At 46.2% G+C, this 70,638-nt stretch overlaps 3 protein-coding genes and 1 pseudogene across 3 annotated transcripts in view; 2 read left to right on the top strand and 2 right to left on the bottom strand.

The window, feature by feature from the left end:
* EGLN2 (egl-9 family hypoxia inducible factor 2) overlaps positions 1 to 5,454 on the top strand; it is a 9,325-nt gene extending 3,871 nt beyond the window's left edge. The window contains exons 3-6 of the mRNA XM_043435803.1: positions 3,573 to 3,692; positions 4,140 to 4,276; positions 4,457 to 4,524; positions 4,822 to 5,454. Of these exons, the coding sequence (XP_043291738.1) occupies positions 3,573 to 3,692; positions 4,140 to 4,276; positions 4,457 to 4,524; positions 4,822 to 4,877 (381 nt within the window). The 3' untranslated portion in view covers positions 4,878 to 5,454. The remainder of the gene's footprint in view (positions 1 to 3,572; positions 3,693 to 4,139; positions 4,277 to 4,456; positions 4,525 to 4,821) is intronic.
* Positions 5,437 to 9,604, bottom strand: LOC122421274 (cytochrome P450 2F2-like). Its single transcript, XM_043437140.1, is given in 10 exon segments — positions 5,437 to 5,958; positions 6,104 to 6,129; positions 6,132 to 6,275; positions 6,369 to 6,510; positions 6,599 to 6,714; positions 6,717 to 6,771; positions 6,945 to 7,112; positions 7,270 to 7,412; positions 7,833 to 7,995; positions 9,578 to 9,604. Coding segments are annotated over 10 exon segments (1,506 nt in total).
* Positions 9,605 to 13,244: 3,640 nt separating this feature from the next.
* Positions 13,245 to 24,765, bottom strand: LOC122421603 (cytochrome P450 2F3). The gene is made up of 10 exons (XM_043437760.1): positions 24,616 to 24,765; positions 23,166 to 23,357; positions 22,912 to 23,074; positions 20,316 to 20,465; positions 17,523 to 17,683; positions 17,039 to 17,215; positions 16,496 to 16,637; positions 15,547 to 15,734; positions 14,877 to 15,018; positions 13,245 to 13,729 (listed from the first exon to the last, which is right to left on the bottom strand). The coding sequence occupies exons 2-10, from the start codon at positions 23,334 to 23,336 to the stop codon at positions 13,548 to 13,550; spliced, it is 1,476 nt and encodes a 491-aa protein (XP_043293695.1). The 5' UTR covers positions 23,337 to 23,357; positions 24,616 to 24,765; the 3' UTR covers positions 13,245 to 13,547.
* An 11,723-nt stretch (positions 24,766 to 36,488) lies between these two features.
* On the top strand, positions 36,489 to 40,821 carry LOC122421273 (annotated as a pseudogene).
* The last annotated feature ends 29,817 nt before the right edge of the window (positions 40,822 to 70,638 follow it).

Here is a 70,638-nt window from a genome sequence, read left to right as displayed (position 1 = left end):
GAAACAGGGCCCTGGAGGGGGTGGGTGGCTGGGGGTTGAGACTTTCTTAGCCCTAGGAGGTAAGAACAAGCCTGGCTGGACTGAGAAGGGAGGGGAGGAGCCAACCCAATCACTGGAGTTCCTCTCTGACCTTCCCCTGCCCCAGTGAGACAGCAGCTTCAGCTTCCTCACCTTCAGAGGGCAACATCTGGGTTCTGCCCCAGGCTCGAGTAAGATGGCGTGGGGTGCTGAGATGCGGGGTGGCCACAGTGGTGGGGGGGCTCGGGTCACCAGTGTGCCTGCGGCCAGTCACAGCCTGAACCCCTGTGTTCCTCTGCCTGCCTTCTCTCCCTGGTTCCTTTGCTCAGTTGACCGGCAGGTGGGAGGGAATTGATTTGCACTGGCTTCAAGGACTACCATAGGGGTCCTGGGGAGGCCCTTTTAAGACCAGTTTGGGGTGGGGCCTGCTGCTGTTGGCTCAGTCCTGGGATTCAGACTTGGGATGGGTGGGTACTGTGTGTGTGTGCTTTGCGGGGCTCTTGGCATGTTGATTCTAGCTGCCCCTTAAGCTAGCTGCCCTTTCCCGGAGATGGAAGTGTAAAGAACACGTTTCCATGTTACTCTGCTTGTTGTCCCTTTCCCTTGTGGGCTTGGGAAGTAGATGCTTCTCAGGCCAGAGGATGCTTACCCCACCCCCCACTCCCAGGTGAGTATCTGTGGGGGGAAGGGTGGGGCCTTAAAGGGCCTGCTTCTGTGTCTAGCCTGACACAGGAGTCCTGCTTCATGAAAGATACAATGTGTGTCCCTGCCTGCGCGGTGGGAGCTCCTGTGAGGGTGCATGGGCAGGACACATGGAGACCCCGAGACCCAGAAGAGTGCTTTCAGTCAGCAACGCCCTTCTTGGCCCTAGGGAGACCGGCCTGGCCCTGGGAGGCAGTGCTGGGTAAACAAGTGCCTGTGCTGATTTCACTTTGAGGGGGATGGCAGGGGAAGTCAGCCCAGGTGCTCCTGGTCCCGAGACCTGACTAATAAGGGGGACCAGTGAAAGTGTTCCCGGCAGGTGCAGAGGCCTGGGGCGTGAGCTCAGCCTGGTCAGGGAAGAGTCAGGAGGACTGCGAGGCCAGAGTAGTTTAGGAAGCTGGTGGCCTTGGAGGCTGTGGTCAGGAGTTTGTGTTCTCTGGGGATGCAGTGAGGAACTTGAAGGGGTTTGAGCTGTGGTGAAGGGGAGTAAAGGGTCTCTGGCAGCTGTGTGGGGATGGTATGTAGGGGAAGAGGTTTCAGCCTTGGACCCCTTTGCCCACCCCATCCTCAAACAAAATGGGCAGACTCTGGGCTCGGATTCTCACTGGGGAGGGCTTGCCTGTCCCTAATCAGCGACTCACTGGTTCCAGGCCACCCCCCAGTTCCGGCCACAGCCAGGGATCCTTTGCTCGTGGTGAAGTAGTTGCTCAGAGCACTGACCTGTCTGCAGGGAGTGAGCGGTGCAAAGAAAGTTCTTTGGAACCTGGGGCTGTGGGAGCCAGGACCTTGCCCTCATGTTGCCAGAGAGGTGCCCCACTAGGTGGCCATGGTGGTGGCCGTTGTCCTGGCTTCTTGCCCGGGGCAGGTGCTGTGGTGGACCAGGTGCACACGTTTAACGCAGAGCAGCGTACTCTCTGCTGGGGTGAGCCCCAGGGAATAATAAGCTGGGAGGAGGCCGAGGGCTTGAGTCAGCCTGGCCTGCTGTGGAGTGCCTGGTATAAGCCTCCTGGTTTTGGCAGCAGATGCCGATCTTTTTGATTGGGAATGTTTACCCCAGGGCTGTGGCAGATGGTCGTGGCCCCCAGGTGTAGCTGAGCATTATGGGGAGCAGGGGCCAGCGGAGTCTCTCCTGGCATCAGTGTGGGCCGAGGGGTCGACATAGAGGGTCCCCGGGTGGGGAGCTTCATGCCAGTGCTCCCTCTTCACCTTGTCCAGCCTTCCCAGTGGCTGTGGGCAGAGGACAGGACAGGGACCTTTAGACTTTCAGCCTGTGCTTTTAACTCTCATGTGTCAGGCACCAGGCTGGGTGCTTCCCCAGACATTTATGTCTCGTTCAGCAACCTGTGAAGTAGTCGTTAAGCTCCATTTCAGGGATGAGGAACCTGAAACAGAGTTGAGTCCCCTGCCCAGCATCGCAGCTGTTGAGGCCGCAGTGAGACTTGAACCCGGGTTAGCTCTGTGGGAAAAGTGAAAGTGAAGTCGCTCAGTCGTGTCCAACTCTTTGTGACCCCCTGGACTGTAGCCTACCAGGATCCTCAGTCCATGGGATTTTCCAGGCAAGAATACTGGAGTGAGTTGCCATTTCCTTCTCCAGGGGATCTTCCTGACCCAGGGATCAAACCCAGGTCTCCTGCACTGTAGGCAGACGCTTTACAGTCTGAGCTACCAGGGAAGCCTGCTGGTCCTTTCCCTCACATCAAACCTGTCATTTTGTGGATACCTCATGAGAAACAGGCCCGGAGTGGCCAGGCCCAGAGTTCGGCATGGCTAGGGTTGGTTTGGGCAGTCAGTAGCAGCAGTCAAGGAGAGAAGGGGAAAACCCTGTGGCTAGACCTCTACATATAGAAGCCATGGCTTGGAATGAGGCCTAACTCTTAGGTCTCTGGGGATCAGGAGCCTCCAAAGTCATATTCTCGGAGGGGTTCATGCTACTGCTGTAAACAGAAGGTGTTTGTTATCCCCGTTTTACAGGTGAGGCATTTGAGGCCTGTTCAGGTGATGAGACCATCCAAGGCTACTTGACAGGTTATCCTTGGAGTTGTGATTAGATCTCAGGTTCTAGTCACGTTATATGTTTTGGTACTGTTCACATGTGTAGGAGACTGTATCTAGCAGATACTCTCTGTCATTATAATCAGTGCTTCTCAACAATAGTGCAAATTAGAGTTACCTGGGAACCGTTAAAAATTCCAGGCGGCACCTGAGGCCAAGTACCTCAGAACCTCTGAGGTGGGCCTGGGCATCGTGTCCCAGGTCATTCCAACTCTACAGCTCTGGGAGAGAACTCCTCGTGTGGGGCTTTGAGTCCACATCCCTGTACAGAAAACGTTTAAATAACATTTAAATTGGCTTTATTCTACTGAAATGTTTGAGGTTGGGATTGGGTTGTCTTAGAAAACCAAACCTTCAGTCACTGAGCTGCGTCTTGGTTCCACACTCTGGGTATGTGTATGTTGTTCAGTTGCCAAGTTGTGTCTGACCCTTTGTGACCCCAAGGACTGCAGCATGCCAGACTTCTCTGTCCTTCGCTGTCTTGAGTTTGCTCAAATTCATGTCCATCAAGTCAGTAGTGTTATCTAACCATCTCAAACTCTGTGCCCCCTTCTCCTTTTGCCTTCAGTCTTTGTGTGCCTCATGTGTGTGTGGGAAGTGGGCTCTTGGGGCCAGGAGCTGAGGTTTCTTGTGGATAGAGGCTTGGCTAAAAAGGAACGTCTGGGAGCTGGAACACTTGGAGCCCCCAGGACCCTTGAGGAGAGGTGAGGGGCTGAAAGGGGTGAGAAAGAGGAGGTAATGACTGGCTTGCTCAAAAGTCCCTGCCTATCAGTAAACCCTATCTCCATCATCTCTGCCAGGCCATGGTGGCATGTTACCCAGGAAACGGGCTGGGGTACGTGAGACACGTTGACAATCCCCATGGCGACGGGCGCTGCATCACTTGTATCTATTACCTGAATCAGAACTGGGATGTCAAGGTAGGATGGTGGGGTGGGGTGGCATTCATCCACAGCCTTTTCCTCTCCCCCGCTCAGCTGCTTGTATGGTCCAGGTCCTCTTTGCAACCCACTGGGGGGCGGTGTAATCTTGTAGGGGCCCTTCCTGGAAATGGCACCTCCTCCTCCTCTCCAGCTGACTCTGTGGTGGTGGCTCCTGGTGTTGGGTAATGGTGCAGTCTGCCCAGCCCCCAGCCTAAGGAGCACTTCCCCCGCCCCATTTCCTGTCGTCTTTAGTAGCTTCCTGCCCATTTCCATGGTGATGCAGACTCCGGGTTGTCATTCATTTTCAGAGTCAGTGGTGGGAGGGAGTGATGTGTGCAGTTACTATGCCCCCTGGTGGGCCCTTGTGGGTTGGCTGTGCAAGGCGAGGCGGGGCTCCAGGCAGTGCTGGCCAGCCTCCTGCCTCATCCTCTGGCCCACCCTCAGGTGCATGGCGGCCTGCTGCAGATATTTCCTGAGGGCCGGCCTGTGGTAGCCAACATTGAGCCCCTCTTCGACCGGCTGCTCATTTTCTGGTCTGATCGGCGGAACCCCCATGAGGTGAAACCAGCCTATGCCACCAGGTACGATCCGTGTTTCTGGGGATGTGCCCAGCTACTCTGCCTGCGCCAGCAGTCTTGTCAGACCCCTGGAGTGACTAGGAAGTGACGGGATGCCAAGAGGGGGGTGGCTGGAGGGATGGAGATAGTGGGTGGAATTAAGAGTGATCTCTAATGGCCCTCTGGGGCTGCTCTGGTCCCCAGGTACGCCATCACTGTCTGGTATTTTGATGCCAAGGAGCGAGCAGCAGCCAAAGACAAGTATCAGCTAGGTACCTGCTTCCCAAATGGTGACCCTGCCTCTCAAGTCCTTCCTGTTCCATGTACTACCTTAGGCCTCAAGCTGTCTCATCAATCTCTGATGAATCTCATCATCTCTTGATGAATCTCAAATTACTGAACCTTGCAGCTCATTTTTCCCCATCTTTGCCTACCTTCCCTAGACAGTTGACTCACCTGGTGTCCCCAGCATGAGCCTCATCTCTTGTGACGCTCTCCCGAGCTTCCGATTTTCCTTGGCCTCTGTTCCTCCCCTGATGACTCAGTCCGCTGTCCCTCTTCCTCCGCAGCATCAGGACAGAAAGGTGTCCAGGTGCCTGTGTCACAGCCGGCTACGCCCACCTAGTGGCCAGTCCCAGAGCCGCATGGACAGACAGCTTGCCCTGGCTTCTGGAGAGCCCTGGGCCCTGGTGCTGCCAGTCTTGGTGCCTGCTCCTTCCCCGCCACCACCACTGCTTCTGACTTTGCCTCCGTCCTGCCTGGTGTGGAGGGCTCCGTCCATTGCTGAGGACCAAGAATGAGGAGAGGCCTCTACTGCCCTGGGATGGGGGCGGGGGTTGTGACCTGGACAGGAGCCAGTGTTGGGCGCTGCCGTTACTGGAGCTGGGGGCTGTGTCCAGCCCTGCCTGGTCATGGCCCTCTCAGGTTTGGAGAGCTGGAAGGAGGCATCGCCACCTCCCGCCAGGACGCAGGATCTGGGGTTGGGGTGAGTCATGGCCTCTTGCTGGCAAAGGTTTGTGGGGGACTATCCCCAAGTCCCCCATTCCTCCAGCCTGGAATGTGAAGTGACTCCCCAACCCCTGTCGCCATGGCACCTTTTGGACTAGGCTGCCACTGTTTGGGCAGGATAAAAGGTGCTGGGAGGAGCATGGGTGTGCAAGTCCTGTCAGCCAAGAAATAAAAGTTTACCTCAGAGCTGCACACATCTGACTCTCTTGTTCCCTCTTTTTGATAAGAAGAGTCCTCCATCTGCAGTTCAGGCCTTTATGGACCGAAGAGGGTAAGGAAGTCTGAGAGCCAGTGAGCTGAGCTGAATCTGACTTCAGCAGGCCACGAGGCGGAGCTGGAAGGCTGGGGGCACATTGCTCAGCCCAGGGCACTGCGGGGCGAGGTCTGTGTCGGAGCGGCTCCCCACAGGGAGCAGGCAGAACCACAGTAGAATGGAGGTGAGGTTGGGGCCAGGCCTGCACCCAGGCACGTCCACTTTCCTGGGGACACGGGTGTGGAGTGAGAAACCGATGCATGCCAGAGCACGTCCTGACTGGTCCCCTCCCTGCCCAGCCCAGACCTAGGGCAAAGGGCATGAAGGCGTTGCTCTGCAAGTCGCCCTGGTCATTCAGGAAGTTGGTGGGGTTGAAGCATTCTGGGTCCTTGAATTGGGTGGGGTCCCGGTGTGCAGACACAAGCAGAGGAATCACAAAGGTGCCCTGGGGAGATGTGCCAAGGTTACTCCCAAAAAAGACCCCAGTTAGAAGCCAACGCAAGGAATCCTTTGTCCATCAGCGGTGAACGCTCAGACCCGCTGATAGGCCCTCCCCGGCCCCGTGCAGGATCCCCAGACTCAATGGGCACCTTGGGCAGGAAGTAGCCACGAAGGTGAGAGCACGAGGGGGCCCAAAGGCCACCATGCTGATGAAGCGCTGGATCTCGCGCAGCACAGCGTTGGTGTAGGGCAGGCGCTCTCTGTCCAGGGTTGAGGCGCGCTTTAGGCCAACGACGTCATCCAGCTCAGCCTGCACTTTGGCTGGGGCCACCAGAGGTGTGAACTATGCATACCTCAGCCTCCAGCTGACCCCAAACCCCAGCCCCCTCATCCCCAGCTCTCCAGCTTGCAGACCTACTACCTCTGGGTATTTGAGCAGAATGAGGAGTCCATAGCTCAGGGTGGTGCTTGTGGTCTCTGTACCGCCAAAGAAGAGACTATGTGTCATCATCACCAACGTCTCTGCCTCGAAATGGCTCTCCAGGTTCTTCTGTTCCTATGGGTACAGAAGATAGGTGCTGCTGTGTGCCAGGTGCCTGCTGGTGGGCAGCAGGGCTAGGGTTTAGGGCAGCAGGGCCCTGTACCTTATCTTTTTGATCTAGGAAGCTATCGATGAAATCGCGGGGCTTCCCAGGCTGCTGTGTCTGCTGGTGCAGCTGGATTTGCTGAGGGATGGAAACCCGAAGCTCTGCGAAGTTTCGAAGATTCAGTGGTGTGGGCCTGGGCGCCAGTCCAGGAGGGAGGGGAAAATGTACATCTGGGGGGACAGGAAATCAATTGGACCTTGAACAAGACCATTAATTCCCTGTGGGGGGACTGGACCAGGACTTCGATGTTGTAAGTTGCGAAACTTGCAATATTCTAAGACTGCCTCATTCTAATGATCCATGCACTTGGGTTTGGCACAGACTGGGCACACGGCCCTCTCACCTCACCCCACCTGGAGCTCATGATGCGAAAGTTGTCATTGAAAAGGTCCAGGAGCCTCAGGAACTCCATGTCCTCATTGCCATAGCGGTTCCCAAAGACCATGGAGCAGATAACATTAGAAACAGCATTATCCAGTAGCTGCCGGCGTTCGAACGGGGCTCCTAGAGGTGGGAACATGATGAGGTCATACGCTGGGTGGTTCAGATCCCACCCAGCTCTTGGGTTACTGGCTTCATTCCACCCAAACGCCTTCGCTCGGCCCTTTCTTGACCAGAGTCTACGCCCACAAATGGTCCCTCTCTTTTTCCAGGCCGTACCTCTAGGGGCTTGAAATTTCACCGAGCAGACAAGCCGCCTCTTCCAGGACACGCTCTTCGATGGTCCGCATACCCAAGCCGAACTCTTTAAGTGCTCCAAGTGCAAAATTGCGCAGCATCGGCCAGCGCGGCCCATTAGAAAACGCTAAGCCTTGGGGGAGGTGTTGGGGGGGGTGTGTTGGGAAGAGAAGGTGAGAGGTGGTAAGTTGGCCACGCCCCATCCCAGAAGCATCCCGCAATGGAGCCGACTTTCTCGAAACTTCGCTCTGCTTTTCCAGATCTTTTGGACGCCACCCCAGCCTTCTCGGCCCTATCCACACATTGACCCCGCCTCTGCTCGTCCTGACCCCTGACCAGTGCTTGCTCTGTTTGGCTTTGACTCTTGGGCTCTTCTAGGGGCTGCACAAGGAACCAGGCCCCCTACTCCCATTCGACCCCTACAGTGTAGCTCCGCCCCAACCTCTCCTCATTACCCTTGACTCTAGGAGGCCCCGCCCCATTTCTCAGATCCGGGTTTTTTTCGCCGACTGGGTATTCCGGGTCCGCACTTCCGCCGCCCCCCGGGCCTCACCGTTTCCGCGTGTGAAGCGTTCGAAAACTGCCATGGCCCCGCGGCCGGAGAAGGCATCCGCTTGCAGCACCAGTGCGTCCCGCAGCGCTGCGTAGCCGCACAGGACCACTGCAGGGCGCGGGCCCAGCCACACCGTGAACACCGGACCCCAGCGGCCAGAGAGCTACACGGAGCCGGTGGTCAGCGGGCCCCAGTGGGCTCCTGACCCCTCCGCCGCCGAGACCCCAGAGCCCGACCCCCAGCTCCCTTCTCCTTCGGATCCAGGAGTCCAGCCCCTCCGCCTTCCCTCAAAATCTAGACGTTCAGGTCCCCAGCCCCCTGCCCCCTCAGAACTAGGTGTCTGGGCCCTCAGTACCCGCCCCCCTCCTCCCACCGCCTTGAGCCAGAACAGAACTCTCTACTCCCCTTCCCCTGGGACCAGACGGCGGCCCGCCGTAGGCTCCCCCTCCCTCAGGACCCAGGAGTGGGGGTTGGTGTGTGGCAGCGAGACTCCGCCCTGAACCTGGAGCTCAGGCCCACTTCGCATTTTCCCTCCAGATCTAACTTCCCACCCCGTCTCCTTCCCCAGGAAGCAGGACTCTAAGCCCCTCAACCTCTCTCAGGACTCGCTGGGTCTAAGCCCTCAGCTCTGTCTTCATTCAGGGAGCTAAGAATTCCAGCCCCCAGCCCCACTTCCAGAAATCCAGAATTCTGACCCGCCCCCCCCCCCCCCCCACGCCGCCACTCGGGGCTACCTCCATGAGTGCACGGTCCAGGCGTCCAGACTTAACTGCAGCAAGTTCCCCAGCAGCGGGGGTGGAGTGGGCCGGGGAGGTAGGGCTCCCTGCCTCTGAGTGCTGCGTGCACCCCAGCCCCGCCTGGCTAGTGCCAGTAGCAGGACCAGCAATGACAGCGCTATAATGCCAGAGATCATCATGCCCTGATCCTGGATGCCCGCAGCTCCTCATTTCTTCTATTTTATTTCCCTGGGGTCTTGGGTGGAGCAAGGGTGGAGACTGAGTGTGGGAGGAGTGGGCACCTGCCAGCCTCTCTTTCTGTAATTTGTCAACCCAAAGTCTGCACTCAGTTCTTTTCTCTGTCATTGGTGTGCTTGGCTTCTCCTGGCCTTTCGTGTGTGTGTGTGTGTGTGTGTGCGCGCGCGCGCGCGTGACGCACGTGTGCACCTGCCTCAGGCTGTCTTATTTGGTAGTCTTAATGCACTAGCATTTTCATGTCAGCACACCAAATCAACAGGTGCACCCTCCCTAGCACCTTTGGGTCCATCTTCCTTGTCCTGTAGTTGTGCATTCCTAAATCCCCTGGACACCTCTGGGCCCATGAATGCTGGACCTTATGCTTTTTAAAAAAATTAATTGGCTGCACTGGGTTTTTGTTGCTACGATTGGACTTGCTCTAGCTGTGGCAAACAGAGGCTACTCTCTAGTCGCGGTGCGCAGGCTTCTCATTGCAGTGGCTTCTCTTGCTACAGAGCACAGGCCCTCGGGTGCCCAGGCTCTAGTAGTTGCAGCTCAAAGACTTAGTTGCCCCGTGGCATGTGGGATCTTCCTGCACTGGGGATCGAACCTGTGTCCTCTGCATTGGTAGTCAGATTCTTAATCACTGGGCTACCAGGGAAGCCCTGTACCTTGTACTTCTGATTCCTGAATACACCCTGATTCCTCAATACACTTCATAAAACACCCCTAGTGGTGTGTGCATTAGCCTGGCACTCCTGTGCTCCATGCCTGTTACCTAGGGACTCATACCCGAGCCCTTGTCGATTCCACACCCATTGCTCTTGGAGCCTTGTATGCTGTACCTGTCTCCCAGATGCTCACTAGGAGTCCCCTAGTGCCATTCAGCCTGGCACTTCCGTGCCTATCCTATGACTCCTGGGTACCTTCCCACAGTTGACCGCCCTGAATCTCCATACTTAGGCCCTGTCCTGAACTCCTCCATTTCTGTTCCCAATGTCCTGGCTCCCAGATGCCCCAAATGTCCTACATCCTTGCTGCTACACCCCTGGTCTCCAGTTCCCCAGGCCCCTCAGTGGGCACCCCCACCTGAGGCCAGGCCATGATGGCAGATAAACATGCCCTCCCTCCGCTGGCCCTGGGAGTGTGGGCTGGGGTGGGGTGGGGTGGGGCAGACCCAGGCCTGGATGGGCCAGGGATGGGGGATGTGGCTGAGTCTGTACTTGGAACAGACTGCTCAAGAATGTGGCCCACCCTCCCGCCCACCCTGCCCTGCTGGACCCAGGCTTCTGCCAGGTGCCTGGCACAGGGCCCAGACCCAGAGTGATGATGGGGGGGACTGTGCAGAGTCCAGGACTGGGTTTGCCTTTGGAAGTGTCTCACTCTCAATCCCTCTGTTTCTCTATTCATCTCTTTCTCTCTCTTCCCATTTCTCTCTGTTTTACTTTCAGGGTCTGCCTCTGTTTGTGTCTGAAAACAAATTTTCTCTCTGGCGTGCTCTTTTCAGTATCCGTCTTTTTCTCTCCCTGAGCCTCTTTCAGTTTATCTTTACCTTAATCTCCCTCTGTCTCTGCTTCCCCATCTCCCTGCCTGTTTGTGTAGCGTGTCTTCCCACCTGTCAGCCTTTCTCTGTCTGGTGAATGGCAGAGGTTTAGGGGCAGGGCTCTGCTTAGAGGCACTGACCCTTCAGATAGCAGGGCTGCAGCAAGTGTGCCCTCCCGGACTTCACCCTCCAACTTCCCTCCCAGATTCTCAGATGGATCCTCTTTCTCGGGCTATTTTTAAGAAGTTTTTACTGGATTTGTTACACTATTGCTTCTGGGTGGGTTTTTTTTAACTTAATTTTTTTTTTTTTTTTGGCTGTGTTGGGTCTTCAGGTTTCCTCTCGTTATGGCAAACAGAGGCTACTGTGTAGTTGCCGTGGTTTCTCTTGTTGCTGTGTGCAGAATCTAGAGCGCGGGCTCAGTAGTTGTGATGCATGGGCTTAGTTGCTCTGCAGCATGTGGGATCTTCGTGGACCAGGGATCAAACCCATGTCCCTGGTGCTGGCAGGTGGATTCTTAACTGCTGGTCCACCAGGGAAGTCCGCTTCTGTTTCATGTTTTGGTTTTTTGGCCACAAGATATGTGGGATCTTAGCTTCCTGACCAGGAATCGAACCCACACCCTCTGCCTTGGAAGGTGAAGTCTTAACCGCTGGACCTCTAGGAAAGTTCCTTTCAAGCTCTTTTCAAGAGCAGGCATTTAGTATTGTTCACTTCTGTATCCCCAGCACCTAAAATAGTGCCCAGCACACGGTGGGCACCCAGTAAATGTTTGTTGAATGAAGGCATGGCTTTGTTTCATCCCTATTTCTGTCTTTTTTTCTCTGTCTCTCTCTAATTCAGACTCTGTTTCTCTCAGTCTGTTTTTGGCTGAATCCTTGTAAATGTCTCTCTTCCTGCCTTGTCTCTATTTCATCTCTTGAAGTTTCTCTCCAGTTCTCTTTTTGTCCTCTCAGATCACTGTCTTTCTTCAGCTCTGTGCCTCTCTTAATTTCCATCTTGGCTTTAGCATCTCCTTGTCTTCCTTCTCTTTGGACATCTCTGTCTCTCCCCTTTTCTCAATTCCTCTCTTGCTCCTCCTCTGTCTCTCACTCCCAGTCTTTGATTTTCAGGATCTCACTCTATGTATCTTTCTGTCTCTTCCTGTCTGTCTCTTTCTGTCTCTTTTTCTTCACCATGTGTTTCTCTTTGCTGTCTCTCCATCTTTCTTTTCAGTGTGAATCTCCTTTTCCCCCTCCACCTCTGCATCCCTGCCTGGGCCTTGGGGCAGACTCAGCTTGGGGTGGGAACAGCACGGGGATTAGGGAGCCGCTGCCCCATGTGGGGACTGCCTATAGCCTCCCTCTAGCTGGCCCCATACCCATGTCGCAACTTCTGAATGCCCTTGGGGAGACTCCACTCAGGGAGCGGCCTCCCATGTCACCTCTGCCCCTGGCTGGGGGGCCAGCCTCATTCTTTCTGCCTCCAGCTCAGTGAAGCTTGAGATGCCTGCTCTGAGAAAAGCTACTGTCAGCAGGATTGTCAGCTTGTCAAATCCAGTCCCAGGTTGGGAGGCCCCATGCCTGGGACTGCTATCCCCACCCCAAAGGGAGGAACTGCAAGACAAAGAGATAATCCAGTGAGAGGGATGAGAAATGAGGGAGAGTTTCAGTCTTCCAGTGCCTCACTTCCCCATTCATTGCCCTTCCTCTCTGTCTTTCCCTGGTCATTGTTTTGTTTCTTTCTTTGTCTTTATCTTCTATTCTCTTTACCTCCCTAGGTCTCAGTTCTTGTATCTCTCTACTTTCCTCTGTGTCTCTGACTCATAAGATTTCGAAGAGCAGGGTGGGAGCCAGAAGATCTGCTTTCTACACCCGGCTCTGCTCGTTTCTGACTGTGTGATCTTGGGCAAGTCACTTCACCTCTCTGAGCAGCCTCAGTTTTGCTGTAAAAATATATAATAGCACTTCCCCGGTGGTCCAGTGGTTAAGAATCCGCCTGCCAATGCAGAACATGAGTTTGATCCCTAGTCTGAGAAGATCCCACATACTGAGGGGCAACTAAGCCCCTGTGTCATAACTGCTGAAGTCTGCACACCCTAGAGCCCATGCTCCACAACAAGAGAAGCCACTGCAATGAGGAATCTGTGCACCGCAACTAGACTAGCCCCTCCCCCGTTCACTGCAACTAGAGAAAGCGTGTGTGCAGCAAGGAAGACCCAGTGCGGCCAAAAATAAATAAAAGCCTACCTTATTTAAAACAATGTATAACAAAGTTGCTTTGCATCATGTGTATGTGTACTAAATCGTTTCAGTCATGTCCAACTCTTTGCGACCCTATGGACTATAGCCTGCCAGGCTCCTCTGTCCATGGGATACTCCAGGCAACAATACTGGAGTGGGTTGCCATGCCTGCCTCCAAGGGATCTTCCCCACTCAGGGATGGAAGCCGCCTCTCTTATGTCTCCTGTATTAGCAGGCAGGTTCTTTACCACTAGCACCACCTGGCTTTGCCCCATAGGAAGATTTAAATAAGGCATTTGGACCAGTGTGTGAATAGGAAGCACTAGGTAAGTAGTAGTACTTGTGATTTCCCAGTCTCCGTGTCTGTTTATTTCTCTGTATCTCTCACGTTCTCTGCTTACATCTCCATCTTTGTACACCAGTCTGCATCTCTGGCAGACCTAGTCCATACCTCTCTGGGCTGCTGTCTTTTTCTTGGCCTTGGTTTCTTTACCTCTATCTTCACTCAGGCCTCCCAGCCTTTACCTCCCAGTCTGTCTCCAGGAAACACTTTCTCCCATTTTTTTTTTAAACCTCCCTAAGAGTGAGGGTTGAATGCATCCAAACCAGGTGTCTCCCTTCTCTGCAGCCAGACCTTCCTTCTGTCCATCTTAGAGGACTGTCCTCCCTTTAATTCAGCCAAGGTAGGTTTGAATCTATTCTAAAGATAATTTAATAGAAACTGATAGAAAAAGCCTCCTCCACCAAAGGGTGTGCAGTAGAACGAATTCTGTGGATTAAACAAGGCACGTGCTTTCCCTTCCCCATGGCTTTTTCTGCTTCGGGGGCGCAGAAGGTAAAGACAGGCATGTTGGGGAAGGGCATGCAGCTGGCGCAAGGTGATGGGAAGCGAGTGTGACAGCGAGAGGGATGGGGCGCAGGGGAACGAGACGATGGCCCGAAGCACCTCTCCAGGGAGGCCTCATCGCTCACAGACGAATCTGGAAGGGATGCGGCGTCAGCGCGCGCGCACGCAGAGCTGGTAAGGCCGGGGCAGATTGCCGAGACCGGTGCTGAGCGGGGTCAGATCGATGTCCTCGGGCGCCCCCAGCGGCTGCAGCGAGAAGCTCTGCAGGATGGTGGTGAAGTAGAGGAAGAGCTCCATGCGCGCCAGCGCCTCGCCCAGGCACAGCCGGCGTCCTGCAGGGAGAAAGGACGGGGAGGAGCGATAAGACAAAGTGGGGGTGAAGCCCTCCTCCACTTTCAGAGGAAAGCATGAGACTAATGACTGGGGACTCACAGACCCATCCATCTAAAGGTCCGGGACAGACAGTTTAAGTATATCGTGGACCTCCTACAAGTGCAGCCTTGCAGGGATTCGAATCCTGACTACCATTACTAGTTCTGTGATCTTGGGCAAGCCAGAGTTTCTGGGTAGGTAAATGGGGAGGATAATAGTGCTTCATTAGGTTGCTATGAGGGACTTGCCTGGTGGCTCAGACTGTGAAGAATCTGCCTGCAATGCAGGAGACCTGGGTTGGATCCCTGGGTCAGGAAGATCCTTTGGAGAAGGGAATGGCTACCCACCCCAGTATTATTGCCTGGAGAATTCCACGGACAGAGGAGCCTGGAAACCACTGAGCAACTAACGTTTTCACTTTTTTTCAGGTTTTTGTGAAAGGTAAATGGAGGTGAAACAGAATATAATGCTATGTCAGTTTTAGTATGTGTGTGCCCTCGCTGCTCTAAGCCCTACTATCAATTAATTTTGTCCTTATAACAACTCCCAGAGGTGGGCCTTTTTATGATCACTATTTTATAGATGTAAAACCCGAAGCACAGAGAAGGGAAGGAGCAAATCCAAGGCCAAGTGGCTAGAATATAACAAAGCTGGGGTCTGGCAGCAAAGTGCATCTCTTAGCCATCACTCTTACAGTTCTCAGAGGTAACACTGGTGCACTGTAGGCAATGTAGGTTACCTATTATTATGCACCCTACTCCCTTTTCGAACACTGAGTTAAGCAGGAAAGATTTTTTTTTCAGCCGTTTAAAGACCAAAGCCAAGAAAAACCAGAACCACTTCAACTGCACCACCCAGTGGAGAGACTGATAATGACCGTGTCCAAGTTAGATGACAATCCTGTCTCCCTGCCTCCCTCCACAAGGCTTTCAGTTGCTGTCAGCCTGTAGGGGAAGACTTGGGAAGGAGAAAGGATGTCCATGCATCTAAAGCTTAGGATCGGGTGGGATGAAGAAGTAAAAGGATCTGGAGAGTTGAATTAGGCTTGGGGAATGCAGGTGGAATATTGGGCCAGAAAGACTGACCGTTGCCTCCCACCACTCTCACCGGCTGAGAAAGGCATGAAGGCGGGATTCTTCTTGAAGGACATATTGGCATCCAGAAAATGTTCAGGGTTGAATTCCTTGGGCTTCAGAAATTGGCTGGGGTCATTGTGGACTGTATTAAGGAGGGTGATGACATCCGTGCCCTGCATGGGTGGGGAGGCAGAATCAGTGGCTGGTTAGAAGGGCTGGGAGGTTCCCAGTAGAGGATTTTCACTCTACAGAGCCTGGGTCTCTATCAGTAGTCCAGGAAATGGGTGTGGGTGTCTAGGGTTCCCAGTGATGGGTGCTGAAAACCATTCTTTTGGGGTCTGAGGTAGGGATGTGGGATACCCTCCTTGTAGAAACAAATCTGGGGTTCCTGGGGAGGGAGTAAGGTCTTCCAGAACAGTGTTTAGGTACCGGAGGTCCCCAGAATGAAGTCTCAGACCTTGGGGATTTCAGAGAGGAGTACTAGGGGTCACAGGGAAGGGGCCTGGTGTTCAGGACAGGGTCCAGTCTAGTATGGTATAGGATGAAGTCTTGGGAAGGGGCTGAGGTTCTGGATTTAAGGGCCTCAGATGTCTGTTGCTAGGGCCTGGGTCTTCCTTGCTAGAACCCTGGATGCCTGTATCAAGAGTGTGGGATGCCTCTTCCTAAGGTTTTAGGTATGGTTTGCCAAGTGTCCACCTCACCTTGGGTATCGTGAAGCCTCGAAAGTTCGTGTCCCGAGTGACACGGTGCGGCAAGCTCATGGGGATGATGTCTGCGACGCGCTGCACTTCGTGGATCACCGCCTCTGTGTAAGGCATCGCCGCTCGGTCCTCCACTGTCGGCAGCCGCTCGCGTCCCACCACGCGGTCGATTTCCTCCTGGACGCGGACTGGGGTGGGAGGAGGGGAGAGCGGTTGTTGAGGGGATCAGCAGACTCGGCTCTGCCGAGAAGAGGTGTGTGCATGCGTGTGGAAGCAATCCAGCCACTGCTTTCCAGTCGGGGTCGGGGTCGGGGGTCGGGGGCCGCTGCAAGGGTGCATGTGAAGGTTAGACGGAGGTTCAGAGGGAGGGTTGGGTTCAGAGATGCAGTGAGGGCGAAAGTTTCGTTCCCGCCTGGGCTTTCAGGGGCGAGGTTGTGCGGACGGGGTACGGGGCTGCTTGGAGTCCAGGTCCCACATGGGATTGCCGGCGGGGCTTCGAGGACTAGGGCCGCCGGAGGATGGATGGAGTGAGCGGGGTGTGCAGGACAGCTGAGAAATCAGGGGTGGCGCGGGCGGCAAAGACCCAGTAGGTCTCCGCACAGCGTCCAGGCGGCCAGGAAGGTTCAGGGGAAGACCCAGAAGCGGGGTTTGGGAAGGCGGGGTCGCAGGCCGTGCGCTGGGAGGGGAGGGGTTCTTGGGCAGGCCCGGGCTCTGGGCGTCTGTGCGAGTTGTGTGTGCAGGGTCAGAGATGGGTCCCAAAGCAAGACCTTGCGGACGGGGTCTCCGTCCGGACAGAAGTATGCGAATCGGGGGAGCCACGTGAGTGGGGTCAGCCTCCGGTGGGCTTGCGGGTTTGGCTGTGGGACCCAGGAGTGAGCTGGGGGCTCTCGCTACCAGGCACACTGGGCGGGCGCTCCAGGTCTGTGGGCGGGGCTCCCGGCGCTCGCACCTTGCACTTTTGGATACTTCATGAGCAGGAGGAAGGCATGGCGCAGCGTGGTACCCACGGTCTCGGTGCCGCCGAAGAGCAGATTGTGTGTGGTCATCAGCAGAGTATCCATGATGAAGTGGCTCAGCGGGTCCTGCTTTTCCTGCAGGGGTTAAGGGCCGGGGATGTGAGCCAAGGCGGAGGGAGATCTTTGTGCGCCGAGACCCTGCGACCCGCTCCTCGCAGACCTGCACGGCTGCTACTGGGTGCCAGTTCAGCGCCTCCTCTGTTCAATTTCCTTTCCTTGGGGGATCTGAGGAGCGCGGAGGGCAGGGAAGGGAAAATCTCAGCCATGCGGCCGATAAAATAAACCTTGAAGGACTTTTTAATGAGCCTGTTAATTGGCGGAGGCCCTGAGTGGCCCCAGAAGAGCCAGATGATCCAACTTCACTTCCTGGATGTGGGGAGTTCACACCCAAACGCGCTCATCTCGAGATCCTTGTTGGTTCGAAGCAGGATGGAAGGTCAGATCAGAGATGGGACTTCCAGGTAGGGCTTACTTACCTGTGCCATCTTGGTAAGGAAGCAATCAATGAAGTCCCGGGGAGAGTCTGGGTCAAGGGAAGCCTGGTGTTCACGGACGCTGCGGGCGATGAGGTCCTTCATGCGTCCGTAATTCTTAAAAAGGCGTCGGTGTGGCCCGGGCACCCAGTCCAGGAGGTTCGGAAAGATATTGTACATCTAAGGATGGAGCAGAGTCGGAGGGATTGGGAGGAGCAGGCAGATGAGAAGATAAGGTGAAAGTGTGTGTGTGTGTGTGTGTGTGTGTGTGTGTGTGTGTGTGTGTGTGTGTGTAGGGTGGGGCGGGGCCTGTGTGTCAGCAGAGCCCCTGCCGAGTGGGCGGGGCCGCATACCTCGGGGGCGGGGTCAGACGGAGAGGGCGGGGCCAATAGCAGTTGCTTCCCTACCCACTGCTTCCCCGATAGCCCTGAACTGGCTGGACGCCCCCCCCCCCAACCCTGTCGCCCGTGGAATTCGGTCTCCTGACCTCTCCCCAGGGGCTGCTCATGATTTGGAAGTTTTCATTGATGAGGTGGATAATGGTGAGCAGACGGTCGTCGTCGTAGTCGAAACGGGAGCCGAAGATCACAGAGCAGATAATGTTGGACACGGAGCGGCTCACCACAAACGTGGGGTCGAAGGGCTTGCCTGAAGGTGAAGGGCGAGTGGGTCAAGGGGCATGGCTCCGGAGACACAGTATACGACACACCAGGCCCCAGGCAGCAACCGCACGACATCCAACCCAAGCATGTCAGTGTGACTCACAGCACTGAACGCCTGCTCCTGGCCACCTAACAGGGCACAACAGCACCCACAAAGCATCTGGCTACACAGCAGACAGCACAGAACGCACGTTCCCCTACAGTACATCGACGGCAATCCTAAACAGCTGCACGGGGTATTCTTGGTGACGCAATACACAGCATACACACAGTACAACTTTACACCCAGTGCCTGACAACACTACAGCCTCACTCAGCAACGGCACACAGCAACGCAACACCTCACACCCAATGATCTGATGACCCAGCAGGTCACAGAAAGCACTACCAATACAGCGCATCCCCACACTGGCCGGAACAGTCACACAACAGCACAGCCCGGAAAACTGAATCTGGAGTTAACTAGACATAGTCTGGATTTTGGCTTGGCCTCTTAGTCTACATGTGACCTAGGGGAACCAAATTCCCTTCTCTGAGCCTCAGTTTCCCCATCTGTAAAATGGGCTTGATGATAGTCTTCTCCTCATGGGGCTCTTATAAATAGTCAGTACATGTTTGGCTGGGAAATGCTTAGCCAAGGGCCGTCATGCCATCATGAACCAAAGAAGGGTGGTATGGTAGGCTGAGTAATGCCCCCCGCCATGCTACCCGCCCCCCCCACCAAGATGTCCATGTCCCAATTCCAAAAGCCTGTGCATATGTAATTAAATTAGAGATCTTGGGATGGGAGATTATTCTGGATTATCTAGGTGGGTTTAATGTAATCACCTGGGTCCTTATAAGGAAGCAAAGGATGTGAGTAGAAAAGGTGATGTGATGGGAATTCCCTGGTGGTCCAGTGGTTGGTTCTTTGTGCTTCTACTGTCAATTCCTGGTTGGGGAACTAAGATCAAGCTGCACAGTGTGGCCAACCCCCAATCCCCCAAAAAGTGATGTGGTGGTGGAAAGAGGGAGAGAGAGAGGAAGAGACATTGGTGGATGCTATGCTGCTGGCTTTGAAGATGAAGGAAGGGGCTACAAGCTGAAGAATGCAGGCAGCCTCTAGAGGCTAAAAAAGGTGAGGAATTGGATTGTTCTCTAGAACCTCCAGAAGTCAACTCTGCTGACCCAGTTTAAACTTTGGACCCCCAGAACTGGAGGAGAATAAATTTGTCTTGTTTTAAGTCACTAAATTTGTGGTAGTTTGTTGCAGCAGCAACAGGAAAATAATTCAGGCAGTTATTATTCTTTTACTTACATCACATCATTTAATCCCTGAGCTATTACCTGCCAGTTCTCCCCCCAGAGTCAGCAAGATTTGGAGATCAGGGTAGAGGGCCATTTACCTTTCTCTGCCTCAATTTCTTCTCCTGTAAAATGGGGTTTATGATAGTACTTACTTCTGAGGTTTGGGTGATTTCTCTTTTTTAAAGGAGAACTGAAATTTTTAAATTTACTTTGGCCATGCTGTGCAGCATGCCAGGTCTTAGTTCCTGAACGAGGGGTGGAAACTGCACCCCTTGAAGTGGAGGTGTGGAGCCTGAACCACTGGCCCACCAGGGACGTCCCTGGGTGATTTTTCAAGGAGGTGATATACACAGAGTTTTGGAACAGTGCTGGCATATGGTAAGTAAGCATCACCTTAAATGTTGATTAACTTCTTTTTCATGGTCGACAGCTTTGACCTGGGTTTATATCCCATCTTGGGCACTTCCCAGGCATGTGACTAACCTGTCTAGGCCTCAGCTTTATCTCTTGTAGTAACTCCCTAGGTTTTCTGGGAGGGTGCAACTTGTCAACACATGCAAAGAGTTTACCATAGTACCCGAAATCCTGTAAGCTCTGGATAAATGGGTATTAATGTTTGGCATGAGGACTTTGGTATCTAAGACTTAGGTTTAAATCTTGGTTCTTCTACTTTCTAGCTTTATCATTTCAAGCTGGTTGCTCAATCTCTCTGTGCCTCAGTCTTCTCATCTGCAAAATGGATTGTTCCAAGGCTTAAGGGGCTTATGACTGAAAATGTGCTTAGCACAGGCCCCCACACATGGTGAGTTTTCAAGAGCAGCAGCAGCAGCATATTGCCCTCCACAATGACAGGAGCAGCGCTCAAAATACCACACAGAGACAGCACAACAAAGGGGCCAGGACATATTCTGCCACCCTGTGCATGCATGCTAAGTTGCTTCAGTTGTGTCCAATCCTACGACCCTATGGACCATAGCTTGCCAGGCTCCTCTGTCCATGGGATTCTCCAGGCAAGAATACTGGAGTGGGTGGCCAGGGGATCTTCTCCAGGGGATCTTCTCAACCCAGGGATTGAAACCGCTTCTCTGACATCTGCACTGGTAGGCAGGTTCTTTACCACTAGCGCCACCTGGGACGCCCACTGTCACCTTACCTCAAGGAAACACAGCGTCACAAACTGATCCACCTCCAGGGGGCGCCTCTCATCACTGGTCGAGTGAGAAGCCTCCAGGAGTTCTGAGTTCACACCCATGTATGGTATGGGGCTGCCCTGACCCCCTAAGTAGGCTGGAGATGAATGAGGGGTGTGGGTTGCATGTGGGGAACCGGACCTTGAGTTTTCCGAAGCTCCTCCAGCAGGAAGTGGCCTTCTTCCAGGATCCGCTCCTCAATGGTTCTCTTACCCATGCCGAAGTTGCGCAGAATTTGAACAGAATACTTTCTAAGGGCCTTCCACCGGTCTCCATTGGAGAAGGCAATGCCTGGGTAGAAGGGAAGGGGCCAGCTCCACCAATGACCTTTTCCCAAGACCGCTGTCAACTGAATCCCCTTTCCCGATGTCTGATAAGAGAAAGACCCAGAGTTTGGAATCTCCCCCCAGCTCTGCCAGTAAGTCCTTCCAGACCCTCGGCTGGGTCAGGTACCTCCTTTGAGCTTCCATAGGGCCATGGGCTTTTCTCCCCACAGTCCTGCTTACCCTGTCTCTGTTTCTGCTATCACAGACCTGACCACTCTGAGCTGTCACTGTCTGACAAGGAACCTGCCCCTTCAGTGAACTGTGAAGGCGGGATGGGGCCTGTCTTGGCCATCACTGTGCTCCTAGCATTGTCCAGTGCAGGGTTCACCACCCACAAGGTGCTGGTGATTGCTTATCGATTAATGAGTGCACAAATAAGGGAGAGAAGCCAGAAAAATAAACCTTGAGACACTAGGAACTCATCTAGGAGTGAGACAGATCCTGTTCTCTTTTCTCCCTAGACTTGGGGATTCTTTATGCAGGCTGGTTATTCTTCCAGAATACTCTTCCTTTGCTGTCTGCTCCTGAGTGGTCACTTCTATCTTTTAGATCACTACTCGGAGGTCCCTTACTCCAGGAAGCCTTGGCTGGTGCTTCCTTCCTGGCTGGCTCAGGTGTTTCCTCTGGGCTCCCACGGCTCTGCGGGCTTCCCCTATCCCAGACCTGACTGTGCGGTGTCTTTGACTGGGCTAGGAGCTGCAATAGGATATGCGGCCTCACATGTGTTCATCTCTGAGTCCTCTAGTCCTCCAGTCCTCAGAGAACTGGATGCTAAAGAGGAAGAAAGTATTGTGTTTTGCCTTTTATTGTGTGCATCGACCTCTCGTAGCAGCCTTCTCATGATAATAGACTGAGGGTCAGAAAGGGGAGTGCCCAAAGGTGCAGGCTAGGCGGCAGAACCCTGCTGTTACCCTCTGTACTGAATAATTAGATGCTGGCTATTTTTAGTAACAGATGATGTATATATATATCCAGATGTTTTCTGTGTAAGAGTAGCGGGGGGCATTTCTCTACCTCCTTGCGTCTGGACAGGTGAGGTCATAAGATCAAGCTAGGAGACATGAAGGCAGCAAGTGTACTCAGTATCCAATAGGTGTTCTTTCTTTCTCTCTTTTTTTTAAACTAGAACTTTCCAACTTCAAATCCTGGGGCAGCTGGGACCCATCTAGTGTAAGGGCAAGGGGGAGCCTTAGTGATTCTTTAGGGGGAGACGAATAGTCCAGGATACAGGTCTCCAGGACCCCCTTTTCATTTAGAGCAACTTTCTTCTTTCCCTCCCACCTCCCTCCCCCTCCCTCTTTTCCTCTTTCCTTCCTTTTCTTTTTGTTCTTTCTTTCTCATACATTGGGCCATGCCACATGGCTTCCTTTGAGTAACAGATTTATGTTACAAAAAATCCACAGGACTAAGTGAGTTCCAGACCTACAGAGGACAAGATACTGAGCTAGGAGAGGTTTGGAGTGAGTGATGTGAGTTGCTGGGTGGGTGGGGATAAAGTTGGGTGTGAGTTGGGATGGGGATGAGGGGAGATAACGGGGTAGATGAGAAGTTGGGTCTGAGATTAGTGTGGGGATGGAACTGGGTAGAATGAGAGTGATTGGTAGACTGGGGTTGAGATTGAGCTTGGGGTTGGGTCGATATGTGGTAGGATTGGTTTTGGTGACAGTAGTGGGATATAGGTCAAAAGTGAGACCTAAGGACTGTGAACTTCAGTAGGTGACTGAGATAGAAAATGGGGCTGGGGAGGAAAATGATAATGGGATTGAGTTTGACTGAAGGATCAGGATGTTAACACTAGATGTTAGTATGGAGATTGAGAGAGGTTTGTAGTGGGAATGGAGGCTGCAGTGAGGTGTAGTCGATGTTGAGAGAGAGATGGAGTTGAGATTGAAATGGGGAACCTGGAAGCAGGGTTGGGGGGACAGGGGAGAGGTGGACAATGCAGTCTGGGGCCAGATAATTTAGCCGCTTGACTGAGATGGAAGTGTGATGATGTGGTCAGGATAGAGAGAGGCATTGTGATGAGAGTAGGGTTGGAGGTGGGTGGAGATGGGAATGGGTATAGAAGTAGAATTCAAGATGGCCAAGGGAGGGATTTCCCTGGAAGTCCAGTGGTTAAGACTCTGCTTCAAATGCAGGGAGTATGAGTTCCATCCTTGGTCAGGGAACTGAGAGCCCACATGCCGCATGGCACAGCCAAAGAAAGAAGAAGAAAAAAAAAAGGTGGTGGTGGGATTTGGGGGTGGTGAAGGTGGGGCAGACTTCACCCTACTTGGCTCCACTCTGCCTGGCGTCATCAGTGAGATCAGAAGTCCTGAGTGTCACCAAAATTGAGAGGACATTCTTCTACCCTTATTCCCTTCCTCAGTGTGGAATGGGTTGGGAGTGGAGGAGGTGGGGAGCAGGCTTACCATTGCCCTTGGTGAATTTGAGAAAGACAGGGTAGTCGCCACGGCCGCCAAACTCCTCCGCCTGGTCCACCAGCGCCTCCTTCACGGCCTGGTACCCGCTGAGGACCACCACCCGTCTGGGTCCCAGGTACACTGTGTAAACTGCGCCGAATTCCTTGCTCAGCTGCAGGTAAGAAGACGGAGGTCACAGTGGGCTCTGGGGCCAGGGACCCCTCTCCCTTATCCCTCCCTTCACCCAAGCCCAGTCCTTTGACCTTGGTGAGGGACGTCAGCATATCTTGGGAGCGAAGCTGCAGCAAGTTTCCCAGGAATGGGAGGGCCCTGGGGCCTGGGGGCAGCCGGCCCTTGCCCTTTGAGCCGGTGGTCAGGAGTAGACAGACGAGAGCCAGGATCAGGAACAAGATGGCTGTGCTTATGCTGTCCATGATGCAGGCAGTTGCAGGCACCTGGGTTGGGAGTTGGGTGGGGGGGAGTGGGAGAAGGCAGCGCTGGGGAGGGAGTGGGATCCTTTCACTCCTCACCTCCTCCTGGAACTTGCCTCCCCCAGACCCCAGAAATGGGAGCAGATGGAGAGAAAAAAGGAAGTAGAGAGAGGGAGAGACTGGGGAAAGGCCAGGGGATGGGGGAAGAGATGGAAGGAGAGGGGGAGGGAGGGAGAGAGAGAAAAAAGGGCATGAGGGAGTCAAAATACAGAGAGACAGAAATCAAGACCCATGGAGAGGGACAGAAGAAAGATAGAGACCGAGAGACAGAGACTAAGGCAGAGTTACATGTGGAGATAATGAGGAGACAAAAAACAGAGTGAGCTCTCTGGATATCTGTGGATGTCTGCCTTCTATGTATCTATGTATCTGTCTATCAGGAGTCAGACACAACAACAACAATTATCTGTCTATCTGTTGTCTATCTTCAGTCTGTTTTCTATCTATGTCTGTCTACTTAACTATCTGCCTGCCTATCTATCGCTTATCATCTATCATCTTTCATATAGTGAGATAGAGAGATAGAGAGACACAGGGACTGAGACAGACAAATCAAGACAGAGAAATAGCCGGAGAGAGAGAAATCACAGAAAGACAGGCAGACAGAGAGAGACTAGAGAGGGAGATAGAACTAGAGAAGACACGGAGCTAAAGAAAGAGACGAGAGAGGTGGGGAGACAGAGCTATGTCCTGACTGAGAGACATACAGATGGGCACGGACAGATAGGAGGAAGAGGGTGACAAGCAGATGGAGGGAAGAGGCAGAGGCAGACCCCGAGGCCGGTGGAGAAGAGAGTGACAGAGACAGAAGAGAGAGATACACAGAGACAGAGAGACACTCAGATGGACAGACGGACAGACAGACAGGCAGGGAACGTGCGACGGAGGCAGGCAGAGACAGAGAGACCGAGACAGATGGAGACAGCGGGAGCGCAGAAGCAGAAACAGGCCGAAAGGTGTCCTGAACCCAGGAGTCACATTTCAGAGAGAGATGCCCCCTGGCTGGGTGAAGTGTCACAAAGAGTGCGCAGGACCAAGCCCTGGCTCAGAACACTTTGGTAAATTCAAGAACAGGGTCCCAGAGACAGCCCCCTGAGAGGTAGACCTGGAGACCCCTCAGACGGGCTGACGAGGCAGACCCTGGCCAGTCTCAGGACAGGGAGATGGAGCCAGTGACCCTCTCTCTTGAGAATCACCCCCTCTTCTGTGACCAGCCCCCTACCTGCTGAGCTGCTGAGGTGTGTGCTGGAGGGACCAGTCCGGCTGGCAGCAGCTGCTCCAGATGTGTGCCCAGGAGCTCAGAACTGAGGGGTGGGGGCTGCTCTTAAATCCCCTCTGCCCACCCCCTGCTTGCCACCCTTTTCCCTTGTTATCCAGTGGCTTTTAATCCCTCCCACTTCCCTGTGTTACTTGCCTGGGCCGGGCCTCACAGCCAGCTGGAATGATGCCTCGAAAGAGTGCCTTGGGAGCCCTGCCTTCTCCTCCCCTGGGCTGATCCTACCTCTTCTCACTGTGGCCAGTGCTGGCCATCTGTCCTGGAATGGGGGTGAAGTCTCTGTTTTTTGTTGTTGTTGCCCCTGGGGATCCTGGATCTAGTTCTGGGTCTGGTTTAGAGTTGCAGGGCTTGGGCACAGTGAAGGGGTAGGGATGAGGTTGGGGTCTCTGTCCTGAGGTGGGAAAGGTTTCTCATTCTCTGGGGCCCCATTTTCACAACTCTTCTCACCCTTCTCTGTCTCCTGCAGTTTGTCTCTGAAATTCTGTATGTGTCTCTGCTTTGGCCTCTGCATCTTCTTGTCTCTTTTTTATGTCTCCGTCGCTCCCCGTCTCTGTTCCTCTGTGTCTCTGTCTTTCACCATCTCTTCTGCCCCCTGATTTTCTTTGTGACCTTTCTCTTTTCTCTCTGCTTCTCTCTCTCCGCAGTCTTTCTCAGTTGCTGTCTCCTCCTGACTGTCTGAGTGTCTCTCTGTCTCTCACACCTCTAAGAGGTGGCGTGCAGTAAACAGGACTGAAGCCAGATTGAGGATCAAGGAAGATTTGGGAGAAGGGCAGGGCAGGGCAGGCAGAAACCTCACAAGACAGGGCCTCAGATGTGAAGGATACCCCTGCGACTACCCACCTCCACTTCTGCCTCTCTCCTAAGCCCCCCACCTACTCTGATTCTGCCATTGTCTCCTTCCCCCCAGAAACTGACCACAGTTACTCAACTCCTAGCTAGGTCAGAAGGGCAGATTGCAAAAACCTGAAGGTGAGCTAGGACTCTAGTTCCTTGGAGGGTAAGGTGTGGGAAAGAGCCCCAGAGGTTAAGAGTCTGGGAGGCCACATGGAAGTGTGGGTGGCCTCACCGCTCCCCAACCAGGTCCATTGGTAGACACCATGGTGATTGTTTTTCCCATGGAGGGTGGGGGAGGAAGTGCTTGAAGGTCCTGGGGAATTTGATACCCCAGCTCTCAGGCCCCTGTTGGGATGGAGGTGGGGTCTGTGCTACTGTTTCAGTCCCAGAAAGGCTGGTTAGGGCAGGTCCTGAAAGAGGGGTGAAGGCTTGATTATGGGATTATGGATCTCTAGTTTCCCTTGGCATGAACCCCTGCTTCCGGGGGAGAGGAGTAGTACTTGATCTATGGGAACCCCACAAGTGACTTTTCTCTGACCCCAGAGCTGGGTTGAGAGGGGCCTCTTGGGACTTGCCTTTGTGGGGAACTTAGGATTCCTGAGAAGGGAAGTTTTGAGGGGCTTTGAGTTCTTCTTATGGTCTGACTTGCTGCACTGCTGCAGAGGGAACGTGGGGTAGGGAGGGATGTATTATGAGTTTCCTCAGCCTCGGCACTGTTGACATTCGGGCTCATGATTCTCTTGGGGTGGGAGCTGTCCTGTGAGTGGCAGGATGTTTAGCAGTATCTCTGGTTTCTACCTCCTAGATATCAGTAGCAGCCCCCTTTCCAGTTGTAAAAATAAAAAATGACCCCGGATATTATTTAATGTCCACTTGGGGGCAAAGTCCAACCCAGTTGGGAAGTGCAGGTGTGATGGGAGAAATTGAAAGACACCCAAGGGCAGCCGAACTTTCCTGATCTCCAGTTGGCCTCTCCTTGACTTCCAACACTTACATTTAAAGTTTTTAAAATTAATTTATTTAATTTTTGGCTGCTCTGGGTCTTTGTTTCTGCACTTGGGTTTTCTCTAGTTATGGCAAGCAGGGGTTACTCTCTTCGGGTTCGATCCCTGCGGTTGGGAAGAACCCCTGGAGAAGGAAATGGCAACCCACTTCAGTATTCTTGCCTGGAGCATCCCCATGGGCAGAGGAGCCTGGCGGGCTACAGTCCATGGGGTCGCAAACAGCTGGACATGACTGAAGCAACTTGCCATGGCACGGGGTCATTCTCTAGTTGCGGTTCTCAGGCTTCTCACTGCGGTGGTCTCTCTTGTTTTGGGAGTTGGCTTGACCAGGGTTCAGTAGCTGTGGTGAATGGGGCTTAGTTACTCCGTGTCGTATGGAATCTTCCCAGAGCAGGGATCAAACTCTTGGCCCCTGCAGTGGCAGGCAGATTCTTATTTTTTTTTTTGGCAGGCAGATTCTTAACCACTGAACCACTGAGGAAGTCCCAACACTTATTATTCCCTGCCCTCTCAAGCCTCCAGATGCTTTCCTCCCTCTGTTGATGGTCTCATTTCTTATCCCATAGAAAAAGCAGCATGCTTACCCGCCTACCAGAATCTGAGCCACATATGTAGCCTTGCTTTCCTGACAGAGAAAGGGCAACATTTCCTTCTTCTTCTTCTTCTTTTTTTTTTTTTGTGGGATCTTAGTTCCCTGACCAGTGATGGAACCCGTGGCCCCTGCAGTGAAAGTGCAGAGTCCTAACCAATGGACCACCAGGGAATTCCCAAGTGCAGCTTTTCCTGAAGGTGACGTAGCATCCCACCCCTGTCACTAGCTAGATGGCTTTCTTTCTCTTTACTGCATTGTGTTTTGTGTGGATGTGGGCAGGCGGGTTTTTTTCCTAGTTTACAATTGTTTGAGGTAAAATTTACATGTGATGAAATATACAAATCTGGGATTAATAGATACAAACTACTACATATAAAATAGATAAATAATACGGTCCTATTGTACAGCATAGGAAACTATGAACAACATGAACAAGATGTTCAACATCTTGTAATAACCTATAATGGAAAATAATATGAAAAGAATATATATATAAATATACATATATTATATATATGTATACATATATGTATATATACATATACACACATATATATTATATATGTATACATATAATATATATATGTGCATATACACACATAATATATATATTATATTATATATATTTATTTATTATATATATTATGTGTGTATATGCACATATATATATATATATATATATATATAGGGGCTTTCCTGGTGACTCAGTGGTAAGGAATCCACCTGGCAGTGCAGGAGACACGAGTTCAATCCCTGGTCTGGGAAGATTCCCACATGCCTTGGAGCTACTAAGTCTGTGCACCTCAAATATTGAGACCGTGCTCTAGAGCCCAGGAACCACAACTATTGAACCCATGCATCACCACTACTGCGCGTGTGCTGTGACTGCTGAAGCCCGTGAGCCTAGAGTCTGTGCTCCTCAACAAGAGAAGCCACCGCAATGAGAAGCCCATGCACTGCAGCGAAGAGTAGCCCTGTTCACCAGATGTAGAGAAAAGCCCTCAGAGCATGAAGACCCAGCACAGCAAATAAATAAATAAAAGTATTTAAAGAAAGAATTGAAGATTGAAGGCAAAAGAAGAAGAGGGCAGCAGAGGATGAGATGGTTAGATAGCATCCCCGAATCAATGGACATGAATTTGAGCAAACTGCAGGAGATAGTGGACAGGGGAGCCTGGTGGGCTGCCTTCCATGAGGTTGCAAAGACTAGGACACGACTCAGCAACTGAACAACAACAACGACAACAGCATTTTACAAAAGAATACATACATATATATATATATATATCTGAATCACTTTGCTGTATAGCAGAAACTAGCGCAGGGACTTTCCTGCTGGTCCAGTGGTGAAGAGTCCGCCTTCCAATGCAGGGGATGTGGGTTCAATCCCTGATTAGGGAACTAAGATCCCACATGCTGTGGAGCAACTAAGCTAGAGTGCTGCAACTACTGAGCCTGCAAGCTCTAGAGCCATGCTCCACAACTGCAGAAGACCCTGCACGCTGTAACTAGAAAAAGCCCGAGTGCTTCATCGAAGACCCAGTGCAGCCAAAATTAAAACAAAACGAAATTAATACAATATTGTAAACCAACTATAGTTCAATTAAAAAAATATACCAACCTTGCATGAACATTTACTAAGTTTTGACAGCATATGCTGGTGTAGGGCTTCCCTGGCAGCTCAACTGTAGAGTCAATTTATAAAAAAAAAGGAAATATTTAAAAACAACGGTACAATTTGATTCTGAGAGATTCTGTATGGGAAAAAATTAGGGTCTTACATTCTAGATTGTTTTATTTCCAAAAAATTACTTATTTTTGGCTGGGCTGGGCCTTCATTGCTACAAGCAGGCTTTCTCGAGTTGCAGCAAGTGGGGGGCTACTGTTCATTGCAGTGCATGGGCTTCTCATTTTGTGGTTTCTCTTGTTGCTGAGCACTGGCTCTAGAGCACAGGTTTCATTAGTTGTGGCAAATGGATCTAGTTATCCCTCCGCATGAAGGTTCTTCCTGTACCAGAGATTGAACCCAGGTCCTCTGCACTGACAGGTGAATTCTTAACCACTGGACCACCAGCGAAGTCCCCTAGATTGCTTTATGTTACTCAGTTATAGTCTTTTGCTCCCCCTTCAGTGTGACACATAGAAAGAGCATGGATTTTGCAGTCAGTAGATTCAGACTTAAATCCTGATTCTATAACTTGAAAGTTGTGTCACGTTGAATGAGTTACCAAATGTCTCTGTACCTCACTTTCTTTAGGAGCGAAATAGAGATGATGGGCTTTACATTGGGCTTTATATAATGGGCTTTACATTCCAGCCCATAATGAAGTGTCTGACCCAGGACTCAAGATGTGTTAAACAAATAACTGAAAAGTGTCAGGAATGTTCCTGGTACATGGCCTGCATTTAATGATAAATCTTCTACACACTTATGTATGCCTGGTAATTTTTGATTGGATGTCAGTCTTCATAAATTTTACCTTGTGGGTGATGGATATTTTTGTGTTTCTATAAATATTCTTGAGTTTTATTCTGTGATGAAGCTAAGCTACCTAGATATCTTTTGTGAACATTAACAAAAATGTAATTTCAAACTTAATGAAAAGCTTCAAGAATAGTACAAGGAACTTTAATGTACAATTTCCTCTGATTTACCAATTGCTAACATTTTTTCACTGTTTATCAAAATCTCTCTTTTTCTCTATTTCTCTATGAATTGAGAGTAAATTGTAGCCCAGGTGCCCTTATACCTCTAAAGTGTTCAGTGTGTATCTCTTAAGGACAAACACACTTTTTATTACATTGATAGTAGTAGTATCAAAATAGAAAATTTAGTATTGTTGAAATATTATTTAATCTTCTGGTAATATTTCAATTTTACTACTTGTCCAAATAATGTTCATTATAATAATTTTTTTCTGGTTTGGAAGACCGGATGAGAATCTCTTTTCATTGAAGTCTGTTCCTCAACCTTTATTTTTTTTAATTTTTATTTTTGCTGTGCTGACAGACCCTTGTCAGTGCAGGGGAGAAGTCCCAACTTCTGAACCACCAGGGAATGCACCTTCAACCTTTATTTGTTTTTGAAGCCATTGGCAGATTTGGCAAATCCTAGTCACTCATTTTTTTATACCGAATGTCTCTGTACTTCACTTTCTTCATGAGTGGAATGGAGGTAATACCTTACATTCCAGCCCATAGTAAGTGCCTGACCCAGAACTCAAGATTTGTTAAACAAATGACTGAATAACATCAGGAATGTTCCTCGTACATTGCCTGCATTTAATGATAAATCTTCTGCACATCTATGTATGCCAGGTAATTTTTAAAAAATTAACCTATTTTTAATTGGAGAATAATTGCTTTACAATATTGTGTTGGTTTCTGCCATACATCAACATGAATCAGCCATAGGTATATACATGTCCTGTCCTCTTTAACCACCCTCCCACCTCCCACCCCATCCTATCCCTCTAGGTTGTCACAGAGCACTGGTTTGAGTTCCCTGAGTCATACACCGAATTCCCACTGGCTATCTATTTTACATATGGTAATACATGTGTTTCCATGCTACTTTCTCCATTGGTCCCACCCTCTCCTTCCCTCCTGTGTCCACAAGTCTGTTCTCTATGTCTGCATCTCCACTGCTGCCCTACAAGTTGGTTCATCAGTATCATCTTTCTAGATTCTATATATGCATGTTAATATAAGATATTTGTCTTTCTGACTTCATATAATAGGCTCTAGGTTCATCCACCTCATTAGAACCAACTCAAAAGCATTCCTTTTTTTTAAATAGCCGAGTAATATTCCATTGTGAATAAGTACCACAACTTCTTTATCCATTCATCTGTTGATGGACATCTAGGTTGCTTCCATGTCCTATCTCCTGTAAATAGTGCTGCAATGAACATTGTGGCTCATGTCTTTTCAATTATGGTTTCTCAGGGTGCATGCCCAGTAGGTGGGATTGCTGGGTCACATGGTAGCTTTATTCTTAATTTTCTAAGGACTCTCCGCACTGTCTTCAATAGTGGCTGTGTCAATTTGCATATCCACCAACAGTGCAAGAAGATTCCCTTTTCTCTACATTATCTCCAACGTTTATTGTTTGTAGATTTTGATGATGGCCATTCTGACCAGTGTGAAATGGTAGCTCATTGTAGTTTTGATTTGCATTTCTCTAGTAATGAGTGATGTTGGTCATCTTCTCATGTATTTGTTAACCATTTGTATGTCTTTGGAGGAATGTGTGTTTAGGTCTTCTGCCCACGTTTTGGTTGGGTTGTTTGTTTTTTGGGTATTGGGTTACATGAGTTGCTTGCAAATGTTGGAGATTAATCCTTTGTCAGTTGTTTCATTTGCTGTGATTTTCTCCCATTCTGAGGGTTGTCCTTTCACCTTGTTTATAGTTTCCTTTGCTGTGTGAGAGCCTTTAAGTTTAATAAGGTCCCATTTGTTTATTTTTATTTATTTTCTATTACTCTAGAGGTGGGTCATAGAGGATCTTACAGTGATTTATGTCTGAGAGTGTTCTGCCTATGTTCTCATCTAAGAATTTTATGGTTTCTGCCTGGTAATTTTTTATTGGATGTCAGTCTCTGTAAATTTTACTTGTCAGTACTGGATATTTTTGTGTTCCTATAAACATTCTTGAGTTTTCTTCTGTCATGAAGTTAGGTTACTTAGGAATCTTTTGTGTACATTTGAAAAGTATATAATTCCAAACTTAATGAAAAGCTGCAAGAATAATATAAGAAACTTTTATGTGCATTTTCCTCTGACTCATCAATTGATAACATTTTGCCACCCTTTATCAGAGTCTCTCTTTTTCTCTATTTCCCTGAATTAGATAAATTGTTTGAGAATTAATTGTAGCCTTGGTGTCCTTATACCTCTAAAATGTTCAGTGAGTATTTCCAAAGAAGGACACTTTTTATTACCTTGAGAGTAATATTATCAAAATAGAAAAATTTAGTATTGATATTATTTAATCTTTTGGTAATATTTCCATTTTGGTAGTTGTCCAAATAATGTTCATTATCATAATTTTTTTTTTGGTTTGGAAGACTAGATGAGAGTCTCTTTTAATTGAAAACTGTTCCTCAACCTTTATTTTTTTTATTTAACTTTTTTTTTTTTTTTTGCTGTGCTGACAGACCCTTGTCAGTGCAGGGGAGGAGTCCTAATCACTGGACTACCAAGGAATTCCTCTTCAACCTTTGATTTGTTTTTGAAGCCATTGGCAGATTTGGCAAATTCCTAGCCATTCATTTTGTATACTAGATATCTTTGTACCTCACTTTCTTTATGAGTGGAATGGAGGTAATGCTTTACATTCCAACCCATAATGAAGTGCCTGACCCAGAACTCAAGATTTGTTAAACAAATGACTGAATAACATCAGGAATGTTCCTGGTATGTTGTCTGCATTTCATGATAAATCTTCTACACACCTATGTATGCCAGATAATTTGTTTTTAAATTTATTTTTAATAGAAGGATAATTACAATATTGTGTTGGTTTCTGCCATACATCAACATGAATCAGCCATAGGTATATATATGTCCCCTTCCACTTGAACCTCCCTCCCACCTCCCACTGCATCCCACTCCTCTGGGTTGTCACAGAACACTGGTTTGGGCCCCCTGAGTCATATAGCCAATTCCCACTAGCTATCTATTTCACACGTGGTGATATATATGTTTCCATACTACTTTCTCCATTAGCCCCACCCTCTCCTTTCCCCTCTGTGTCCTCAAGTCTGTTCTCTCTGTCTGCATTTCCATTGCTGCCTTGCAGATAGGTTTATCAGTACCATCTTTCTAGATTCCATACCTAAGCATTAATATACAATATTTGTCTTTCTCTTTCTGACATACTTCACTTTGTATAATAGGCTCTAGGTTTGTCCACCTCATTAGAATCTCATTCCTTTTTATAGCTGAGTAATGTTCCATTGTGAATAAGTACCACAACTTCTTTTTTTTTTATTTTATTTTATTTATTTATTTTTTCCAGTGGGTTTTGTCATACATTGATATGAATCAGCCATGGATTTACATGTATTCCCAATCCCGATCCCCCCTCCCACCTCCCTCTCCACCCGATTCCTCTGGGTCTTCCCAGTGCACCAGGCTGGAGCACTTGTCTCATGCATCCCACCTGGGCTGGTGATCTGTTTCACCATAGATAATATACATGCTGTTCTCTCGAAACATCCCACCCTCGCCTTCTCCCACAGAGTCCAAAAGTCTGTTCTGTACATCTGTCTCTTTTTCTGTTTTGCATATAGGGTTATCATTACCATCTTTCTAAATTCCATATATATGTGTTAGTATGCTGTAATGTTCTTTATCTTTCTGGCTTACTTCACTCTGTATAAGGGGCTCCAGTTTCATCCATCTCATTAGGACTGGTTCAAATGAATTCTTTTTAACGGCTGAGTAATATTCCATGGTGTATATGTACCACAGCTTCCTTATCCATTCATCTGCTGATGGGCATCTAGGTTGCTTCCATGTCCTGGCTATTATAAACAGTGCTGCGATGAACATTGGGGTGCACGTGTCTCTTTCAGATCTGGTTTCCTCAGTGTGTATGCCCAGAAGTGGGATTGCTGGGTCATATGGCAGGTCTATTTCCAGTTTTTTAAGAAATCTCCACACTGTTTTCCATAGCGGCTGTACTAGTTTGCATTCCCACCAAGTACCACAACTTCTTTATCCATTCATCTGTTGATGGACATCTAGGTTGCTTCCATGTCCTAGATCTTGTAAATAGTGCTGCAGTGAACATCGGGGTCCATGTGTCTTTTTCAATTATGGTTTCCTCAGGGTAGATGCCCAGTAGTGGGATTGCTGGATCATATGGTAGTTTTATTCTTAGTTTTTTAAGGACTCTCTATACTGTTCTCCATAGTGGTGTATCAGTTTGCATTCCCACCAACAGTGCAAGAGGATTCTCCACAACCTCTCCAGCTTTTATTGTTTGTAGACTTTTTTTTTTGTTTGTTTGTTTGTAGACTTTTTGATGATGGCCATTCTGACTGGTGTGAGATGATAGCTCATTGTAATTTCGATTTGCATTTCTCTAATAATGAGTGATGTTGAGCATCTTCTCATGTGTTTGTTAACCATCTGTATGTCTTTGGAGAAATGTGTGTTTAGGTCTTTTGCCCAATTTTTGGTTGGGTTGTTTGTTTTTCAAGTATTGAGTTGCATGAGCTGCTTGTAAATGTTGGAGATTAATCCTTTGTCAGTTGTTTCATTTGCTATGATTTTTTTTACCATTCTAGGGTGGTCTTTTCTCCTTGTTTACAGTTTCCTTTGCTATGTAAAAGCTTTTGAATTTAACTAGGTCTCATTTCATTATTTTTGCTTCCATTACTCTAGGAGGTGGATCATAGAGAATCTTGTTGTGATTTATATTATAGAATGTTCTGCCTCTGTTTTCCTCTAAGTGTTTTATAGTTTCTACCTGTAATTTTTGATTGGATGTCAGTTATTGTAAGTTTTTCCTTGTTGGGTGCTGGATATTTTCATGTTCCTGTAAATATTCTTGAGTTTTATTCTGTGATGAAGTTAAGTGAGTAACTTAATCTTTTGTGAACATTAAAAATATATGTAATTCCAAACTTAAAGAAAAGCTTCAAGAATAGTACAAGGAACTTTTATGTACATTTTCCTCTGATTCACCAATTGATAACATTTTGCTACACTTTATCAAAGCCTCTTTTTTTCTCTATTTCTCTATGAATTATTTGAGAGTAAATTGTAGCCCAGGTGCCCTTGTACCTCTAAAGTGTTCAGTATGTATTTCCAAAGAACAAGGACACTTTTTATTACATTAGTAGTAATATTATCAAAATAGAAAAATTTAATATTGATTCAATATTATTTAATTTTCTGATAATGTTTTGACTTTACTAGTTGTCTAAAAAATATTTGTTATAACAATTTTTTTAATAATCTAATAAAAATCTCTTTTAACCAAAGACTGTTGCTCAACCTTAACTTTTTTTAATCTTTTTTTTTTTTTTTTAACTGCGCTGACAGACCCCTGTCATTGCAGGCACAGAGTCCCAACCACTGGACCACTAAGGAATTCCCCTTCAACTTTTATTTGTCTTCGAAACCATTGACAAATTTGACAAGTACTAGTCACTCATTTTGTATACTGGCCCTTAATTTTGGTCTTTATTTTTTCATGATTAAATTCATATTATGAACCTTTGGCAGGAAAATCACAGAGGCATTGTTTTGTTCTTCTTAGTGTATCGTTTCAGGAAGTACCAGATATCATTTGACCAATTATTGGTGGTGTTAACTTTGAACAGATGGTTAATAGTGTGGAAGTTCTTCCAGAATTCTTCATTGTGAAGTTATTTCCCTTTGTAATGAACACAGGTTCCCTCCTACTTAATTTACTTTCTTATCTTGGATTCCAACAGAGCTTGACCTCCAGTTCTCCAACCTCAGTGACTGCTCCTAATTGTGTCCTCCTCATCTCCCCGACTTCCAAATGTTGGAGCTCAGTCCTTGAATCAATTCTCTTTTCTCTAGTATTCTTTCCCTAGATGATCTCTTCCAGACCTACGGCTTTGTTTATTTCTTTATTTTTGGCTGCCCTGAGTCTTTGTCTCTGCCAGCAGGCTTTCTCTAGTTGTGGCAAGTGAGGACTCCTCTTTCTTGTGGTGTGCAGGCTACTCATTTTGGTGGCTTTTATTGCGGAGCACGGGCCCTAGGTGCCCAGTCTTCAGTAACTGCCTCACACGGGCTCGGGAGTTGTGGTGCATGGGCTGAGTTCCTCCAGGGCACGTGGGATCTTTCCAGACCAGGGATCCAGCCTGTGACCCCTGCATTGGCGGGCAGATTCTTGTCCACTGTGCCACCAGGAAAGTTGAGCCTTAGGGCCGTAAATACCATATACTGATGACGCCCAAATTTATCACTCTATTCCAAGCTCTCCCCTGAGTTCCGGACTGTAATCAAACTTAATAAATCCAAAACAGAACTCTTGATATCACAATCCACAACTGCTCTCCCCCAGGCTTCTCCTCAGACAATGAAACACACATAGTTTTCCATTATCTGGATCCTCTCAAATTCTTAAGTTCTACTTCTGCCATTTTGCTTTCCTTTTTCTGCTTCCTCTGTGCTCACTTCTTGCTCTTTCTCAGTGTATCAAGTTTATGTCACCTCAGGGCCTTTGCACTTACTGTTTCCCCATCCTCTTCTCCCTCTGCCTATATTGATGTGGCTTGCCCCTGTCTTAGTCTGTTTAGGTTACTTTCACAAAAGCATCACAGGCTGGGTAGCTTATAAACAGTAGAAAAAACAATCGCTCACAGTTCCGAAGCCTGGAAGTCTGAGATCAGGGTGCCAGCATGGTCAAGTGGCAGCCCTTGTCCAGGTCTGAGACTTCTTGTGTCTTCAAGTGGTGAAAAGGACTAGGGAGTTCTGAGATCTCTCTCTCTCTTTTTAAAGATATTTATTTATTTGGCTCCACCAAGTATTAGTTGCAGCATGGACTCTTCAATCTTCATTGAGGCGTGCAGGCTTTTTAGTTGGGGCAGTTGGGATCTAGTTCTCTGATCAGAGATTGAACCTGGGTTTCCTGCATTAGGAGCATGGAATCTTAGCCACTAGACGACCAGAGAATTCCCTGTAGTATATCCTTTATCAGTACACTAATCCCATCCATGAGGGGTCCACCCTTATGACCAGATCATCCCCAAAGATCCCACCTGCCACTATCATCACCTTTGGCAACATATGAATTGGGTGGGGGGACATGTTCAGGTGTGTCCTCATATTAGTTAGGCTTCAGTTCAAATATCACCAGTCCAGAGAGTCCTTTCCTGACAAATTTGTCTAAATTACCAGCCTCTTACCCAATTGGCTTATCCAGCTTAATTTTTTTCTTTATAGTAATTATTACTGTCTGAAATATTATGTTGTTTGTGTTTCTAGAATCAGCTTTCCCCACGAGCATATCAGCTCAGTGAGAATGAAGGATTTGGTCAGTTTCGTTCAAAACCATGTCCCCAGTGCCTGGGAGAATGCCTGACGTCAAGTGGAATATTAATAAATACTTGTTGAATCATTGACTGAATGAGTGAATTGAATGGGATCAGAGGCTGGTCTGCTTAAAAGTCTAGAGTCTTAAGACTGGAATTTGAAGGCATCTCAAATTTGGTTGACTAAATTAAAAAAGAAAACACACTGTTTGATTCCATTTACATGATGTTCAGGAACAGCCTATGTGAATCTAAGGTGATAAAAGTCACAGTAGTCATTACTGAAGCCTGAGCATCTACAGCCCATGTTCTGCAACAGAAGCCACCGCATTGAGAAGCCCACACATCACAACTAGAGACTAGCCCCTGTTCACTGCACTTAGAGAAAGCCCATACACAGCAGTGAGAACTCAACACAGCCCAAAATAAAGAAATGTAATTAAAAAGCAGCAGATGGTAAAGGGTGGTCAACATATATGACACAACGGAGTCATGGCTTGGGGTAATGAATAAGGGATGATGTTAAAGAGTTTTAGAAGTCCTTTTTATTGCCTGGTTAAAAGCTTTCATCCTTCCTGCAGTGTAAGGATACAGAAGAAGATCAGAAATGGCGGGTCTTTGAAGTGTCTTTTAAGAAATTATAAATTTTGAATTTCCCCAGTGGTGCAGTGGATAAGAATCTGCCTGCCAAGACAGGGGGCATGAGTTCAATCCCTGGTCTCGGAAGATCCCAGGTGCCCCAGAGCCCGTGTACCCACAACTACTAAGCCTGTGCTCTGCAACAAGAGAAGCCAACACAATAAGCCTGTGTGCTGCAATGAAGAATAGCCCCTGCTTACCTCAACTTGAGAAAACAGCCCATGCACTAACGAAGACCAGCACAGCCAAAAATAATAAATTAATTAAAACAAAAAAGAAATTTTAAATTTCAAAATATTTCCAGAGGCACAGAAAAGCTGCAAATGTTACAGTTTTATTTACCCTTCATCTGAATTCTCTTAATGAGAACATCTTGTGTAAGCACAGTATAAAGTTCAAACCTAAAATAGTAAACAAAATAAAACAAAAAGAACTAAAATACTGTTGGTGCAACACTCTTAGCTAAACCACAGACATTATTTATTTATATTTCACAGCTCTTCCACTATATTCTTTTTCTATTCTATTCCATGATGCCATCCAATATCTCGCGTTGCATTTATTTTTTGTGTTTTCTAAATCTCCTCTCTTTTGTAATAATTATTCAGTCTTTTAAGACCTTGACATTTAAAAAAAGTACTTGTCAGTTACTTGTAGAATGTGCCTCAGTCTAATATTTTTAAAAATATTTTCCTGATTTTTCTGATATTTCTTTTCTGGTTTCTCTTATGGTTATATTGGGGTTGTGCATTTTTGGCAAGAATAGTACAGAAATGACGTGCCTTTCTTAGTTCATCCTATCAGGGGATACACGATGCTGCCCTCTGATATGTCTTATTACTGATAATGTCAACTCTGATCACTTGGTTAAGGTTTCTTTACTGTAAAGCTACTATATTTTTCTTTGCAATAATAAATATCTGAAAGAATATATTTAAGACTATGTAAAATTCTGTTTCTCTTCGAACTTTTGCCCATGAATGTTGGCATCCATCAGTGGATCTCACACACAATTATTACTGTGGTGTTTGTTCTAAAAATGATTTTCTGTTTCCCTCACTCCTTCTATATTTATTTGTTAATATTTAAAAATATTTACATTTATTTATTTGGCCACAACAAGTCTTCATTGCATGAAGAATTTTTAGTTGCGAAATGCAGGCTCTAGTTCCCTGACTGGGGATTGAACCCAGGCACTCTGCGTTGGGAGCCACTGGACCACCCCCTTCTAACTTCTAATTTATTAACTGGAATTCTTCCGTAAGGTAGAACCGTCTCTTCTTCCCAGTTTTTTATTTAGCCAATAGTTTATATCACTATGGTGTCTTATCCAAGAGACCATTTATTTTATTTCATGGATTATAATCCAATATTTTATTTTGTTGCTCAAACTGTTTCAACTTTGTCATTGTGACCTCCTTCAGATTGGCTCCTGTTTCTTTTTGACATGCCCCATCTTTTTTCAACTACTTTTTTTCTGGCATCATAAATTGTTCTTATATTTTCCCTTCCCCAGCCCTAGAATCAGCCACTTCCCTAAGAAGTCTTGCTTCCTTTTATTGGAAGGTGGTATTTAGACACCAAGATCTGGATACTAGCTGTGCTCATTGCTACTGGGATATCCTTGCTTACTGACCCTCTCAGCAGATAGAGTTTGATTTCTCTCTCTCAAAAACAATTCATATTGATATCTCTGATTTCCGTCTAACACACAGGTTCCATTCTAGCTTCCTCTATTTGAAAATTCTTTCCTTGATAGCAAAAATTTGGCTCTCATTTTTACACTATATTTACTTATGTGTTCAACCCTCATATGTATATAAATAGTCTCACAATAGCTAACCCATACCCAGTGAGAAATACATTTAGACTGAGAGAACTTCATACAAACAATTCTTTCTTTAAATTATTTTTTATTGAAATATAGTTTATTTGCAATGGTCTGTTAGTTTCTGCTGTGTGGCAAAGCGAATCAGTTATACACACACATATATCCACTCTTTTTTAGGTTCTATTCCCACTGAGTCATTGTGCTGTACGCCTGAAATGAACACAACATTGTAATTTAACTACACTTCAATTAAAAAACAATTGGGAGGACTTGGTGATGGAACAAGCACTTAGATGACTTGTCCGACCCCCTGAACTGCAGCTGGCCAGGTTCCTCTGTCCGTAGGATCCCCCAGGCAAGAATAGGGGGAGTGGGTTGCTATTTCCTCCTCCAGGGGATCTTCCCGACCCACGGACTGAACCTGTGTCTTCTGTATCTCCTGCATTTTCGAGCAGATTCTTTATCACTGAATCACCTGGGCGGTCCATTAATAGCATGTGAAACACATTAAAAAAAAAAAAACCCTGGGAGGTGGTTGGGAAGAGCGGACCCTTGTAGAATCCCCATCTAGCCCTGGGGCCAGAGGTTTTCTGTCTCAGATGGACACGGGCTAGGGGCATCAACAGGGTAGCGGACCGCTTGAAGGCACAGAGACACTACTGACTGGCCTTCGTTGCCTGGAATCTCTGAGGCGTCAGAGCCTGCAGCTGGAGACCTGGGTGGAGTTTATTTGGCATTGAGCTTTGAGGCGGTCATTAAGAACATAATGTTCAAAACACATTTGAAGGAACAAACGCAAGAATTTTGGTCCAATTAATTTCTTGGTAAATGTAGCTGGAATTAATAGAGATAAACTCTTAGTAAGGAAAAATGCTGAGAATATGCTATCTCCACTTCATACTAACCTCCTGGGCTCCTTGCTGACCTATAGAGCTTCCGTGAAGACAATGATTAAACAGCAGAGATGGTCCATTGTGAACGCAGGAGGTGTTATTGGTTTCAGAGGAAATTCTGGCCAGTTTATGCACAGTGCTAATAAAGGAGAATTAGTCAGATTTTCACACGCTCTTGCTAAAGAAGTAGCAAGAAAGAAAATTAGGGTAAATGTAGTTGTACCAGGATTTGTTCACATGGATATGACAAAAAGACTTGAAAGGAAAACATTGAAAGCAAAATATTCCTCTTGGGAGGTTTGGAGACCCCCTTGATGTGGCCCATGTAGTTGTATTTCTTTTATTTACTTATTTTTAAAATAATCTGGATATTTATTAGAGAATTATCTAGCTTACTTTCAACATACTAACATTAAAAGAAAAGAGAAATAGAGCAGAGAGTATATCACCAAACTGGATTTTGAGCAATTAAACTTAAACAGTATCACAACATATGTGGAGTCCCAATTGGGAAAGTGAAGTGTCCCAGGCAGCACATGGGTGAGAATTCAAAGATGGCAGTCCTGGGTTCCATTTATAATCCCAGGACGGATGCAAATCATTATCACCATCAATCTGTAACCAACTGCAGCTCTGGTTTCATATTAATGCTGTTTGTTTTGTTGTGTAAAACTTGGAATGTAGTTAAGCCTAGGGCTCGGTAGGCCAGGCCCCCTCCAGGGGCTCAACTATCTCAAGATGTCTCCCCCATTTTACCTATGGTGCTGCAAGTCTTGCACTCATAGCAGGCAGTCACTCACAGTCACTCCCAGTTAGGGCAGTGTCCAGGCAGATTAGAAGCAAGGTCAGAGGTCTGCCCTGCTTTGTCCTTGAGGCCTAAACAAGATTATTCATGTAATTTCCCTAACAGTCAGCCCCAGGATTGCTTAGGCTGAAGAACATAGGAACAAGGCAAAATAACATAAGCAGTCTTACTAATTCTATAAGTAACAATGTAGGTTTTAGTGAAAACAGTCCATTCACAGTTACTGATGGAGTGTTCCAATAAGCAGAGTTCTCAAACTTGAGAAGTTGTTTCATACAGCAGTCCTTCCATTGCCTCTGTCAGTAAATGGGTACAGTTATCAAAGTCCAGATAATCTAACCACCTTTGTAAGAGTCTATGATTTTATGCTTCTATTGGCCAACAGCAGGGCAGGTGAACACTTGGGTGTTGGCCAGGTGATATTTTTGTATTACCATTTGGAGATCCACTTGCTGCATTCTCAAAGAGGCAAACTTTTAACAAGAGCAATTCAGTTCAGTCACTCAGTTGTGTCCTACTCCTTGCGACCCCATGGACTGCAGCACGCCAGGCCTCCCTGTCCATCACCAACTCCCAGAGTTTACTCAAACTCACGTCCATTGAGTCCGTGATGCCATCCAACCATCTCATCTTCTGCCATCCCCTTCTCCTCCTGCCTTCAATCTTTCCCAGCATCAGGGTCTTTTCCAATGAGTCAGTTCTTCCTATCAGGTGGCCAAAGTATTAGAGCTTCAGCTGCAGCATCAGTCCTTCCAATGAATACTCAGGACTGATTTCCTTCAGGGTGGACTGGTTGGATCTCCTTGCAATCCAAGGGACTCTCAAGAGTCTTCTCCAACACCATAGTTCAACAGAATCAATTCTTTGGCCCTCAGCTTTCTTTATAGTCCAACACCCACATCCATTCATTCATGACTACTGGAAAAACCATAGCTTTGAATAGATGGACCTTTGTTGACAAAGTACTGTCTCTGCTTTTTAATATGCTGTCTAGGTTGGTCATAACTTTTCTTCCAAGGAGCAAGCGTCTTTTAATTTCATGGCTGCAGTCACCATCTGCAGTGATTTTGCAGCCACCAAAAATAAAGTCTGTCACTGTTTCCACGGTTTCCCCGTCTATTTGCCATGAAGTGACGGGACCAGATGCCATGATCTTAGTTTTCTGAATGTTGAGTTTTAAGCCAACTTTTTCACTCTCTTTCACTTTCATCAAGAGGCTCTTTAGTTCTTCTTCGCTTTCTGCCATAAGTGTGGTGTCATCTGCATATCTGAGGTTATTGATATTTCTCCTGGCAATCTTGATTCCAGCGTGTGCTTCTTCCAGCCCAGTGTTTCTCATGATGTACTCTGCATATAAGTTAAATAAGCAGGGTGACAATATACAGCCTCGACATACTCCTTTCCCAATTTGGAACCAGTCTGTTGTTCCGTGTCCAGTTCTAACTGTTGCTTCCTGACCTGCATACAAATCTCTCAGGAGGCGAGTAAGGTGGTCTGGTATTCTCATCTCTTTAAGAGTTTTCCACAGTTTGTTGTGATCCATACAGTCAGAGGCTTTGGCATAGTCAATAAAGCGGAAATAGATGTTTTTCTGGAACTCTCTTGCTTTTTCGATGACCCAACGGATGTTGGCAATTTGATCTCTGGTTCCTCTGCCTTTTCTAAACCCAGCTTGAGCATCTGGAAGTTCACAGTTCATGTACTGTTGAAGCCTGGCTTGGAGAATTTTGAGCATTACTTTACTAGCCTGTGAGATGAGTGCAATTGTTCGGTAGTTTGAGCATTCTTTGGCATTGCCTTTCTTTAGGATTGGGTTGAAAACTGACCTTTTCCAGTCCTGAGGCCACTGCTGAATTTTCCAAATTTGCTGGCATATTGACTGCAGCACTCTCACAGCATCCTCTTTTAGGATTTTAAAGAGCTCAACTGGAATTCCATCACCTCCACTAGCTTTGTTCATAGTGATTCTTCCTAAGGCCCACTTGACTTCACATTCCAGGATGTCTGGCTCTAGGTGAGTGATCACACCATCATGGTTATCTGGGCCATGAAGATCTTTTTTGTATAGTTCTTCTGTGTATTCTTGCCACTTCTTCTAAATATCTTCTGCTTCTGTTAGGTCCATATGTTTCTGTCCTTTATTGTGCCCATCTTTGCATGAAATGTTTCCTTGGTATCTCTAATTGGTATCTCCAATTTTCTTGAAGAGATCTCTAGTCTTTCCCATTCTATTGTTTTCCTCTATTTCTTTGCATTGATCACTGAGGAATGCTTTCTTATCTCTCCTTGCTATTCTTTGGAACTCTGCATTCCAAAGATGGAATTCCAAGGATGGGTATATCTTTCCTTTTCTCCTTTGCCTTTAGCTTCTCCTTTTCTCAGCTATTTGTAAAGCCTCCTCAGACAACCATTTTGCCTTTTTGCATTTCTTTTTCTTGGGGATGGTCTTAATCACTGCCTGCTGTACAATGTCACGAGCTTCCGTCCATAGTTCTTCAGGCTCTGTCTATTTGATCTAATCTCTTGAATATATTTGTGACTTCCACTGTATAATCCTAAGGGATTTGATTTAGCTCATACCTGAATGGTCTAGTGGTTTTCCCTACTTTCTTCAACTTAATTCTGAATTTGGCAATAAGGAGTTCATGGTCTGAGCCACAGTCAGCTCCTGGTCTTCTTTTTGCTGACTGTATGGAGCTTCTCCATCTTTGACTGCAAAGAATATGATCAATCTGATTTCAGTGTTGACCATCTGGTGATGTCCATGTGTAGAGTCTTCTTTTGTGTTGTTGGAAGAGGGTGTTTGCTATGACCAGTGCATTTCTTGGCAAAACTCTGTTAGCCTTTGACCTGCTTCGTTTTGTACTCCAAGGCCAAATTTGCCTTTTACTCCAGGTATCTCTTGACTTCCTACTTTTGCATTCCAGTCCAAATATAAGCTTTAGAAACAAAATTAGAGTGTCCTTTTAAAAACTTGATTAAAATTTTAATAATATAACAACAAGGAACTATCTCAGAAGTGAGTAATAAAACTAGGATTTAGTGTTCAGTGAAACACAAATAATTTTCATTGTGAGGGCAGTAACCCTGCAGCCAGGGAAGGCTTTATCCCATCAAATAAAAATGAGGTTTGTCAGGGAGCCAGGAAAAAGCCAAGGGGCTATCTTGGATTTCCCATAACCCAGACAGATTTACAGCTATGGCTCACCCATTTTAAATTTCCCAATTTAGGAGTAGACTATTGCCATGTTTTAAGGACATCAGATAGTAATAGTGAAGGACGAAGCAGACAGAGCTGGGCTCCGTCTCAGGCCAGGCTGCAAACACTAGGCTACACGCCTGGTCACCCTCCCAATGGACTCTGAACTTTGTGCCCGGTGTCTTTAGAAGTGGCATACCAATGGGAAACCAGACCCCCAGATAAAAGAGCCTCAGGACTGGTACTTGGACTCTCCATTGCCTAAAAGAAAATGCTAATTATCTCTGTAACAGAACAAAGTTGTAAATTCCATTATGTTTATTGGGATATGACCACAGTCCTATTGATACATGTCCACTGTTTATCTAGTCTTGTGACACATGAATCATGGGTTAACTTTGATCGTATCTCTCTTTTACCTTGTCCAGACTAGTTTCAAGGAATTTGGGGAGGTGGGTTTGAGCAAGTACACTTAGGGTATATAAGGTTTTCACAAAAACTGGTCAGGGTCCTTGGCTGAGAGGAGACTCTGCCTTGGGCCCGCCAGTGTAATAAACTGCACTCCACTATCTGCATTGTCCTTCTGAGTGAGTTTGTTTCCTGGAATGCGTGACTACAACATTTGGTGCATGGGCCGGGAAACTCCTCACTTTGAGGAGACAAGTCCCATTTGGGACTACTCCAAGGCCTTGCGGCTTGAATCTTCTAGAGGGGGGAAGGCACCTCGCCCTTCTGGAAGGATTCTGCTTCTCAACGCCCTGACCTTTCATGTTAGCAGGTAGTGGATGGCAGCAGGGTAACTGAGCACGCAGGTGAGGAGGAACCCACCCGGCAGGGTGGAAGAGGGGACCTGATCACCCCCCCGGGAGGGACTAGAAGGGGCACGGACCCACAGGAGCTTGGAATCTGCAGGTGGCAGCGATTGCTTGGTACACAGGTCGACGAGCATGCTAGGGCTTAGGAAGGGGATTTGTGAAGGTCATTTAGGAGGTATGTCTATGCCATCTCAGGGAAAATTATTACCAAGCGATCGCCAGGGGATTTTAGGATAAGCAGGCGGCGGCGATTGCTTGGTACACAGGTTGATGAGCGCGCTAGGGCTTAGGAAGGGAATTTGTGAAGGTCATTTAGGAGGTGTGTCCACACCATCTCAGGGAAGATTATTGCCAGTGATCACCAGGGGATTTTTAGGATAGGAAACTGGTCCTTGAATGCTCGTATTCTGCCCTCCCCCAGGAGGTGTCCTGTCTGCTGTGAAATTCTTGACCCCCTCGGAATTGTTAGGCTAGAAGGAGGAGGATACATAAGTTAGTATGAATTGGCTTTTCCGGAGATGGCCTGGGACATGGGATATTTAGCTCATCTTTGTTTTCATCCACACCTGATCAAGCCCACCAAGGCAGAATGGACTTTAAGGGAGAAATAGTCTTGGACCACGTGGTGGTCTGGTTTGGCTGTGCTGATTGGCAGGTGAAGACACGCCAATCCCCCTTCTCCCTCTGGGATCTGGCAGGTAAGGCTCTTCTCACCCCAATGAGGAAGGAGGCAGAATGGCAATTTAAGTGTCACTGAGTGGAAATATCAGAAGTACATAGGGTACTGAGAACTTTGTAGACAGAACGAAAAGGAAAAGTAGAAGAAGGTCCGAGAAGGTAAGCAAGATGGCGGGAAGTGAATCTAAGGCAACTGTATTGGAGTGCATGATTAAAAATTTAGAGAAGGAGTTAGGAGGAGACTATGGGGTGAAGATGAAGCCTAACCGCCTTCACATACTCTGTGAGGTTGAATGGACCCCTATGGGAGCAGGATGGCCATCAGAGAACACCGTGAACTTAAAAATAGTGGAAGCAGTCTATACAGGAGTCACAGGAGAGCCAGGACACCTGGATCAATATCCATCTATTGACTCATGGCTAGGGTTATCTCAAGACCCTCCTACTTGGACAAGGTTCTGTATCCAGAAGGTTAAGGGAAAAATATTAATGGCACAAAAGTTGACTGATGATTAATAAAGGAAATTCTACAGGATTTGGACAGGGATGACCTGACCCCCTCCCCCATACTGGATAATAATGCGCCTGCCTCCCAGTGCTCCACCCGGACCGGAGGCCGCCTTAATGCCCGATCCAGGGCCAGGTGAAGTTCCTGCAGCAGCCACTGCTCTTCCGCCAGCCCTCTCAGAGTTTGTAGAGCCGCCGTTTGGGCAGGCTCCGATCCCGGTGACAGAAGCCTCTGGCCAACACTTCCAGGACCAGCTCCAGCCGAACCGCCCAAGCTATACCCGCCTCTCCCGGTGAGTACTGACAAGAAGGGGAGGGAGATGTTGGAATGAAACAGAGACTGTGCTCTGCCAGAGAGCCGGAGGGAACGAAAGAGAACAGACAAGAGACTTACAGTGCTAGCTGCTGCTCTGGAAAAGTCTATCTCGGGCCCTCCAGAAAACCTCATCTGCCCCAGGGACAGGACAGTCCTTTAGCCGGTCCCAAGGGAGGCCCCGCGCTCCGATACAGCCAAACCAGTATGCCCAGTGCTGAGCTTTTGGCCACTGGAAGAATGAATGCCCTAAGGCAAGGAAGGAAGAGGAAGCCCCCGCAGTTGTGGAGCTTGCTGACTTGGAAATTAACTAGGGCTGCTAGGGCTGAGATATCAGGTCCCTGAGAGCCCATGGTGACCTTAAAAGTGGGGGACCAAAACATTGACTTCATGGCGGATACAGGAGCAAAACTGTCGGTAGTAACAAAACCTGTGGCACCACTGTCCAAAAAGACTACCGCTGTAACTGGGGTATCGGGAGAAGAGATGACTAAATCGTTTTGCCAGCCCAGAAAATGTCAGATGGCGGGGGGCACCAAGTGATTCATGAATTCCTCTATATTCCTGAGTGCCCAGTACCCCTGTTGGGAAGAGACTTGCTCTCCAAACTAGGAGCACAAGTGACTTTCTCCCCTGAGGAGAGGCCCACCTTCCGGATGGGCACTATGACTTATTTGCCCTCTCTCTCAATACCACCCCAAGATGAGTGGAGGTTGCATGAGCCTCTGAAGGAAGATCCGGGTGGGCCGGAAGAGCATGAGAGGGAGCTAACTCAAATATTCCCTGAGGTCTGGGCGGAAGACAACCCCCCTCCCCCCAGGCTGGCTAAACATGAAGCCCCAGTGATAATAGAACTCAAAGCAGGCACCGTCTCGGTTAGAAAGCGCCAGTACCCGCTACCGATAGAGGCCTGGGCTGGCATACTGCCCCACATCAATAGATTGAAACAAGCGGGCATTCTAGTAGAGTGTCAGTCGGCTTGGAATACGCCAATCCTGCCAGTCAACAGGGAAGGAGGACAGGACTATAGGCCTGTACAAGATCTCAGGCTAGTCAACCAGCCTACTGTGACTTTATACCCCACTGTTCCGAACCCCTATACCTTACTTAGCCTCCTCCCACCGAGGACTAAAGTTTATACTCGCCTAGATCTCAAGGATGCCTTCTTCTGCGAATGCCTCGCCCCAGCGTCACAGCCCATCTTTGCCTTTGAATGGGAAGATCCTGTCGAGGGCACTGAACAACAGCTTATCTGGACTCCCCCATGAGGGTTTAAGAACTCCCCAGCCATCTTTGGGGAAGCCTTGGCTTCTGACCTGAACTCATTCCGTCCAGAAGAGTATGGATGTCGGCTCCTACAATATGGGGATGACCTGCTGCTGGCTGCTTGAGACCAAAGAAAAATGCTGGAAAGGGACAAATGCACTGCTCCAGCTGTTGATGGAAGCAGGTTACCGTGTGTCGAAGAGGAAGGCACAGATCTGCAAGGAGGAGGTAAGGTATCTGGGGTTTGTTTTAAAGAAAGGCTCAAGGTTCCAGACCCTAATTGGGTCCCATATACTGAAGGCACTAGCCTGATAAAATAAGGACAATGGCTGTCAGGTTAGCCAAAGCGGAAGGGGCCATCAAGACTGAAAAGTGATGGTAGGAATTGCCAAGTGGCAAATTATTGGTACCGGAGGAGCTGGCACACACTCTGGTAAGCCAAACACACCAAGCGATCCACCTAGGCCATGCTGCCTGCTCACAGGTTAACGCTGCCTCTCGGGGATTCAGACAAAAACCTCCGGGTATTCAGCTGAAAGGCTCGCTGCCCTTTGAACACCTGGGAGTGGACTTCACTGAAATGAAACCTCACCTATACTACCGTTACCTGCTGGTCATGATATGTACGTTCTTGGGATGGGTAGAAGCTTTTCCTACCTGGACTGAAAGAGCATCAGAAGCCCAGTGCCTGCTTACGGAAATAGTTCCCAGATTTGGACTTCCTACCAGCATTGGTTCAGACAATGGCCTGACTTTTGTAGCTGATTTAGTACAACAAGTAAGCAAAACTTTAAACATCAAATGCAAACTGCACACTGCATATAGACCCAGAGTTCTGAGATGGTGGAATGAGCCAACCGGACACTTAAAGAGACTCTCCAAGTGGATAATAGAGACTGACTGCTCCTGGGTGGACTTGCTTCCGACGGCTCTGCTCAGACTCAGGATGACCCCACAGTCCCAAGGCTATTCTCCATTAGAAATTGTGTATGGGAGGCCCCCTCCCAGAATAAAACAGGTGTCAACAAATTTGCCTCAGGTAAGGGGGGATAGGATTTCACAGCAGATGGAACTGGGTAAGGTAATAAATCGGGTAACTAAGTTTGTACAAAAAAGGGTGCCATTCCCCCTTGGGGAACAGATTCATGAGTTCATGCTTGGTGACCAAGTATGGGTCAAAGATTGGAAACATGATTTGCTAGCCCCTTGGTGAAAGGGCCCTTATGTTATTCTAACTATCCCTACTGCAGTTAAAGTTGCAGGTATTGTCCCTTGGATCCCTCATATGAGGGTGAAGAGACCATACCACTCAGACCCAGAAAACGCTGAGTGAACTGCACAGAGGGACCCTGCTGACCCTCGAGAGACTAAAACCGTCCTTAAGAAGAAGGAAAAGAAGATCCCGGACGAGCCCCTTCAGGATGAAGCCGCACAATCAACTCTTGCTGCTTGGCCTCATCAACGTGATTTTGAATTTAACTTCCGTTTCAACTCAGGACAATGTTTTCATCTCATGGGCTCATTCCTACGTGGACTTCCACAACACCTCCAGCTGCTGGATATGTGGGGCTATGCCTCTGTCTGTGACGGATGGACTTCCTTGGTGGGTGTCACCACTCTGCCAAGGAGGTTTTAAACCACTCTGCTCTTTTCTGGGATGACACAAAGAGACTTTCCCCTCTCTTGTCAATCATAAACTCTCCTTGCTCTCTTGGTGTAAGACCTACAGTCAGTAGACTCGGGTCATAGGGTTACATTTGATATAAATGCCAGTGTAACAAAAGCCTAACCTACAACAAGCCCAGGTAAATCTACCTTATTTACATGCTAGGTGGACAAGATCTGTGTTTCAATGGTATGAGTATATTGCTGCCTTATTCGTACCCTCTATAGGGACAACAGATATTATGATTAAAGTAGAGGTCTTGACTAATTTCATAAAACAGCCCCTCCTAGATAGAACAAAAGCCATCCAAGGCTTAAATGAAGGGCAAATCCAAATGAGAAAAGCGGTAATTCATAATAGAATGGCTTTGGACATACTTACAGCTGCTCAAGGATGGACCCGTGCTATAATTAAGGTTGAATGTTGTGTATACATTCCTGACTTATCTGGCAATGTATCGACTGCTTTAGATGACATGAAAAACCAGGTAAAAGCAATGTCAAATGAAAACACTCCTTTCTAGACTTCCGGCCTATCTTGGGTGAAGGGCAGTTGGCGGAAAACTATATTTACCACTGTCATAGTTGCCTTGATAGTTCTGCTTTATGGACCCTCAATTTTACAATGTATTATGAACTTTGCAACCCTAAGGTTGATGTCATTCTCCCAAATTGGCGGTCGGAGAGCCAGGGTGCAATATATCCCTATGAATGATGCTCATAATATGAGTTAAGAGCATCAAGAGGGGGGAATGAAGGAGGAAACAGACAGAGCTGGACTCCATCTTAGGCCAGGCTGTGAACATTAGGCTACACGCATGGTCACCCTCCCAATGGACTCTGAACTTTGTGCCTGGTGTCTATAGAAATGGCATATCAATGGAAAACCAGACCCCCCGGATAAAAGAGCCTCAGGACTTGTACTTGGATTCTCCATTGCCTAGAAGAATATGCTAATTATCTCTGTAACAGAACAAAGTCATAAATTCCATTATGTTTATTTGGATATGACCACAGTCCTATTGATACATGTCCACTGTTTATCTAATCTTGTGACACATGAATCATGGGTTAACTTTGATCGTATCTCTCTTTTACCTTGTCCAGACTAGTTTCAAGGAATTTGGGGAAGTGGGTTTGAGCAAGTACACTTAGGGTATATAAGGTTTTCACAAAAACTGGTCGGGGTCCTTGGCTAAGAGGAGACTCTGCCTTGGGCCTGCTGGTGTAATAAATTGCACTCCACTATCTGCAGTGTCCTTCTGAGTGAGTTTGTTTCCCGGAACGCATGGCTACAACAATAGTTTAATGAAAGTGAAGTTGCTCAGTCATGTCCGACTCTTTGTGACCCCATGGACTGTAGCCTACCAGTCCTCCATTCATGGAGTTTTCCAGGCAAGAGTACTGGAGTGGGTTGCCATTTCCTTCTCCAGGAGATCTTACCAACCCAGGGATCGAACCTGGGTCTTCTGCATTGCAGGCAGACGCTTTACTGTCTGAGCCACCGGGAGGTCAAGTGAGGGGTTAATTTGTAGAAGCAGAAGGAGCTTTTTTTTTTTTTTTTCTTTTTCTTTTTTTTTTTTTTAATTTTTTTATTAGTTGGAGGCTAATTACTTCACAACATTTCGGTGGGTTTTGTCATACATTGACATGAATCAGCCATAGATTTACACTTATTCCCCATCCCGATCCCCCCTCCCATCTCCCTCTCCATCTACATGTACCATAGATCATTGTGAAATAATACTTATTTACTTTCTTGGAGAATGAAATGGCAGCACACTCCAGTATTCTTGCCTGGAGAATCTCATGGACAGAGGAGCCTGGTGAACTACAGTCCATGGGGTTGCAAAACTTTATCAAAGTAACAAAAGATTTTACAAGCAAATATAAATCACTTAAAGGCAAAGAAATTCACAATCTGTTATCAAAAGCTGCATTCTAAGAAAACTTTGTTCTTTTAACAGAGAAAGAAAACCAAATTCCGGTCTGATACTAGTTAACTGTTAAAAACAAAATTTGTTTGTTTAGTTAATCTTAGAAAGTCTTTTCCATAAATCTTGAAGAAGTAGCAATATTCTTCTAACAGCATGAGAGTGAAACCACAGATGGCATGTTTAAAATGTAGCTATGTTGCAATTGACAAAGCAACCTGGTCATTGTTGTGACATGTAACACTTTAATATGATAAATAGAATTATAATTGACAACACTTTATCAGGACATGTCTGATCTTTATGAATTCCACATAATTTTTAGGATGTCTATATTAGTAACATTAACCATACATATAACCTGAGATTTATCACTCCTCCAACAATAGTTCCCAAGTAATTTAACATATCAAATGAACCCATGTAGTTTAATATCTCTCTTTGGGATGTCTCAGGGGCCCTCTGAAGCATCCCAAAGTCAGCTAGAGGTCAAAAGAACTTCATTAGATTTTAATTTAGGAAGTTTTGCCAAAAATATCAGCAGGGTTTATAACACTCAGTCCAAGAGGATTATATCAATCATTGTGAAACAATAGTCGTTTGCTTAGTCATAGTTAACAAAAGATTTCAAAGGTAAACAGAAAAGATCACTTCAGAGGTAAAGAAACTTAAAATCCATTATTGAAGGCAGTTCAACATCTCAAGAAAACTTGTATTATGTACAAAATTTTTCTTGAGGTCCACTTTCCATAAAACCTCTTTCTCTTTTAAAAAAATCACTTTGTTTATTTAGAAACAGCCACCTGTAAGTCAGATCTACTTTCTTTTTTCTTAATAAGATGCAATTTCATTTCTCATAGCTTTTTTTTTTTTTTACTTAAAACACACATCTTATTTTCCTTAAGCAACTATGAACTGTACTTTTTATTAGCATTCTGTAATACTTTGGCCACCTGATGCGAAGAGCTGACTCATTGGAAAAGACCCTGATGCTGGGAAAGATTGAAGGCAGGAGGAGAAGGGTGCAACAGAGGATGAGATGGTTGGATGGCATCATGGACTCAATGGACGTGAGTTTGAGTAAACTCTGGGAGTTGGTGATGGACAGGGAGGCCTGGTGTGCTGCAGTTCATGGGGTCGCAAAGAGTAGGACACGACTGAGTGACTGAACTGAACTGCTCTTGCTAAATTTGCTTCTTTGAGAATGCAGCAAATGGGTCTGAAATGAGCTGAAGCCTCAATTGGGAAAAGGGTCCCAGGGAGTGAGTCCGCTCCGTGGGTGAGACTTCAATTGTGTTTTTTTTTTAAGAGTCTCCAGACGTTACAGGGCGTGTCCTGGTGGTGAATGGGGGCTTGCAGTTCACCATGCAGCCTACTCATATCTATTATTAGAGTCAAGGGCACACTCTGTTATACCTGTGGTTTGCTAACCAAACCTATTGACGCTACAGATGTTGATTTCCATCTTTGTATAAACAGTCTGTAAAGAACAAGGGGTGATCAGCTGTGTTTTCTAAATGACTTGCATATTACAGGCTGTCACAATGTTGGTATACAGCCGCAAGCATTGGCTCCAAGAGCCCCAAGAGCCAGTCAGATAGTCCAGTCTCTAGTACAAAATATCATCCATAGTATTTGCATATAACCTACCTCTACTTTAAATCATCTTTAGATTACATCTATTACCTAATAGAGTGTAAATGCTGTGGAAATAATTGAAATACAGTGTAGGTGCTTTGTGAATGGTTGCTTTTTGGAATTTTCTGGAATTTGGTGGGGGTGATATTTTCTGTCCCTGGTTGACTGAATCCATCGCTGTAGAAGCCGTGAATGTGACGGGCCGACTGTACAGACATTTTGCAAGTGATATAAACAGATGTCGTCTTAATTTATACATTTGGTTGCAAAAGTAGAAACAAGTTATATGGTCTGATTGTCATTAGTTGTTTTGTTGTATCAGGCTGAATTCTCTGGAAGTTAACTTTGTGGCCCACTGCCAAAGTAAGAGTATTTACAGGGCATTGGATAGGTGTCATTACCTTATTAACTAGGGTTAATTTTTTTCCTTTTGCCTGTGCCTTGGACGATCAGTTAGTATACATGTTGAAAAAAACAGACACAGACATAAACGTGGAGTCTGGTTTCTTTGACTGGCATTGCTCTTCTTTGAGCAACTGGGCACAATAAACTACAGATGTGGACAATTGACCCAACTTGTGGAAATTCTCAAAGATGGTGAGGCTTAACCTTTACTGTTTTAATACCTGGTACAATTGTGAGCTGCATAGATCTCCTCAACTAAGGAAGTGGAAGTGGTATTTGTTTGTTTGTTTGTTTTTCAATCCACAAAGCATTCACTTTGGCTGGCTACTTAAAAACAGTGAAAGAAAGAATGAGATTTGAAAAATTAAGAGTATTTTACATTAATGAGTATAATGATCCTTACTTGAAATTTTAGAAAAATAATAATTATGAACAATCATAAATAATTTAACTAAGTATGCAAAAGCAAGGATGTTTTTACAAGGAACAGGTAAAGCATTAGTCTTAAAAGAAAATATTTGCCTGAGATTAGAGGTGAAGACCCAAACTGTGAGTGAAAACATCAGCCATTTTGTATTGATCTTTTTTGTGAGAATAGAATGATAATTTTATTTTTTATTTATTTTTGACTGTGCTGGACCTTCATTGCTCCTTGAAGGCTTTCTCTAGTTTCAGTGCTCGGGCTTCTCATTGCGGTGGCTTCTCTTGTTGAGGGGCATGGGCTCTAGAGTCTGGGCTCACTATTTATGGTATATGGACTCAGTTTTTGCATGGCGTGTGGAATCTTTCTGGACCAGGGATCGAACCTGTGTCCCCTGCATTGGCAGGTGGATTCTTAACCACTGGACCACCAGGGAAGCGCCCATGATAATTTTAAATGTCACCAGATTCATGTTGATTTTTATTATCTATCATTTCAAAATGTTTTAAATATTTATTGCATTTAAAAGTAATCTTTTTACAGTTTTATTGGAGCTGAGCATGATTTTATGTAAACAGATTAATTATATATTGAAAGTTTGTACAAAAGTATTAATAGGATATATTAAATAAATGCAGAGAAATTATAAAATTAAATCTGTGTTCTAGAAAAAAAATCTGCCTTCTGGGTTTTAGCTCCACAGAATATCTTCTCTGTTCTCCCAACTTATGTGCCTAGCTCTGAAGTGGCTCTCTGCCTCACTTCAGATCTATGCTCAAAGTCTACTCTGCACAGACACCTTCTCTGATCCTTCTATCAGAAACGGCCACCGACATTTCTCTGCGGCTGTTACATGCAGTTATTCTTTTTTTTTCTTTCTTTTTTTTTTTACATGCAGTTATTCTTGTGAGGCACTCACCACTCCCTGACATGAGAATGTGTGTATCTGTAGGGCTCAGTAGTGTCCGACTGTTTGCAACCCCATGGATGGTAGCCCAACAGATTCCTCTGTCCATGAAATTTTACAGGCAAGAATACTGGAGTGGGTTGCCAGACTGAACCCACATCTCTCGCGTCTCCTGCATTGGCAGGCAGATTCTTTACCACTAGCGTCACCTGGGAAGCCCAAAGTCTAATCACCCCCAGATGGGACATGAACCCACAATCCCTGACTTAGGAGGCTAGAGACTGAGGCACTCACTACTCCCCAACATTAGAATAGACATGTTTACTTATGGGCTTCCCAGGCAGCTCAGTGGTAGAGTCTGCCTGCCAATGCAGGAGACACAGTTTCGATCCCTGGGTAGGGAAGATCCCCTGGAGAAGGAAATGGCAACCCACTCCAGTATTCTTGCCTGAGAAATCCCATGGACAGAGGAGCCTCGTGGGCTACAGTCTATAGGGTCAGTCAAAGAGTCAGACATGACTGAGCACACAGTCTCTCTGCCCTCCTAGAAAGTCAGCTGGGAGAGAGTAGGACCTGTTATGTCTGTTTGCTACTATGTACATATATTGCTTGACTCAGGCCCTGAAGGAATGTTCAGTGACTCAGTAGATGTTATAGAGGCGTGGACTCTGGAAGCAGGAAGACCCTGACATGAATCCCAGCTCTGCTTCATTCTTTCTGGGTGTCCTGGATAAGTGGCCACTCCTTTCTGAGCCTCAGTGACCCTGTCTGATAAATGGGGATGTTGGTCTTTGCACCAAAGGTTTATTGAGGGAACTCAGTGAACCCAAGCTTGTCACAGGCTTAGCAGAGCGCCTGACGGTGTAAACAGCTAGCACCTGAGAACTGCTCTTAATCCTTCCTGGGGTCTCCCAAAGGCCAGGTGAAGGTTCTCTGATATCCTCTCCCTGGGTGAGGCATGGCTGAAAAGAGAGATAGAATTCCAAACAAGAGGCTGAGGAGGTTTGCCATGGTGTCAGTTTACAGCCTTGAGTTTGAGTTGTGACCCAATCCTGACCCTTTCTTCTAAGTCAGTGGCAGGTGAGGGTGGGGCAAAGGGTGGAGAGAAATGATAACTCCAGTCGTACCAACAGCCAGCCCAGCTCTGAGACCCCCTTGCCATCCCTGGAAAGCTTTAGACGGGGTTTCAATCATTGAATTCTAGAACTTGAGAATCCCAAACCCACCCTATGCATGCGTGTGTGCTGAGTCGTGTCTGATTCTCTGTGACCCCATGGGCAGTAGCCCACCAGACTCCTCTGTCCATGGAGTTTTCCAGGCAAGAATCCTGGAGTGGGTTGCCATTTCCTCCTTCAGGGGATCTGCCTGACTGAGGGATCGAACCTGTATCTCCTGAGTCTCCTGCCTTGGCAGACAGATTCTTTACCGTTGCACCAGCCCACCAGCACTAATACGCGATTCCTATAGAAGTGTGAGAGAATTAATTGCCCTCGAGTCCTGCAAATCCTTTCTTGAATCTACTTCCGATCCATCTGCCTGTTGGAATGCATAGTGGTACTATCTTCCTTTCCCTCCATTCCTGGGCATAAGGAAGCTCCCTGCAGAGAAGGGCACTCACTCCCCACCCCACCCCCAGCTCGAGCCTTCTTCATCACAATCCTGGGGACTCAGAGGCACTCCCCCTCATTGTCCCTCAGCCTCCGTTTGGCATTTGAAGGGTCAAGGGTAGTGGGGATGTGGCTTCCTTATTCAGTCACAGACTTGGAGCCTTGACCTGGGGTTGAAAGGAGAGATGGGGGAGTTAATGAAGCGAAGACAGACTTAAGGAACTGGGGATTTGAGTGGAGAAAAAGGAGAGGAGGATTTCCCTGGTGGCTCAGCTGGTAAAGAATCCACCTCCAATGCAGGAGACCTGGGTTCGATACCTGGGTTGGGAAGATCCCCTGGAGAAGGGAACAGCTACCCACTCCAGTATCCTGGCCTGGAGAATTCCGTGGACTGTATAGTCCATGGGGTCACAGAGTCAGACGTAACTGAGCAACCTTCACTTAACTTGAAGGAGAGGAACTTCCCGCTCATGCTGTGGACAACTTAACCACCTGTTAGCAGTTCCACTCCATACAGCGATGGCGGCCAGATTGGACAAGAGAACATGAAAGAGAAATTGAGAAGAGCACAGGTTGGGAGAAAGTTACAGACAGGATCAATGGTAATGGTAGACGCTCCACTTCAGTGGAACAGAGGACAGTCCGGGGAGTATTATTTTTTTCTTCTGAACTTTTTATTTTGTTCTGGGGTATAGCCGATTAACAATGTTGTGATATTCAGGTGAACAGTGAAGGGACTCAGCCATACATATACACGTATCCATTCTTCCCCCAACTCCTCTTCCATCCAGGCTGTCGAATAACATTGAGCAGAGTTCCCTGCGCTCTACATCAGGTCTTTGTTGGTTATCCATTTTTAAGTAGAGCAGTGTGTACATGTCCATCCCAAACCCCAGGCGAGTATTGTTGAAGGACAGCGAGGAAAAACTGCTTGTATAGAAGAACATAACTGAGAGACATACAAGTGTAGGCGTTTCAGAGAAGAAGGGGGAAGAAGGGCCAAAAATCAGAAAAACAGAGCAAGGCATCAGGAAGGGAGTTATCACACATGGGGACAGTCAAAGACAGACACTCCTGGAGGCGGAAGACCCCAGAGAGGGGGGTGAAAGACAGACAGAGAAGGGGCCCGAATCACTTGCTGGTTACTTCTCAGGTCCCTGGGGACATTTAAATAGGGAGCAGGTTGGGCTTTGGGTACTCAAGGGCTCTGAATGCCTGGCTGAGGAGCTCAGACTTTGTTTCCTAGGCCCCTGTACAAGGATGCTGAGGAAGTCTTACTGGCCACAGTGTTTAACTCTTGGTTGACTGGTAAAGGCCAGCTTAGGAATCTCCTGGCCCGGAGTGAAATCAGAGACCTTCATGTTGTCCATACTCAGAGGATGAAGGAGATGTTTACTGGGGAACTGGCGGATGAATAGGGGAGGGACCAGCACTCACTCTGACCCGGTCTTCACCATCAAGGACCCTGTCACTTCCCACCATCAAGGACCACTGAATCACTGCATACCTTCTCTCCGCTTTTTTAAGTTTTTTTTTTTTTTGATGTGAACCATTTAAAAAAAATCTTTATTGAATTTGTTACAATATTGCTTCTGTTTTATGTAATTTTTCAAACTTTAAACTTTTTATTTTGTGTTGGAGTATAGCTGATTAACAATTCTGTGGTTGTTTCAATGAAAAGGGAGGGCTTCTCTTGGGACTCAGCTGGTAAAGAATCCACCTGCAATTCGGGAGACCTGGGTTCAATCCCTCGGTTGGGAAGGTCCCTTGGAGAAGGGAAAGGCTACCCACTCCAGTATTCTGGCCTGTAGAATTCTCTGGACTGTACAGTCCATGGGGTCACAAAGAGTTGGACATGAGTGAGCGACTTTCACTTCACTTCAATGAACAGGGAAGGAACTCAGCCATACATATACAGGTATCCATCCTGCCTCCAAACACCACTCCCATCCAGAATGGCATATCCATTTTTTTTTTTTTAATTGAAATACAACTGATTTACAATGCTGCACTGATTTCAGGTGTACAACAAAGTGGTTCAATTATACATATATATACTTTTTCAGATTCTTTCCCCTTATTGATTGTTATAAGATATTGAGCATAATTCCCTGTGCTATATAGTAGGCCCTTATTGGTTACTATTTTATATATGAAAGTGAAAATATAGTGAACTATACTCAATATTTTATAATAATCTGTAAGGGAAAAGAATCTGAAAAAGTGTGTATATGTGTAACTGAATCACTTTGTTGTACACCTGAAACTAATTGCAGCATTGTAAATCAACTATATTTCAGTTACAAAAAAAAACCCAAAACCCCATAGTAGTGTGTATATGTTAATCTCAAATTCTTAATCTCTCTCCCCCATATATCTGCTTTATGTTTTTGTTTTTTTTAAGCTTGAGGCACATGAGATCTTAGCTCCCTGCTGCTGCTGCTAAGTCACTTCAGTCATGTCCGACTCTGTGCGACCCCATAGACGGCAGCCCACCAGGCTCCTGACCAGGGACCAAACCCACACACCCTGCATTTTGAAGACGAAGTCTTAACCACTGGGTCCTAGGTGGGACCAGAGGAATCTTTCTCAATACGACCATGTCATTCATTCATCAAGTCAGCAAGTATTAATCAAGGACCAACTAGCCACAGCTGACCCTTGAACAACATGGGTTTGAACAGTGCTCTGGGCCCACTGACTTGGAATATTTTTTCAGGAAACATGTACTACTGCAGCACGACATGATCGAGTTGAATCTGCAAATGTGAAACTGAGAGTAGGAAGGGCTGGCTGCCAAGTTATAGGCAGATTTTCCATCGCCAGGACGCAGCTCCTCCGGAGTCTGCGTTGTTCCAGAGTCAGCTGGATAGGTACTGGCACCATAAGCTTAGTCGCTCAGTTGTGCCCGACTCTCTGCGGCCCCACGGACTGTAGCCCGCCAGGCTCCTCTGTCCATGGGGTTCTACAGGCAAGAATCCTGGAGTGGGTTGCCATTTCCTTCTCCAGGGGCTCTTCCCCACCCAGGGATCAAACTCAAGTCTCCTGTGTCTCCTGCACTGACGGCGGATTCTTTAGCACTGAGCTACTGGGGAAACAGCAAAGTATAAAACAGAAAAAAAAAAAAAAAAAAAAGCCCCAATCTCACCAAGTTGACACTCTTGTCAGGCTGTGTCCTTGTATACAGCTGTGAGAATTTTTCCTGGGTTCATTGCCAGAAGCGGAATTGCTGTGGATCGCAGTGTATGTACCACTTGGACTCGGCCAACCATTTACAAATTCTCCTGCAACGTTAGTTCAACTAATATATACCCCCCAAAATGGCATTATAAAGATTCCTGGTGTTGTCCTTCAATGTTTGTTTCTATCAGTTATGAAATTTTGCTAATCTGATGGGTGTGAAATGATACCTCGTTTTAACTGACTCTTCCTCAAATGACCACAGAGTTGAGCATTTCCTGTGTGTATGAGTCGTTCCATTTTCTCCTTTGTGAACTGCCTTTTAATACCTTTTAGTTTTTTCTTATTGCTTTATAGTTTAGTCTGACCACTGATCTTTTGTTGGAAGGGCCAATTCTTTTGAAAAGCTTGTCTGACTGGGTCAGGCACTCCCAGGATAATCACATTTATGATTAACTCAGAAAAAATCAAAAGATTTGGGGCTCTAATTAGTCTTCAAAATCCCCTTTGTCATGGAAGGTAACATAGTCATGGGAGCATGCCATCCTATTCACACATGCCGCCTACACTTATGAGAAGGGATTATATGAAAGTATGGGTCATGGGGTCTGTGATAAGAATTCTGCTTATCACAAGTATTGTAAGAGGTTAAACCATGTTTTTTTTTTTTTGCCTTCTTAAAGGAGTGGTTTTTGGTCTTATTGATTCTACATCTTTTTTTTTCTTTTTCCAACACTAGTTTACCGGTTACCAGCTTACTACTGAGCGAGATCCTGAACATAGGTACTCTGTCCGTGGAGTTTGGAACTTGGCACATTGGAGCATTCTGGTTCCCTAACTTGGAAGCTTGCTACTACTTTGTTTTTGTGTTAATGTGTTTGTTGTTGTTGTTTGTGTTCGTTGTTCATTCATTTCTGCTATTACGTTATTTCTTTGATCTTTTAAAAAGTCTTGCTCAGTTATTATTTAAACTGTTTTTTTCCTATATTGGATGCTGAACTCATTAATTTTCAGTTTTCTTATTTTCATATAAACACTCCTCTCTGAAGTCTGTATCCTTTAATGATTTGAGATGCAATAATTTCATCATTCACTCTAAACATTTTAAATATCAAATATGATTTCTACTTGGTCCATCCATTGTATCAGTTCAGTTCAGTTCAGTCACACAGTCGTGTCCGACTCTTTGCGACCCCACGAACCACAGTCAGGCTTCCCTGTCCATCACCAAATCCTGGAGCTTCCTCAAACTCATGTCCATTGAGTCGGTGATGCCATCCAACCATCTCATCCTCTGTTGTCCCCTTCTCCTCCAGCCTTCAATCTTTCCCAGCATCAGGGTCTTTTCCAATTAGTCAGTTCTTCCCATCAGGTGGCCAAAGTATTGGAATTTCAGTTTCATCAGTCCTTCCAATGAATATTCAGGACTGATTTCCTTTAGGATAGACTGGTTGGATCTCTTTGCAGTCCAAGGGACTTTTAAGAGTCTTCTCTAACACCACAGTTCAAAGGCATCAATTCTTCAGCACTCAGATTTCTTTCTAGTCCTACTGGACTACTTTGTTGGCAAAGTGACATCTCTGCTTTTCAATATGCTGTCTAGGTTGGTCATAACTTTTCTTCCAAGGAGCAAGCGTCTTTTAATTTCATGGCTGCAGTCGCCATCTGCAGTGATTTTGGAGCTCAAGAAAATAAAGTCTCTCACTATTTCCATTGTTTCCCCATCTATTTGCCATGAAGTGATGGGACTGGATGCCATGATCTTAGTTTTCTGAATGTTGAGTTTTAAGCCAACTTTTTCACTTTCCTCTTTCACTTTCATCAAGAGGCTCTTTAATTCTTTGCTTTCTGCCATAAGTGTGGTGTCAGCTGCATATCTGAGGTTATTGATATTTCTCCTGGCAATCTTGATTCCAGCTTGTGCTTCATCCAGTCCAGCATTTCTCATGATGTACTCTGCATATAAGTTAAATAAGCAGGGTGACAATATACAGCCTTGATGTACTGTTTTCCCAATTTGGAACCAGTTTGTCCATTGTATAGAAGTATGTTTTAAAATTTCTGAGCATTTTGGTGTCTGTTTTTCTCTTTTTGTTATTGAATTCTATTTTTTTTAACATTGTGGACAGATTGTATTGTCTATACTATTATTCCTTTAGCATTTTTTAAGGTTTGTATCTTGGCCTGGTATGGGGCTAATATTTGTAAAACTTCCATGGGTGTTTGAAAATAATGAGGATCTCTAAGAGTCCAGGGTCCTTCCTACAGCTGTTAAATGGGTCTGTCTAATTAAATATCTTTTTCAAATATTCTATACTCTTAGTATTTTAAAAATCTGATTTATCAATTACTCATAAGGGTAAGTTAAAATAAGGACTGATGTTGAAACTGAAATTCCAATACTTTGGCCACCTGATGCGAAGAGCTGACTCATTGGAAAAGATCTTGATGCTGGGAAAGATTGAGGGCAGGAGAAGAAGGGGATGACAGAGGATGAGATGGTTGGATGGCATCACTGACTTGATGGACATGGGTTTGGGTGGACTCCGGGAGTTGGTGGACAGGGAGGCCTGGAGTGCTGCAGTTCATGGGGTTGCAAAGAGTCGGACACGACTGAGTGACTGAACTGCACTGTACTGAACTAAGTTAAAATCTTGTAACTTAGGGCTATCTTGTTACGTGTCAGGATTGTTTTATTTTCCAGGTGCATAGGCCCTTTTATCACCGTATTCCTGTTAGTCTTAAGAATTTTTTTTTCTCCATAGTGTGAATCTTGTTTCATAAAGTATCTATAGCCACATTGTCTTTTTTTTCGGGAGACATTAGGCTAGTATACCTTCTCCTATTCATTTATCTTCATCCTTACTGTGTCTTGTATGATATTTTTTAAAATTCAGTCTCTGAGTGTGGGTCATTGGGGAGTTTATTAATTGCCAAGTATGGTCTGTTTTTACTTATTATTGTTATTTTTTTAGATTTAACTTTTTTTAATCAAAGTATAGTTGACTTAGGGACTTCCCTGATAGCTCAGTTTGTAAAGAATCTGCCTGCAATGCAGGAGAACCCAGTTTGATTCCTGAGTCGGGAAGATCTGCTGGCGACGGTATAGGCTACCCACTCCAGTATTCTTGGGCTTCCCTTGTGGCTCAGCTGATAAAGAATCTGCCTGCAATGTGGGAGACCTTGGTTCGACCCCTGGGTTGGGAAGATCCTCTGGAGAAGGGAAAGGCAGAATCCTCATAAAGATGTAAAATAGTGAAACAAGTAAAGCGTTTTATTAGGAGGAAAAAAGAGTACAGTATATGTGGATAGACACACGGGCAGATGCAGAGAGAGAGGCACACCCTTGTGGCAGTTTGAATTACTTGTATGGGGCATTTCTTCTGGCTTTCCTTTGACCAATTATTTTGATTTGCCTGGTTCACAGTCCACATTTGGTTTATCTCAGGATCCTTCCATGTGTACACACGCATCTCTTAGCCAAGATGCATTCCACTGAAGAGGCCTATGGGTAGTTAGCAACACTTAGCATCACTCCTGTTTTGATCTCCAAGGAGTCTTTCTGCACATGGGTAGTCAGGGAGGTCTCCTGACTTCGAGAATGAGAAATATGTGGTCTCTTATCTTCTGTCAGGGTAGGGCTCAGCCTCTTTCCTCGATGGTCCTGCTATTCTCTTCTTGGAGTATCTACCCTGGGGTAGGGGTCATCTACCTCCTGTCTCAGAACCAGACTGCATTGGATGAGTTACTTAATTCCTCTGTGCCTTAGTTAACCTCTTCTGTACAATGAGGATAATAACAGCATCTAACTCTTGGGGCTGTTGTAAGGATTCAACCAACTGAAAAGTGAAAAGTGCTTTGAACAGTGCTTGATGCATAGGGAGCACTCAGCACTTGCTTGATGATCACTGCAGCCTTTGACTTTTTGCAAGCTCCTGGCTATCTGGTCATACCTTTAGCATTTACTGCAGACTTTTCAAGGCGGGAGAAGTGACTATCATCATACTCAAGATGACACAAGGAATCATGGCAAAGCCTGGGCCAGCACGCTGCACCCCTTCCTTCCATAGCCCTTCCCTCTCCTAAACCCCAGAGATGCATGGGATTTCAGTTGAAAGCTGAACTGAGCTTAGTTGCTAAATGGGGAGTGGCCATTGTAAAATCTGGAGTGGGGCTGAGCAGCTCCGGTTTGGGTAAGATCTGAGAAGCTGGTGCATGGAAGCTATTTCCTCCTGTTGCTTCTTGTTCTGTTTTCAATCACACCCATGTTCTTTCCTAGTGTTGGGATTACAGGAATTAACCCACATTCCATCTCTGTCATCTTTCTGTGTGTATGTCAGTTCAGCCCATCTCAAACCTTGGGTTATTTCCAATCTTTCATTATTCCCCCTGGGGAGAACTTTGTGTTAGAAAAGCTGGTTTCAGTCATCCTCTTCCTCACAAGCTATGACTAGGAAGGATTTAGGATGAATGATGGAAAGAGACCTCACCTTCTCGGGACATTTTTGCTATTATGGAGAAGCTGTGGACGTTATCTGTAAAGGGGAATGCAGAAGAATCTCAGGATCAATGCCCTCTGCATTGGAAGCACAGAGTCTTAACCCCTGGACTGCCAGGGAAGTCTCACCCAGTTCTGCACTTTTGAGTGTCCTTGAATCTAAGGTTTTGGGAGTCTGAGAGTCTCAGATTCTTATTCTAGTGCTTCTAAGTGTCACAGGATGTCTCGTTTTGAAGGATTACAAAGTGATGCTATTTGTGAATTAAGGGATGAATTAAGGAATGATATCTGCCATTTATATTGAAATGCATAAAAAAAAACCACCCAGATAGATTGGGTGGATGAAAAGATACATGGATGGACAGATGTGTTTGGGGCTTCTCTGGTGGCTCAGATGTAAAAGAGACTGGCTGCAATGTTGGAGACCTGGCTTCGATTCCTGGGTTGGGAAGATACCCTGGAGAAGGGAATGGCAACCCACTCCACTATTCTTGTCTGGAGAATTCCATGAACAGAGAAGCCTGGTGAGCTAAAGTCCACGGGAGGTCACAAAGAGTTGGACATGACTGAGCAACTAACATTTACTAATGCCAGTTACGGAACCTAGGCAGTGACTTACTGTACAAAATCATTCAACTTTTCTGTATATTTTCAAACTGTCCTATTAAAATGTTAGGAAGCTAGGATGTTATTGGTCTCTGTCTCTTAGTGGAGACAGTTGATTCCTTTGGGAAAGTTCATTGGTTGAGATTTTCAACCAGTGGGAGTTGAGTCAGTGCTCATGAATGATGGGAGAGTGTAACAGAGCTTGATGAAGCCTTTCCCTCCAAAGATGTAGTTCTACTGCTGTAAGCAATGGAAATCTAACTCAAATTCATTTAGGCAGAAATGGAAATCTATTTTTAGGAGCTCTGGGGCAGGCCAAGAGCAGACAGACATGCTGGATTCAGGCTTTAAATGATGTCTTTGTTGTTGTTCAGCTGTTCAGTCATGTCCAACTCTTTGTGATCCCATGGACTGCAGCACTCCAGGCTTCCCTCTCCTTCACCATCTCCCAGAGTTTGCTCAACTCATGTCCATTGAGTCAGTGATGCCATCCAACCATGTCATCCTCTGTCATCCCATTCTCCTCCTGCCTTCAATCTTTCCCAGCATCAGGGTCTTTTCCAATGAGTTGGCTCTTTGCATCAGGTGGCCAAAGTATTGGAGCTTCAGCTTCAGCATCAGTCCTTCCAATGAATATTCAGGACTGATTTCCTTTAGGATTGACTGGTTTGATCTCCTTGCTGTTCAAAGGACTCCCAAGTCTTCTCCAGCATCACAGTTTGAAGGTATCATTTCTTTAGCTCTCAGCCTTTTTTATTGTGATGTCTTTAGCAGCAGGAGCAGTTTAGTCGCTAAGTCGTGTCCTACTCTTGCAACCCCATGGACAGTAGCCTGCCAGGCTCCTCTGTCCTTGGGATTCTCCAGACAAGAATACTCTGGTTTTCTCAATCTCTCTGCTCTTTTTGTCTTTTTTGTTGACTGGTATTATCCATATGGTGGTAGGAGAGTTGCTGGAAGTCTCGTCTGTGGTAGATTGTATTATTTTCAAAATATTTTCTTCCCTCCCACTGGTCTTTCCTGAGGAGAGGATTTTGTTTTCCTCTTCCCCACTGATGAGTTTGGTTATGCAAATTGTTTTGGCCATGACTCCTGTTGGCCTTCTTCTTCTTCTTCTTCCTTTTTTTTTTTTTAAATAACTTCTGATTCTTTTTTATGTACTGCAAAATCCCAAACCTTATCTGGGAATTCAGTGGTCTAGTTAAGAGGAACATTTTTTTTTCATTTATTTTTATTAGTTGGAGGCTAATTACTTTACAATACTGTAGTGGGTTTTGCCATACATTGACATGAATCAGCCATGGATTTACATGTGTTCCCCATCCTGATCCCCCCTCCCACCTCCCTCCCCATCCCATCCCTCTGGGTCTTCCCAGTGCACCAGCCCCGAGCACTTGTCTCATGCATTGTTGGCCTTCTTTTGTACCCATAGGTTTCACTGGGTTCCAGGGACTGCTCTCTCCCTTTGACCCTTCAAGGATAAGAGTGTAGCAGAGCCTCTCTGTGGCTAGATTACAGGTATTTCACCATCCCTCATTGGATACCCCTCACTTTGTAAATAGTGCTATTACTAAATGCTCAATTATCTTACTTGTGTGTGACTTACTTTTCTGCTGGGATTCTGACTGACACAGAATTCTATTGGATAGATCTACCACAGTTTTTTTTTTTTTTTTTGGAGGGGCTTCCCTGGTGGCTCAGCAGTAAAGAATCCACCTGGCAATGTAGGAGATGTAGGTTCAATCTCTGGGTGGGGAGGATCCCCTGAAGCAGGAAATAGCAACCCACTCCAGAATTCTTGCCTGGAAAATCGCTTGGACAGAGGAGCCTTGTGGGCTACATACAGTCCATGGAGTTGCAAAAGAGCTGGACACGACTTATCGACTAAACAGCAAAACAACAACCACCACAATTTATCAGCTGTTTCATGATGAACACTTGGGTCATTTCCAGTCTTTCATTACTAAACAAAGGCACAACAAATAGACTTGCGCATGGGTCATTTCTCAGGCATTTGAGTACATCTGTAGGAGAAATGATTAGATGTGGAATTGCTGAGTCAAATAATACATTTCTTTATAATTCTGGCTGATGTTGTCAAATCATGTTTAGAGGCTATGCCAGTTCCCAGCCCCTCTCATACTGGCTGAGAGTGAAGATTGCTCCCTTCCACTAAATCTGTAGTCTTAAATGTTTGGACAACTGTGGTAGAGGCTACTAAGAAGGATTCTCAAGATGACACCAGATTTCTGGCAAATAAGAACAGGCAGGTAGGTATACTGAATAGTTGATTGAATAAATTAGGTATATGATTGCATTTTTTCACCATTTTGGACTCTCTGGTCATAGTGGTTAAGGAGAAAATTTTTTTTTTTGTATTTTTTAAAAACTGTATTTATTTATTTTAATTGGAGGATAGCTACAATATTGTGATGGTTTTTGCCATACATCAGTATGAATCAGCCATAGGTAAACATGTGTCCCCTCCATCCTGAACCCTCCTCCCGTGTCCCTCCCTACCCTATCCCTCCAGATTGTCACAGAGCACTGGCTTTGGGTGCCCTGCTTCATACATTAAACTCGCGCTTGTTATCTATTTTACATATGGTAATGTGTATGTTTCAATGCTATTCTCTCAAATCATCCCACCCTCTCCTTCTCCCACTGAGTCCAAAAGTCTGTTCTTTACGTCTGTGTCTCCTTTGCTGCCCTGCATGTAGGACTGTCGGTACCGTCCTTCTAGATTCCATATATATACATTAATATACGGTATTTGTCTTTCTCTTTCTGACTTACTTCACTCTGTATAACAGGCTCTAGGTTCATTCACCTCATTAAAGCTGTCTCAAATACATTCCTTATTATAGGTGAGTAATATTCCATTGTGTATATGTACCACAACTTCCTTATCTATAGGTCTGCTGATGGAAATCTAGGTTGCCTCCATGTACCAGCTATTGTAAATAGTGCTGCAACGAACATTGGGGTCCATGTATCTTTTTCAGTTCTGGTTTCCTTGGAGTGCATGCCCAGTAGTGGAACTGCTGAGTTATATGGCAATTTTATTCCTAGTTTTTTAAGGAATAGGAGAAATTTTTAAAAGTTCGTATTACAACAACATTTTAAACAGACTTTGATTCAGTGTATAATGGTTATAATATTTTAAGCCTTTGGTTTAGAGACTGTGGTTCCAAGATTTCATAAATCTTGATAACAATCAATACAGATAATGTGAGTCAGAGATTTTCAGCCTTCTACAAGGAGATTGTGCACATGGATGGTAATAGTCTGAATGGGCACATTAGTGTTTGTTAGAAAACAAGACATTTGGTTTTTGGGTTTCCTAATAGCCACTCTTTATCCTTTCCCTTAGACTGTGGAAAGCAGCCAAAACTGGAACCTAAGCTAGTAAAACAAATCTGAAGACAGTTGAAACTCGATGACTATGGTGTGTTGTGAAACACACAAAGCTCTAGAGGTTAAATTATTTCACATTTACTTTTTTTTTTTTTTTTGGCCTGTCTAGTTTGGGAAAGGCAAGGAAGACTCAAATAGATCTGGTTCAAGTCTGGGCACTACTATTTTTTAGCTACATAATGGTAGGTATAGCATTCAAGTCTGAAACTCAGTTTTTTCAGCTGCAAAATGAGAATAATAACAACAATAACAGTAATAATAGTCCAGAAATGGACTATAGAGACTGCTTCTGATGCATTGAAGCATTGCAGAGTAAAAGGCTGAGTTTGGAAGAGGCTTCAGACTCAGTCCCCCCGCTCCCATCATGATGACTTAGGAACCGTATATGAACACATGACATGAAGTAGAAGCCCAAACATGAAATGTCACTGTTGTTCACAGAGAGAGGCAGCTTAATGTGTTAGTTAAGTGCACAGCACCAAGCAGAGCTGGAATCCAGGTCTGCCTCTTTTTCTCTGTGTGAACTTAGAACACTCAGCCTCTCTGGGATGTAGCTTACTGATCTGTGAGACAGATGTAATGATTGTGTCTACTTCAGAGAGGATTGTTGAGAGGATTAAGTGAGTCACCAGCTATAGAATAGTACCCAAAGATGGTTAGAGCCCCATGATTTTAGCGGTGATTATGTTAACCAGCTAAGTAGCCAGCAGTCTCTCTCTCTCTCTCTTTCCTAATTTCTTTTATTGATATATAGTTGATTTAGAAGTTTGGGTTAGTTTCTGTTGTACAGCAAAGTGATTCAGTTATACATATATGTGTATATTCTTTTTTATATTCTTTTCATTATGGTTTATCACAGGATATTGAATATAGTTCCCTATGCTCTTCAGTAGGACCATGTTTATCCACTTTATGTATAATAGTTTGCATCTGCTAATCGCAAACTCCCGATTCATCTCTCCCCCCCGCCTTGACAATTGCAAGTCTCCTCTGTATCTGTGAGACTGTTTCTGTTTCATAGATAAGTTCATTTGTGTCATATTTTAGATTTCACATATAAGTGCTGTCATATGGTATTTGCCTTTCTCTTTCTGACTTCACTTCGTATGATAATCTCTAGGTCCATCCATGTTGCTGCAAATGGCATTAATTCATTCTTTTTTATGACTAAATAGTATTACTTTGTGTATATGTCCTGCATCTTCTTTATCCATTCATCTATTGATGAACATTTAAGTTGGTTCCATGTCTTGGCTATTGTAAATAGTGCTGCCATGAATATATGAGTGTGTGTATTTTGTATTTTTTTGAACTGTGGTTTGTTTGGATATACGTCAAAGAGTGGGATTGGTGGATCATATGGTATCTCTATTTCCGGTTTTCTGAGGAACCTCCATACTGTTTTCCATAGTGGCTGTACCAACTCACATTCCCACCAACAGTGAGGGAGGGTTCCCTTTTCTCCACACTCTCTCCAGCATTTGTTCTTTGTAGACTTTTTAATAATGACCAATCTGACTGGCGTGGGGTGATACCTCACTGTAGTTTTAATTTGCATTTCTCTAATAATATAAAAGCTCAACATTCAGAAAACTCAGCAGTGGCCTCAGGACTGGAAAAGGTCAGTTTTCATTCCAATCCCAAAGAAAAGCAATGCCAAAGAATGTTCAAACTACTGCAAAATTGCAAGCCAGGTTTCAACTACACACGAACTGTGAAATTCCAGATGTTCAAGCTGGATTTAGAAAAGGCAGAGGAACCAGAGATCAATTTGCCAACATCCATGGATCATTGAAAAAGCAAAAGAGTTCCAGAAAAACATCTATTTCTGCTTTATTGACGAAGCCAAAGCCTATGACTGTGTGGATCACAACAAACTGTGTGGATCACAACAAATTTCAGAAAATTCTGAAAGAGATGGGAATACCAGACCATCTGACCTGCCTCTTGAGAAACCTGTATGCAGGTCAGGAAGCAACAGTTAGAACTGGACATGGAACAACAGACTGGTTCCAAATAGGAAAAGGAGTATGTCGAGGCTGTATATTGTCACCCTGCTTATTTAACTTATGTGCAGAGTACATCATGAGAAACACTGGGCTGGAGGAGGCACAAGCTGGAATCAAGATTGCCAGGAGAAATATCAATAACCTCAGATATGCAGATGACACCACCCTTATGGCAGAAAGTGAAGAAGAACTAAAGAGCCTCTTGATGGAAGTGAAAGAGGAGCGTGAAAAAGTTGGCTTAAAACTCAACATTCAGAAAACTAAGGTCATGGCGTCCCATCACTTCA

The sequence above is a fragment of the Cervus canadensis genome, chromosome 18, assembly GCF_019320065.1.
Source record: "Cervus canadensis isolate Bull #8, Minnesota chromosome 18, ASM1932006v1, whole genome shotgun sequence".
Taxonomy (NCBI): domain Eukaryota; kingdom Metazoa; phylum Chordata; class Mammalia; order Artiodactyla; family Cervidae; genus Cervus; species Cervus canadensis.
This window is presented reverse-complemented; position numbering and strand designations above follow the sequence as displayed.

Excerpts from the sequence above, each read along its gene's own strand:
- LOC122421603 (XM_043437760.1), bottom strand. The coding sequence starts at position 23,336 with ATGGACAGCATAAGCACAGCCATCTTGTTCCTGATCCTGGCTCTCGTC. Across the intron at positions 20,466-22,911 it reads CAAATTCACCAAGGGCAATG|GCATTGCCTTCTCCAATGGA; the intron begins GTAAGCCTGCTC and ends CCTTCTACCCAG. Across the intron at positions 17,216-17,522 it reads TGAGCAGCCCCTGGGGAGAG|ATGTACAATATCTTTCCGAA; the intron begins GTCAGGAGACCG and ends CTCCATCCTTAG.